This window comes from Ursus americanus, chromosome 26, assembly GCF_024610735.1.
Source record: "Ursus americanus isolate L20-20 chromosome 26, mUrsAme1.1.p, whole genome shotgun sequence".
NCBI lineage: Eukaryota > Metazoa > Chordata > Mammalia > Carnivora > Ursidae > Ursus > Ursus americanus.
The window spans coordinates 34,251,629-34,323,717 of record NC_142152.1 but is presented as its reverse complement, the minus strand read 5'-3'; the positions used below and the strand labels follow the sequence as shown (position 1 = coordinate 34,323,717).

General features: G+C 42.0%; 2 protein-coding genes and 1 long non-coding RNA gene across 3 annotated transcripts; 2 read left to right on the top strand and 1 right to left on the bottom strand.

Annotated features, from left to right (window-relative positions):
• Nucleotides 1–20,625: 20,625 nt before the first annotated feature.
• Nucleotides 20,626–51,929, top strand: LOC148107715 (uncharacterized). Its single transcript, XR_015721865.1, has 3 exons — nt 20,626–20,786; nt 20,927–20,989; nt 51,289–51,929. It is a non-coding gene; the product is annotated as an uncharacterized LOC148107715 (long non-coding RNA).
• Nucleotides 32,298–65,345, bottom strand: CPSF2 (cleavage and polyadenylation specific factor 2). The gene is made up of 16 exons (XM_045807591.2): nt 65,188–65,345; nt 61,820–61,881; nt 56,537–56,711; nt 55,082–55,241; nt 54,897–55,002; nt 53,798–53,927; nt 51,970–52,085; nt 50,416–50,603; nt 49,334–49,624; nt 44,117–44,217; nt 42,598–42,798; nt 40,065–40,217; nt 38,198–38,423; nt 36,361–36,660; nt 35,035–35,169; nt 32,298–34,658 (listed from the first exon to the last, which is right to left on the bottom strand). The coding sequence occupies exons 3-16, from the start codon at nt 56,683–56,685 to the stop codon at nt 34,566–34,568; spliced, it is 2,349 nt and encodes a 782-aa protein (XP_045663547.1). The 5' UTR covers nt 56,686–56,711; nt 61,820–61,881; nt 65,188–65,345; the 3' UTR covers nt 32,298–34,565.
• A 185-nt stretch (nt 65,346–65,530) lies between these two features.
• Nucleotides 65,531–71,488, top strand: NDUFB1 (NADH:ubiquinone oxidoreductase subunit B1). Its single transcript, XM_045807592.2, has 3 exons — nt 65,531–65,676; nt 70,306–70,450; nt 71,379–71,488. Exons 2-3 carry the CDS (start codon nt 70,314–70,316, stop codon nt 71,413–71,415), a joined length of 174 nt encoding a protein of 57 aa, XP_045663548.2. The 5' UTR covers nt 65,531–65,676; nt 70,306–70,313; the 3' UTR covers nt 71,416–71,488.
• Nucleotides 71,489–72,089: the final 601 nt, after the last annotated feature.

Genomic DNA, 72,089 nt, shown 5'->3' with positions numbered 1-72,089 from the left:
AGTCACAGCGCAATTCGCAATCCCTTAAAGGGGAAAATGACGCTGGGCTTGATTCTAACTCATGTCACTCTCCCAGGAGAGAATTCATCCCAAATGGATCTGTCGGGCTAGGAGGGAGCCTGAGGTTTACAGGGATGAAGCAGCAGACCCGAGAGGCCACCTCACCATGTCCCTGTTTCTTCATTGGCAAAATGGCACAACTCTTATCCACCAAGTGCCCCTCTGGACTAGACACTGTGCCAGGCCCTGGGGTTACAGAGATGATCATGTCACCGTGTCTGTCCTCAAGGATCGCGCGGTCCTGCACAGTGCCCCTCAAAGTGCTGGGCTGCAGGAGGGCAAGGAGCTTGTGCCCGAACGGAAATCAATTCTCATCACTAGGGACACTGTCTAGATCACCTGACTTTTTAATTTTTTTTTCTAAGATTTTTTTTATTTATTTGAGAGAGAAAGAGTGAGCACAAGTGGAGGGAGGGGCAGGGGGAGAGGGAGAAGGCTTCCCACTGAGCAGGGAGCCTGACAACGTGGGGCTCGATCCCAGGACCCAGAGATCATGACCTGAGCCGAAGGCAGACGCTTAACCAACTAAGCCACCCAGGTGCCCCTCAACTGACTTTTTTATAGCAAGACGTACTCACTGAAGAAAGCAGGGAGCTGGTTTACAGATTCGCTATTGTGAATGGCAACAGTCTGTGCCACTCATCTATTCCCACTATTGACTCACTGATATAATGAGTATCGTCCAATAGTGTTGCCTAGTAGTTTCGAGACTAATCTAAAGGGGTTAGAAGAAGTGAAACGTTCTGCTGGCAGAGCAATAGCAGAAGCTGTTGGTGCCCCCTCTCCGTGTCCCGTTGGCACTCACCATTCCGGGGTGCACTGCCTGTCTCCCCCCAGCAAGCTCCTGCGATGTTCCACCTGAGGGCTTTCTCTAAGGGCCAGCGCCAGGGGAGAGCAGAAGTGCTGAGAGCCGATGCCCCGGGTGTGCCCTCGGTCCATGAAAAGGATGTGGAGGATAAATAGCCCAGCTTTTTGCCCCTTGGGTGGGACAATCCTGAATGCATGCTCTATGCTCTGTCTCAGAGGTCCCCAACAAGACTGCACCCCAGTCACCCACAGTGGTGACCTGCTCGCGAGGAAACCCTCTCTGGGCTCTGTCCCCTCCTTCTCTTCACCTGCCCATGCTTCCTGAGATCATGTCCCAATTAAACTACGGGCACTCATATTCTCGTCTCAGGACCTGCTGCTGGGGGAGCCCTATGTAAGACATGGTTAGCTAATAACCCCAGTAACCAAACCGTGGAACTTGGGCTTGATAAGCACTTTGGAGGTGCTAAGAAAAAGCTTTCTTAGAGCCGTTGCTATATCCAGAAATCTTTCCACGCTTCCTGTTACCACCTCACTGCTCAGATTTGCCCACTCCAAGTGTAAGGCTCATATTTGATTAACATTAAGGAAGCAATGGAGTAAGATGGAGAAAGAATGCAGGCTCTGGACTCCAAAACAGAACTCTTGATTTTTGCCCCAACCTCCTTCCCTCGAATGAGCCAGCCCTGTCTGTCCAGCCGCCCAAGCCCTAACCCTAACGCTGAGAGTCGGCCCTGCCTCCTCCCTTCTCGGTACTCTGCACAAACGATCCATTGGTAAGGCCTATTTTTTATGCCTTGGGAACCTGGTCAGAATCCACTTAGCCCTCTCCAGGCCACCCCTTAATTCCAAGCCACCATCACCATTCTCCAGGGTCACACCAATGGCCTCCCGTCTGGTCCTTCTTCCACCATCTTACTCCTTACAATCCAATTTCCACAAAACATCCAGAGAGACCTAAGAAAACTATAAATGGGATTATGCCATCCCCTGCTTAAAACCTTTGCATGACTCCTCATCCCAATTGAAAAGATATCCAGATCCACCACCATGGCCTACAAGGCCCTACAGGAGGTGATTCCTGCCTGTCTCCAAACTTAGCTTCCTCCATTCCTCACTGATCTCCAGTCAATGGCCTCTGTTCAGTTCCTACAATGTCTCCAGCTCTTTGCTGCCCCAGGGACTTTGCACTTCCTGCTCTATCTGCCTGGAAAGCCCTTCCCTGATCTTCACATGGCAGTGGCAGCTCTTTGCATCTGTCAAGGTCTAGTTCAAGTATGACTCCTCTACCAGGCCTTCACCAGTCACCCTAACTAAAATGTTCCCTTAGCTATTATTACTAATCTAAAATACCTTGCTTACCTGTTTACATTTTCCTGCCAGCCTCTTCTCCTGGAATAACCCCCAGGAAAGCCCCAATTTATGTCTCCTTTGCACTGCATCCCCAGACCTTGGAGAGTGCGTAACATCTAGTTAGTGCTCAATACATTTTTTTCTTTTTTTTTCCCTAAGATTTTATTTCTTTATTTAGAGAGGCAGGAGGAAGAGAGGGAGAGAGAGAGAATCTTCAAGCAGACTCCATGCTGAGCGCAGAGCCTGACGTGGGGCTTGATCTCACAACCCTGAGATCATGACCTGAGCCAAAATCAAGAGTCAGATCCTTAACCTAATGAGCCACTCAGGCACCCCTCGATACGCTTCTTTAAGTCACAATAGCTTAGAGTCCTGCCTCTGGCGTTTAATATGTGACCTTGTGCACATAAGCCTGTTTCCTAATGTAAAATAGGGATGATACAATAATTACCTTATAAAGCTCCTGACATGGTCTTACACACTGGGGAATCTGGCAAATGCTGGTCTATTTCCATGTCCATCAGAATACTTTGAGCTGGACAGAACCAAACACCTCACTACGAGAGAATTCAACAATAAGGGGCTTCATTATCTCCCATACTTAAAACACCTGAATTAGGGATGTCCTCAGTGGGCCATCAGGGTCCCAGACTCTTCTTCGTCTTTCTGTGCAGCCTTCCACAGCATAATAGCTTGGTCCTGGGCTTGTCCCTGTGGTCACCAGATGGCTGCCACAATTCCCACATCACATGTGACAACACATGACAACATCGGGCCGGAGGAGAAGAGCATTTCCACCCATGCCTCTCCTTCTACTGGGGAGGAAAAGCTTTCCCGGAAGACCCCAGTGAACTCCTCTTCTCATCAGTCCCATTGGCCAGGACTGGAGCAAAGGAGAATGGGGAGTCTCCCGTCTGGCCGTGCCGGCCTCTTTGGGGTGGGAGGGGGTGGCAAACAGTTGGGGGAATGTGCATCCAGTTGGTCCCCCCCATCTTCCTTCTCTTTCCTCTCTGCTCCCCTTGCCTTGCCTTCTCCTGACGTGCCCTCTCAGGCTGGGTTGGTTTTGAATTAGGGAGTCCACACATTTCTCTCAGCTGTGTCATTCCCTGTTTGAAAAGAAAGGCCTGCAGGTGCTAGCCGGTGGGAGCGTGGGTGTTTTGAAGCTGAGACTGAGGGTGTGGGGCAGGGGGTGTGGGGGGTGGTGTCAGGAAGAAGTAGGTAGAAAGAGATCCAGATATTGCTGCAGGAGGAAGAGGACCATGCTGATCACCCTGGAGGAGAAAACAAAGCCTGAGCCCAGAGGCAGGTGAGAGCCTGGGCAGACTTGAACAAAGCCCAGGGAACCAGGGAAGCAGGCAGAAGGGAATAGAGGGCTTTTGTTGCCAAACCTCAAATGGATCTCTACTTTTCTTTTCTTTTTTTTTTTTTAAGATTTTATTTATTCATTCGACAGAGAGAGAGACAGCCAGCAAGAGAGGGAACACAAGCAGGGGGAGTGGGAGAGGAAGAAGCAGGCTTCCAGCGGAGGAGCCCGATTTGGGGCTCGATCCCAGAACGCCGGGATCACGCCCTGAGCCGAAGGCAGACGCTTAATGACTGCGCTACCCAGGCGTCCCGGATCTCTACTTTTCTTCCTCAAGCTGCCCTAACTTTCCTGTCCTCTGTCCTGTTCTGTCTGGATACTCATGCTTCTCAAAGCTCCCGGCTCCTGGTGCTCCAGTCTTGGGGGGATGCAGGGAGGGAGCGTCCCCACCCCCTGCTCCTCTTCCTCTTCTCTGGGCCCTGTCTGCTCCTAAGCCAGAAAAGGACATTCCCAACTGCAGACACAACATGTGCCGAAGGATTCAGGCAGGACCTCCGTGTAGGCAGGGCTGAGAGGAGCAGCTGAGCCGTGGGGAAGGCCAGAGCTCTCCACCCTCGCGATGGCAGAATGTCGAGTACAGCAGGCAGGAGTGGGTCCACTGTTCTAACCCATTCCAGCCTTTTTTTGGTTCTGAATTCTGCGAGCAGCATTTAGTTACCACCTCCAGACCTGCCCTGTAATAATTAAGACATTGGCCTTGGCTAATAAGGATTGGAAACCCAACTTGTATATTTACCAGCTAAAGGGGATATTTGTCATTCCTTTTGGCCTCTAGAATCCAAACCCCTTTATTGTATGGTGAATCCTCCACGTAGAAATGTGGATCCTCTCTCCTACTGTAGAAGTGGAAAACGCCAGAAGCTCCCAGTCCCCACCCCCCTTGCTGCTAAGGCACAGGCACATGACCCAGGCCCCACATAGTCCATCATTGCGTCCCCAGATTAAGTCCCTCTCTGCTTGAAAACCTGGTGCTTTCTATTCTTCTGACTGGGCACTCATAGATGCTGGCTAAGTCCAGTGTCCAGTAGGACTATGAGCATTTTTCATGGCTGCACAGTTCTCTGACCCTCCCAATGACTTTTTTTTTAGTTTTATTGTGATATTTCTTTTTCAGCTTTATTGAGATGTAATTGACATAACATTATGTAAGTTTAAGGTGTACAACGTGATGACTTGATACACTTATTTTTTAGTTAATGCATTCCTGACATAATTACAATTTGTTTGCCGCTGTTGGTGGTACGGCGAGAACACTAAAGCTACGGTGTCTCAGCAGACACTGTATACAGTACGATATTGTTAACTGCAGTCTGCATGCTATACGTTAGACCCCTGGGAGTCACTCATCCTAGAACTGAAAGTTTGTACCCTTTGACCAACCTCTCCTCATTCCTCCCACCCCCTGGTTAACCACCATTCTCTGTTTCTGTGAGTTTGATGTTTTTAGATCCCACATATAGGCGAGGTTATACAATATTTGTCTTTCTCTGTCTGACTTATTTCACTTAGCATGATGCTTTGGAGGTCGCAAATGGCAGGATTTCCTTTTTATGTCTGTATAACATACTGTGTGTGTGTGTGTGTGTGTGTGTGTGTGTGTGTGTGTGACTGTGAGTGAGTGAGCGAGATATCCCATTCTTTATCCATGCATCTGTTAATGGACACTTACATTGTTTCCATATCTTGGCTATTGTGAATAATGCTGCAATGAACATGGGAGTGCAGATCTCTCTTTGAGATAATTTCATCTTCTTCAGATATATACCTAGAAGTGGAATTGCTGGATCATATGGTGGTTGTATTTTTAATTTTTTAACAACCTCCATACTTTTTGTTGTGGCCGCACCAGTTTACATTCCCACCAACAGTGCACCAGGCTTCCTTTTCTCCACATCCTCGCCCACACTTGTTATTTCTTGTCATTTCGATACTAGCCATCCTGACAGGTGTGAGGTGATAGCTCCCTGTGGTTTCGCTTTGCATTTCCCCGATGATGAGGGATGTGGAGCCCATGTTCAGGAACCCTTGGCCATTTGTATTGGGGTATATTTTATACGTGGAGATATTCACCCTTTTTAAGTGTAAAGCTCTAATAAATTTTGGCAAAATTATACGGTTGCATAACCATGCCCACAATCAAGATATGGAACATTTCCATCATACCAAAAAAGTTCCCAGGCACCCCTTGTGGTCAATCCCCTCCCCCACCTCCACACCCTGGCAATGCCATATAAATGGAATCATGCCTTGTGCTGCCTTTTGAATCTGGTTTCTTTTACTTAGCATAATGCTGTTAAGAGTCCTTCGCATTGCTACATTACAAGTAGTTCGTTCCTTCTACTGCTGAGTCATATTCTATTTATTGGACGCATCAGAATTTAATTCACCAGTTGGTAGACATTTGGGGCGTTTTCTGTTAGAGGTGATGATGAATAAAGCTGCTATAAACGTTCACAATTGGGTTATTGTGTGGCCCTATGTCCTCATTTATTTTGGGTAAATACCAAGGAGTCGAATTACCGAAGCCTATGGTAAACCTATGTATAACTTCATCAGAGACCGTCAAACTGTCCTCCAAAGTGGTCGCCCCACTTGGCATTTCCAATGACGTATGAGAGTTCCAGTTGCTCCACATCTTCATCAGCATTTGATATTGTCAGGTTTTTAAAATATGAGCCATTTTATTAGGTGCGTGGGAGTGTCTTGTGGTTTTAATTTCCACGGGTTTAATTAGAAATGCTGTTGAGCATCTGTTTGTGTGATTATTTACCATTTGTATACCTTGTTCGATGAAGTATCTGTTCAAATCTTTTGCAGATTTTTTTGGATTATTATTGAGTTTGGAGAATTCTTTGTGTGTTCTGATTACCAGCTTTATCAGTTTTGTGCGTTGCAGACATTTTCGCCCTGTCTGTTGTCTGTCTTTTTATTTTTGTGTCTTTCAAAGAGCAGAAGTTTTTAATTTTGATGAAATTCATTTTATAGCTTTTTTTCTTTTATGATGCAGGCTTTTTATGGCCGACCTCAAAGTATCAGATTCTCTCCTGTTTTCTTCTAGAAGTCTTATAATTATAGCGTTGACATTTAGGTCTATAACCCATTTCAAATTAACTTTTGTGTATGGTCTGATTGAGGGGTTTGGGGTGTGGGGTTTTTTGTTTGTTCAGTTTGGTTTTGTTCTCTCTTCTCGCACGTAGATATCCAATAGCGCCATTTGTTGAAGACTATCCTTTCTCCATTGAATTGCTTGACACCCATGTAAGAAAACCAATTTCTGTATGGGTCTGGATCTGGATTCTGTTTTCTGTTCCATTGCTCTATGTGCCTATCCTTTCCCCAGTACCACACTGTATTGGTTGCCACAGCTACAAAGTAAATCTTAAAATCTGACAGTACGAGTCCTACAATTTTGTTCTTCTTTATCAAAATTTTTTTGGCTAACTGAGGTCCTTTGGTTTTCTATATTAATATTAAAATCAGCTTTTCAGTTTCTCCAAAGAAGCCTGCTGAGATTTTGATTAGGATTACATTGAATCTGGAGATCAATTTAGGGAGAAGTGGCATCTTGACAATATTTCATCTTCTGATCCATGAACACAATATATGTCATTTATTTAAACCTTCTTTGACTTTTTTCATCAATGTTTTATAGTTTTTAGCTCACAAATCTTACACATTATTTATCCCAAAGCATTTCATGTTTTTGGTACTACAGTAAATGGTACCTTTAAAAAAATTTTCCATTTCCCTTTGTGTATTGCCAGCATATAAAGATACAATCAAATATATGAATTAACTTTAGTTCATTGACCTTGTACCCTCCATTCCTGCTAAAGTCACTTGCTAGATAATGGCATCTTTGTAAATTCTTTGGACTTTTCTATGTAGATAACACTATTATCTACAGTTTTATTTCTTCCTTACCATTATGCCTTTTATTGCTTTTTCTGGCCTTATTGCACTGACTAGGATATTGAGAAGGAGTGATGAGAGCAGACATCCTTGCCTTTCCCCCAATCTTTGGGGGAAAGTGTGGAGCATCTCACCCTTAAATATGATGGTAGCTATGGTTTTTTGTGGCTGCTTTTTGTTATGGTGAGGAAGTTCCTATTTATCCCTGGTTCGCTGAGTGTCTTTTTATCATGAATAGATGCCCAATGACCTTTTAATACATTTCTTTTTTTGCTTAAATCAGCTAGAGTTGGTTTCTGTTGCAAATAGGTGCCCTGACTGATATACTACCTTGCAACACTGGGCAAGTTCCTAACCTCATCTGAACAGGATCTAAACAGAAGCCTGGTGATGAAAATTTAAGCACTTTTAATCGCCCCACCCTAAGAAAATAACCACAGTAAACTTCAAGGCTATCCACAGTGCTGTAGACAAACCTTGAGTTTATTATTTTTCTCCCTCCCCATCCTCAGTAACCTTGTTTCTTATATGTAATTATATAAATAATATATATTCATTGTAAAAACCTGAACAATTCATTAAAATGTAAAGAAGAGGGTGAAGGTCCACCCAGACATCACTGTCCTGAGATCACCACCGTTAACAATTTGATAATTACCTTTCAAGTCCTTCTTTATGCGAGCTCACACATACACCCATGATTTCCCACAACCAAACATACAGAGCATACATGCTGTTTTATCATGGGCATGCCACCACCTCCCCTCCTCTCTCCCATCAGAACCACCGACCCCTCACCACCACATCTCTGATGGGTCATGGGATTGACTGGGCTCAGCCGGGCAGTTCTCACATGGGATCTCTCACGTACTTGCCACCATATGTTGGCTGGAGCTGTGGTCGTCAGAATGCCCATGTGGCTGGAAGTCCTACTTGTCATGGCCAGCAGTTGATGAGCTAACAGCTAGGAGCTCCGCAGGGGCTGTTGGTTGGAACTCCTTCGGCTGCTCCAAGCAAGAAACCCAAGTTCTGAGAAGGAGCAGTCTAAGAGTTCCAAAACACCCAGGTGGGACCTCTCATGCCTGAGCTTCAGGAGTCCCGGAGGCCACTCCACCATGTTCTGTTGGTCAAGCAAGTCAGTAAGGCAAGCTTGGATTCAGAGTATGGGGAATTAGACTTACCTTTCCATCGGAGAATTAGCAAAGAATTCATTGCCGTCTTTAACTTACCACATTTATTAAACAGTAAACATATGTTGAGAACCTACTACATTCCAGGTGCTGTTATAAGTGCTGGGGATACAGACGTGACAAGACAAAGTTCCTGAGCTTATGGAAATTACTTTATTGTGTGTGGACATAGACAACAAACAAGGGAGCAAATAAAACTCAACAAAAATATTTTAATTCATTGAATCAATACATTAAATGCTATCTGTCTGAAGTCCTGGGAGCCTGCCCTGCACTGCGCTTGTGGCCCTGTTGCCCTTGTGCCTTCCACGTCAGGTGCTGCTTTTCCAGTCTGTGTCTGCAGGGGATAGATCACCCCATCTCCGCCATCTCTAAGGGCCACATGGGGAGCAACATCTAGCAGGGATCACACAGCCCAGTGATGAAAAACAGGAGGGTTTCGAAGCCACAATGTGGGTTCAAATCCCCGCTCCACCAACCTGCTCACTGTGTGACCTTGGCAGGTAACTTAATTTCTCTGCTCCTCAGTTTTCCCATCTACAAACTGAGGAACTGGGGCCAATAATAGAACCACTTCCTAGGGTTGCAGTGAGAACTAACATTTGTGAGCCGCTGGCAACAGCCCCAGGCACACAGTAGGTGCTTTATCCGTGTTTGCTGAATGAATGGACAGCTCCTCGAGCCTCTGACAACCTGAGTCAGCCCTTCTGCTGCAGGTGGTCCAGCCACCAGGTGGAGACCCGGAGCAGCCACCCCCCTGCCCACAGGCCAGCCTCCACCAGTGCGTGCCGGAGCCAAGCTGAGGTGGGGTCCGCAGAGCTCGTTCCCCAAGTCAGCCTCTATGGCGGTGATGAGCTGGCCTGTCCCACCTGCCATCTCAGGAGAACTAAACAGACCTTCCCCTCCGGGGCTGCAACCATGCCGGCTCACTCGTGAGCACAGCCTGGGAAGGCAGACGGGCTCCAGGAGCACAGGAGCAGAACTCGTGAGTAATTAATGGCTCACAGCGTGGGCTGACCTTCCCATGGAGCTTCATGGTGCACCGTCCGAACCCCAGCCCCACGGCTGTGCAGCCCGAGACTTGCTGGCCTGTGAAGCAGCGGTACCGGCACCCACCCTTCCAGGTGCTTTGTGCGGCTGACAGGCTGTGGGCTCAGAGGCTGGCCACTCTGCTGTTAAGCCAAGTGGCTTAGCTCGTGTGCCGTCCAGCCCCCGGCAAGTAGGCTAAGGCCAGCCTGGGAAGATTATGTGCCGGGAATTAGAGCAGGAGGGAGCAGGCTTAGGGCAGCCTTCCAGCGGGGGCGGCTCATCTGTAGCTGCCATCTGCGAAGGACGGGGGCCACCTGTAGCCGAGAGCGAGCACTGACCGGGGGAAGAAACTGCCAGGGGAGGCACCCTCACAGCCCTGGACGGGTGCACCCTGCTCCCCACCTCCCCCGCCCGCAGGACCGCCGACCAGCAACACCAGTTCTGCAGAGGATGGGCAAGTTCCGGCTGGGAATGAGGAGGCCCGAGTGCTCCCCACCCTGTCACTCACAGTGGGGCCTGGGCGAGCCACCGTCCCTTTCTGGGCCTCCTTTTCCTCACCTGTCAGATGAGCGTGCTGGGCCAACGGACCTGTCAGGCCCACCGACCTCTTCTAGAGATTCCACCTTTCAGAGGGGGGTGTGCAGGAGCAAAGACCCATTTGGGATTCCTACTGGGTTCGAAGGCAATAGTGTGGAAGGAGAATTGTCACCTGTGGGGGGACGATTCGGGCTCAACATGGAAGGAAGGGAACGGTCGATGTGACTGACACACAGGACTGTCCCAGGGCAACACCTTCCTCCCAGAGACCTGGAACGACCTAACTAAACGGACTTCTAAGGGTAAATTATATAATCCCCATAAAATGGATAAAATCAGAATTATTCAGATGCTTTAAATAACACGAATAGTGTTTATCGAACATTTATTCACCAGACGTTGTTCTTTGTGTTTTACAATTGTTACCTCACATAATCCTCACAATAATATAAACTGGATAATATTAGAAGCCCCAACTTACAGATGGAGAAACTGAGGGGCAGCAATGTCCAAGGCTAACCTTACAATCTGGCTTCGGAGCCCACAGGCTAACATTCCCCAGTTCCACCTCAGAGTAGCCAGAATGGCTCTTAGGCCAGAGTAAGCCTTGGCCACAGCCTCTCGGAGGTGGGGACTGTTTACCTGGAGCCCACCTCGATCACCTCTTCGGGGGTAAGAGTCCTCTTCACCAAGTAGGGCAGAGAGTCTGAGCTTCGGACTCCCTAGCTTGTCCAGTTGGAAAGCCTCGGGTTCCCCAGTGTCCTGGGCCAGCTCTGCTAGACCCACAGCTCAGCTGCTTGCTGCCCGCAGCCTGGAACCCAGGCCACCATGCTCCCCCTCTCACCACCCCCATTCCAGCAGAGTCAGGCTGTGGGGGGTCCCCAACCCTTCACTCCCCGTGTCACACACAGGCCTGGTCTGACTCCAGGATCCTTACCCCACCTCCAGCATCACCTCCCTCAAGATCCAGTAGCTCAAGGGCCAGTACCAGGCTTGCCACAGGAAGACGGCATGAGCAGGGAGACCCCAAGTCCTGCGCAGTATGGGGGCCCAGGGGTTTGGGGAAGAGATCGTGGTGTGTTCAGGTCCTCAGGCTGGTTCCCCTACTTAAAACTGACTTCAAGTAGGTCATGGCCTTCACCTGATCACCAGGACCTAGAGGCCTGAAAAACAGATGGATTGATGGAAGGACAAGTGATTTCAGGGATCTGTCCTGAGGAGGAGCCCCGTGCTGCTTCTAGGGCCCCGCCTCCCTGGAGGTGTGTAAGGAGAGGACGCAGGAGGGCCACCCTTGCAGACAGAGCCGCCGGAGATCAGTAGCTGGTTGTGGAGTTGCAGACGTTCTCGTGCTGGGGATCTTATTGCCGTGAACTCGATGGCAGACAGGAGGGCTGGTCACTGGGCAGCGGGCATGGCGAGGGAGCAATGCTGGAACGGCAAGGATGGAAGGCAGGAACAGCCCCAGTGAGGGAAGACGAGGAGGGTGGAGGCCCCCCAAATCCTAACCCTCCTACTTATCAGCTGAGTGGTCCCTGCCCCAAGGAAGGCACCTCTGAGGAGGATCCGCGATGAGATGCTGAGAAACAACACACTTGGCAACTCGTGAGGCACCCTATGAATTTGTTTCCTGGTATTATAAGTAAAAACACAACCCCGGGCTGCTATATGGGGCCCATCTCAGCACACGATCACATGCAAAAGAAACCCCAAAACCAACCAGAGAGGGGTTTACATCTTTAATCTCTTGGGGCACCTGGCTGACTCAGTCAGAAGAGTGTGTGACTCTCCATCTCAGGGTCGTGAGTTCGAACCCCACGTTGGGCGTTGAGATTACTTAAAAATGTTTTTAAAAAATTTAAATCTTTAGGGGCATCTGGGTGGCTCAGTCGTTAAGCGTCTGCCTTCGGCTCAGGGCGTGATCCCGGCGTTATGGGATCAAGCCCCACATCGGGCTCCTCTGCTATGAGCCTGCTTCTTCCTCTCCCACTCCCCCTGCTGTGTTCCCTCTCTCGCTGGCTGTCTCTCTCTCTGTGTCAAATAAATAAATAAAATCTTTAAAAAAAATTGAAATCTTTAATCTCTTGAAAAATTCCAAAAAGGGGTTCAATGTGTCTCTTATTTGTCCTGTATGATGCAAGTTGTATCTGTCACTCTTTTCTCTTTCCGTGAATTCCCAAAACTTTAAAGAAAGAACGGAAAAGAAAAGCTCCCAGCCCAATGGCCTTTCTCCTTTGTCTCAGTCCCTCTCATTTCAGGATCTGCCCTTTTTCTCTTGCATGCAGATTTCTGCCCTTGCAAATAACTCAATCAACATTTTCTTTACCCTTAAAAATTTTGCAGTTCTATGCCCCATCGTAATTGGCACAGAACCACCAGGCCCAGAAGCCTCCCCCATAGCAAAGCATCCTTTCTCATGGGGGAGGGGGGAGCCTGTGAATAATTTTTGTTTCTGGCATATAAATAATCACCAGTGATCTCTTGACCTATCATACAGCAACTGTCGGATTCATGATTGTCAAGTAAATATAATGGAAAGTCTAAGTTCTGGTGACTTAGGTGTTATTATAGACATACGGACATATGACCAGATTCCCTCCCAGACCAAAAAAGGAGCTGCCACGTGTCCAGGACCTTACAAGATGTAGCGTGTTATAGGAAAATCTAGTCTTGCTGTTGTTGTTCTCAATGCTAAAATACTGTTTTGAGAAGATACATCAGCCCAAAAAAATAATCAGCTGATGCTAATTTGGGAGGCTTATAAAGATTGCCTGACAGAAACCAAAAAAAGAGCCAAAGACATTTATCACAGATTTAACAGATATAGTCGTTAAGGGGAAGGGTCTGCGATGTTGTTTTTAAAAAAAAAAAAGAGAGAGAGAGAGAGAGAAAACTTTTTAAAGACCACTAAGAAGCAATGTATCTCGTTTAGCCCGGCTGGACACCGGCCTGGCCCCCACCAAGCTCTGGCCATCTGAAGGCTTCTCTTCACCCATCCTGGGGGCTTTCAGATCCAGTTCAACACCACGCTGGGAAATGAGCTCAACCAGAGAGGCTCCACTGAGGTCCTGCAGTCCCTGTGCTCCCTCTCTGTTGGGGAGGGGGGTGAAACAGTGCCCCCCCCCCAAGATGTCCATGTCCTACTCCCCGGAGCCTGTGAGTGCAGTACCTCCCATGGGAAGTAGGACATCACAGGTGAGATTAAGGACCCTGAGAAGGGGAGATTATCCTGGATTATCCAGGTGGGCCCAGGGCATCCTAAAGGTCCTCGTAAGAGAGAAGCAGGAGGTCAGGGAAGAGACGACAGCGGAGGCAGAGGCTGGAGTGACACAGTGTCACTCTGGACCATAGGCCAGGGAATACAGCCGCTTCTAGAAGCTGAAAAAGGGAAGGAAAGGGATTTTTTCCCCTTGAGCCTCCGGAAGGAAAGCAGCCTGCTGACACCTTGATTTTAGTGTGGTGAGAGCTTGTGGAAACTCTGACCTCCGGAACGCTAACAAGCGGTGTTATTTTAAGCCAAACAAGAGCAACGCAGTAGTCCTTATGGTGTGGAGGTCATGAATAGGTATCCACAAGAGGAACTGTTCCCCAAGTCTCCCGTGACCGTGTCAGGCACAGTTTCAAAGAGCCTGCGTCTCTCGCAGCGCGGGCCAAGGCAGTGAGCAGTTGGGGGACTCAGAAGAGAGAGAACAGGGACCCCTTGCCAACCTTGAATACCGTGCTCCGTGAAACCTGAGAGTGGAGAAAAAGCAAATTTATTAGTATAACCTTTGAGATAATATGTGACTTTAGATGTATGAGGGCACGTTTAAAAAATAAATCTTATCGGGGCTCCGGGTCGGCTCAGACAGTTGAGTGACTGACTCTTGATTTTGGCTCCTGTCATGATCTCAGGGTTGTGAGATTGGGCCCCGCGCTCAGCAAGGAGTCTGCTCGACAGTCTGTCTCTCCCTCCACGCACATGCTCTCTTTCTCCCTCAAATAAATCTTTTTTTTTTAAGATTTTATTTATTTATTCGACACAGATAGAGACAGCCAGCAAGAGAGGGAACACAAGCAGGGGGAGTGGGAGAGGAAGAAGCAGGCTCATAGCGGAGGAGCCTGATGTGGGGCTCGATCCCAGAACGCCGGGATCACGCCCTGAGCCGAAGGCAGACGCTTAACGACTGTGCCACCCAGGCGCCCCTCAGATAAATCTTTTTTAAGAGAATAAATATTATAAACCCTTGACTATTTCTCTACAAATTTATATATTCAAGTTGGCCAAAAACATTGGCTTTTGGCCGGTGAGTTGGTTAGTTTCGTTTGGGGGATGCGTTAACTCTTTTCACTGGGAAAATGGGGAATTGCTTTATGTTTCGAGTTGTGTGTATGAACTGGGCACATACAGCCGCAGCAGGAACAGAAGTAAAGGCCTAGAGTTTGTTTTAATCTGAAGGGAACTAAAACATGCACTTGCCTGCAGTGTCAGGACGATGAACCCACCAGAACGCAGCAGACTTCTAGTGTGGGAGGTCGTTGCCTTACGCAGGCCGGTGTCTCCTCGTATTTGTTCTCTGGGCTGTGACTTGAAGGGCGGTAGTGGGAGCAGTCAAGACGGACAAGGCCCAGGTTAGCTTCTTAACACTGTCACGGGAAGCATGAGGTCGTGAATTCCTTCTCGAGATCTTTAGGAGGCGCGTTGGAGTGGTGGAAGGGGTCCGTTCAGCTAGCATTGTCCTTTTCTGTCAGAGATTTACTCTAGAGAGAAATGTCCTGGCTTGACATAAAAGCCCAGGCTTTCCCCAGGGTCCTTCAGAGATGGAGCGAGAAGAGCAGAGTTGGAGAGGCCAGAGGGGGGGCCCAACCCAGCTCCCCGTGTCCTGCCTGTCCCCTGCCTTCATGTGTGTAATCCATGACGTTCTCTCTCCTGGGATTCAGTGTCTAAAGAATTTTCCAGATCAGTGTGCCTGGGTGGCTCAGTTGGTTGAAGGTCTGCCTTCAGCTCAGGTCATGATCCTGGGGTCCTGGGATTGAGTCCCACATCAGGCTCCCTGATCGGTGGGGAGTCTGCTTCTCCCTCTGCCTCTCTCCCCTGCTTGTGCTCTCTCTCTCTCTCTCAGAAATTAATAAATGAAATCTTTGAAAAAAAATTTTCCAGATCAAGCATCAGCAAATTCTAATCCAACCTAAACCCTATGTCCATCCAGTAATTCATTTTCCCTGTAACAGTCAGAAACCGTTAAAAACCCGAACTCAACGTGCTGTCCTCCCCACACGGTCTACTTCGTGCTTCTCTTATAAGAAAAGAAAAAAAAAATTTTAAGGAATTTGGCGCTGTATTTTGGGGGAGGGGGGATCTCTGACTTGGCGACATTCCTGCTCTACTTAGAACCCCCCGAAGAATCATGATTTGCGAGCACAGTTTAGTTGGTACAAGTACATGGTGTTTTGATTTTCAGGGGCTTGCCTGTCTGTCTGTCCTGTTCGATCCCCCCCATCAACACTGCCAGGTAAGCAGGGCAGGTACTGTCTGTGGTTTGCAGATCAGAGAAGTGGAGGTTTAGAGGGAAATGAAAGCCAACACACATTTGTGTGGCTCTCACAATCGTTTGGTCCTGTGTGGCAGGCACGCTTTAGTCTGAACTCTTGTATTCCTAATGTCAGAAAAAAACAGCTCAAACTAGCTTAAACAAGTAAACCAAAAAAGGGAATTCATTGGTTTGTATAAGAAGTTCAAGGGGTCGGTTCAGAGGGCCCCAAACAATGTCATCCGTGTGCATGCTTCCCCCCACCCCACCTCCCTTTATCCCCTGCCCCCCCCAACCCCTTCTGCCTCCATCTTCAGCTTGCTTCTGTGGTGGCATCCTTCTCAGACAGGCTGTCCCCCAAGAAGTGGCAAAGAGGCAAAGATGACAGCACCCACAGGGTGAGATCCTACCAGTTAGCCGCCTGGTAGAAAGCATGGTCCTTTCCCACCAGCCTTTCTGCAGAAGTCCGGAGCTGGGCCTCTCTAGCCTGGCCTGAGTCTCAGTCCCCACCCTGAGCCAGTCACTGTGGCTGGGGGCATCGGTCATTCCCCTCCCGGACAAATGACACGAGAGCCGAGAAGGGATGGGTGGGTCTCCAAAGGCAATCCAGACGCTGTTACTAGCAGAAGGTGGAATCGCTGGGTGGGCGAACACTGTGCGAGCCTATGACATGCACCATTCTCATGATGCGGGTGAGGCACTGGAAGCGGAGAGGTGTGCGTGGTCCTGGGTCCAGAGCCAGACCTGCCTCCAGGTCACATGGCCCGTTTGCACGGGTGTGTGGATCCACTGGCAAGCCTTCAAGCGGCAGAGCTGACCCCAGTCCACCTGCTGCTCAGCTCTAAGCTCCCTCTCGCCGTCAGGAATGCCAGCTTCCTCATCTCACAGAGCTTTGCACCATTAGCTCATCCCCACCCCGGAGCTCCATAAAGCAGCACCTTCCATTTAGGAAAGATATATTCTTGGGGACACAGTAGATCCATGGTCAACCTCCTCATGTCCTTCCTTTTGATTTTCTGGGAGGCGAAGGAAAGCCATGTAGGCCCCAGCCTCCATTTCTCCTTCTGAGGTTGGCCCTGCCCTACCCTGGCTACCCTGATGATGCTCGCTCACGTCTGCCATCCGTCTTTCTGTCCGCCACCCTGCCTTTGGGCATCTGTCTGTTCTGATCTATTTAAGAGACTGCTGTGTCTATGTTCTTAAACATGTATAAGGTCCTTAAAGGAAAAATGCCAGCAACTGAGCCTTATTTCTTCTCTCCCCCCGAGTGACCAGTTCAGCACTCTGCACACAGTTAGCCTTCACTAAAAAAGTGATTTGCGGGGTGCCTGGGGGACTGAGTTGGTTAAGTGTCAGGCTCTTGATCTCAGCTCAGGTCTTGGCCTCAGGGTTGTGAGCTCAAACCCCAGCTGGAACCTACTTTAAAAAAATAATTTGCTACTGATTTGCACTAGACCCATTTTGGGGGTGACTTGAGGGTTAACATTCAGTAGACTAAGAGGAGACACGGTGTATGGTGGAGGCATTACTCAGTCCCATTTCTAAATTTTCTGATCACAGATTGTTCTAGAAGCCATAGATTGTTCCAGGATAGGAGAAATTCCATAAGCATTACATAGGGTATGAATTGCTCCTAGGGTTATTTTTCTAATCAAAGCATCTTTCACTTGCTTTGCAGTGAATTTTTTAGAATGTCATTTCTCCCAATGGTGTCCTGTCTTAGTTCCTCACAATTAAAAAAAAATCTCCTCTTTTACATTTCTCTTTTCATTCTTTGGGATACTCATTTTGCTACAGATAGATACAGATGAATTAATATATTTCATTTCCCTCACATTTTAATGCATCTTCTTTAGATTCTATCCCCTACTTCAGGCTGAGAACAGGGAGTTAGATTACCCAGCGCATTAAAGATTTATCACCTCCGTCACTCTTTATAGGACTTTTCTTATTTCTAAGGAATAACTGATTTGCTTAGGTTATTTTGCAGAAGAAAGGGGAATTACCATTTTCTGAAGCCCTGCAAGAATTTTCAAAAATCCGTAGGATGGCGAGTTTTTAATAACTTCAACTAATTACCCTTTTTAAGATTAGATGTTAGGTCAAAGCCTTTAGGTTTACCCCCATTGAAAATGACTAATAAAACCAACTTATGGACAAAATGTGGTTTCGATACCAAGATACCTCCAGGGGACAGCCATTTGTACAAGATTTCCCCCAGTTCAGGCTGGAGGAGATCTATAGTAAATCCATCCAGCAAAAGAGTGCTGGTTGCAAGTGTTAAAATTATGAGAGCAGTTTTCGCCTTTGCTGAGAGCAGTGAGCTGAATTAATGTAGTATTTGTTTTCTACCCACTGGGTTATAATGGTAATGAGGAAGGGGAGGGCCATGTGGAGGATGACAGCTATAGGGACCCAGAAAGGCATTCATATGCCAGGTCCTGCTTTTATTACCTATTCCCCACAGTGTTTTGGATGTAAAAAATAGAATGCGTACCCTAAGCGCCACATGGATGATAGAATCATGATGTGGAAGAGGGTCTCATCACCCCACCCCAGGACCATTTTACAGGTAAATGAGGAGCAGGGAGGACTAGAGATTTGGCCAAGGTTTTGTAGAAAGTGACAGTTTCAAGCCTTCCAAATCTCCAGTGTTCTTTCTATACCGAGACACTCCTCTGTTCCCACTCATCATACTCGTCATCCGCTTTGGGCAGCCGAACTGGGGAGAAGACCCAAACACAAGCACCGAACGAAGAGCACGTGTTCTTAAACGTCTCACTCGAAACCATATTGAACATCGGAACTTGTCCAGACTTTACGATGTTTTAAAGGGCAGTGGATCGTATATTGGCAATGAGATGAGCACTGATCGCACGACACTGTGAGGCCTCCAAAGACAGGGGTCCTCTTGGGCCAGGGTAGACAAGAGGAGAGCAACGAAAGCCAAAGGCAGAGATGCCTAGGGGGAGGGGGGACGCTTCCTGGCCTCCCTGCTCTGTCCCCCTCCCCCCACCTCCTCTCATGCCTCTCCGAAGCTCTGTTGCACACGGCACCACCGAAGCTCTGTTGCACACGGCACCACCGAGGGTGGCTGAGAGGGAGGAGGTGAGAATTTTCAGGTGACATTTTCAGATAACAGTTTCCTTTCAGACTAATTACTCATTGAGGCAAAATACAAACATTAGTAAAACTCGTAAACTAAACACTGGGGGAAAAGTTCATCTTTAAGGCAGACCTGGGTTAGAAGCTTCCCTCAGCCCTTTGTCTATGTAGTTTCACAAAAATGGCATCACACCTTCCATATCGCTCTGAAACGGGTTGTCATTTTAATATAACACAAACATCTTTCCAGGTCAGTATGTAGTGTCAACCTATCGATCAAAATTATTTTTTAAGATTTTATTTATTTAAGAGAGAAAGAGTGTGGTGGGGTGGGGAGAAGCAGAAGGAGAGGGAGAGAGAATCTGAAGCAGACTTCACAGCGAGCGCAGAGCTGGATGGGGGGGGTGCCTCTATCTCATGACTGTGAGATCATGACCTGAGCAAAAGCCAAGAGTCACAACTGAGCCACACAGGTGCCCCTCAATCAGAATTATTTTTTAAAACAGGTGTTAACCCTTCCACAGCATGGCTACACTGTGATCAACTATTCCCTATTCATGTGAATGTTCAGTCAGGTTGACTATGGCAAAAAATGTACTGATGAAGTGCCTAGCCCAGGAGCACCTGGGTGGTTCAGTCTGTTAAGTATTCGACTCCTGATTTTGGCTCAGGTCATGATCTCAGGGTCGTGAGACTGAGCCCTCATCATCTCCGCGCTCAACACGGTGTCTGCTTGAGATTCTCTCTCCCTCTCCCTCTGCCCCTCCCACTCATATGCTCTCTCTCTCTCTCAATCTCTCTCTCAAAGAAACAAATAAATCTTTAAGGGCGCCTGGGTGGCTCAGTTGGTTAAGTATCAGTCTCTTGATTTGGCTCAGGTCACAGTCTGGTGAGATCAAGCCATGTGCTGGCCTTCAGTTTCAGCAAGGAGTCTACCTGAGGTTCTCTCTCCCTCTGCCCCTCTCCCCCATGTGCGTGCACCTGCTCGCTCTCTATCTCTCTCTAACATAAATAAATAACTCTTTAAAAAATAAAAATAAAATGCCTAGCCCAGTTCTGTGGTGTAGGGAATCCATGTGTCCGGGTCCCTATCTTCCTTACTTCTTGGTGCCTTTGTGGTCAGAAAGGGAGTTAGAATTCAAGTTAGAGTTAGCAGCTCCAAAGACCTGCTAATCATTTTGTCCATCTCTGCCTGCTGAGGTCATGGGTTTTCCTTGGTTTCTGAATTTGCATTTGACCCTGATCCTTTCCCCACTTTATCTCGAAGGTGGAGATTTCAAAATGTGAAATCTGTCTGGAGAGACTCTACCAGTAGCAGAAATATGCTTCCAAAGTGGAACGGGGAAGGAGCGTGCTGCCGTGAAGCATTTACAACAGGGAAAACATCACATGATCCCCGGTTCCACACTAAGATGCCCACTGTTTCTATTTTGAAATGGTGGTGAGGAAAGCAAGTTGAAGCCCTGGGAATATCCAGATCCTGGAGTTTCATCGACGGTCAGAGAGGCATGGAGTTTTCCTTCTCCAAAAGATGGGAAATAGACTTGGTTTATGAACATCTTGACATCCATGAATGTTCTCTATTCAGTCCATGCAGCTGACTCCTTCCTCTTTCCTGAACGCCTACTTGTGGCCGCACTGGGTTAGGTCTGCAGTGGTAGTCACTCTTTAATCTGTCTTGGTCGAAGACTGTGGACTTTGGAAGAATTCTCAAATCTGGCTGCATATCCTGGCAACAGCTCCTAATTACTAGCAATCGACCCCTGGAGAATGACGTGGTCGAGCGGGCAGAGACTGCGCTGGGAGGATTCAGCACAAGTAACACAAGGCGAGGAAGTGTGGGATACCTAGAAAGCATTCACTAGGAGTCCTCTTCCACTTGGATCAGCAACGAAACAGAAACAGAGATCCTTTCCCTCCCTGGTGCGTTAAATAGTGCATAGCATACTCTCTCACTGCAATGTATTTGTTGCCCTTCATCAATTTCCGTAGGATTACCAATAGAAATTAATCCTTTCTGACTACTTGAGAGATAAATATGCTAATACTGGCCCCCTTTTTAGGAAACTGAAGTCACAGAATGAAGAACTCACCTTGGGATGGCTGCTGGCGGATGACGTCTGTGGGTGAGTTTTGTACACTAGTCACAATGTTTTTTCCCCACTGTGAAACCCGTTTTGATGATTACTGGTAATAAGGTAATGAGAATGATGGTTCTAACAAATCTTTTTTGAAAATATGTTCTGGGGCTCCTGGGTGGCACAGCGGTTAAGCGTCTGCCTTCAGCTCAGGGCGTGATCCCAGCGTTCTGGGATCGAGTCCCACATCGGGCTCCTCCGCTATGAGCCTGCTTATTCCTCTCCCGCTCCCCCTGCTTGTGTTCCCTCTCTCGCTGGCTGTCTCTATCTCTGTCAAATAAATAAATAAAATCTTTAAAAAGAAAAGAAAGAAAATATGTTCTGGCCTCCCTTGGGTTGGTCAGTGTTGACTGTGATCTCACAAAATTTGAGAGAGAGAAAATGTAAAAAAAGAACGGGGGCGCCTGGAGGGTTCAGTCAGTTAAGCATCTGACTTCAGCTCAGGTCGTGATCTCGGGGTCCTGGGTTCGAGCCCCCAGTCAGGCTCCCTGCTCAGCAGGTAGTCTGCTTGTCCCTTTCCCTCGGCCCCTCCCCACCCTGCTTGTGTGCTCTCTCACTCTCTCTCAAATAAATAAAATCTTCAAAAAAAAAAGGAAAAAAAGAACGGAACTAGACAGTATTATGCTAAGCGAAATAAGCCAGTCAGAAAAAGACAAATACCACATGATTTCACTCATATGTGGAATTTAAGAAACAGAACAGATGAACATGGGGGGAAAAGGAAAAGAGATGCAAACCAGAAAGCAGACTCTTAACCCTCTTAACTGAGGGTTGCTGGAGGGAGGTGGGTGGGGGCATGGGCTAGATGGGTGATGAGGACTGAGGAGGGCACTAGTGGTGATGAGCACTGGGTGTTGTAAGGGATGAATGACCACATTCTACACCTGAAACCAATATTTCACTGTATGTTAATGGAGGAAAAAAGGCAGCAAGAAAAAATTTAAAAATTAACATACAATTCACATAGAAGATCATTCTCATATAAGATGCTGGCACGGAAGCAAATTCTCGGACCCGTTATGTTTGGGGGTTGGTGATGGGCACTGATGTAATTTAGTGGTTCAATGTTAAAGGACTAACTCCTCTTTTTCAAAGAGGCTTTACCGCACATGGGGAACCTAAAGCCAGGGGTCGCTACCAGGAAGCTGAGGAACGTACCTGACGGTCAGCTTCCTGGACGTTTAGTGTGATCCTCAGCTCATTTCTTTGTAAGGTACCCTTTCTCCAAAAGTAAGCCCCACTGCACACTCCAACCTATATCCTTAGCTCCTATTTGCTATGGTTACAAGGCTATTCAACAAACTGGTTACTCTACTAGGGATCTAACTCAGATATTACTGTCCTTAAAATGTGGTATTTTGTAACAGTGGCTCTTTGCCATTATACGTGAGTATTAATATCACCATGATGCATGACTTTATGAATAAATCTGTCTGCATTTCAGATTACAGAGAAAAATTGGAAACCATCCAACAATTGGGAAGAGCTTAACAAACAATGATACAGCCATAGGATAGAGTATTTATAGCCATTAAAAGATATTTATAAACATGGGGACATTTTCTCTAAAGGCACAATGAAAACTTACATACCAATTACATAAACATTTCATTAAAAAAAAAAAGATGGAAGGAGGCCAAAATGATAAAAGTACTACATTTAGTAAAAGATTTTTTCCTGTTTCTCTGTCTTTTCTATACCCTCTAAATCTTCTATAGTATGCATGTTACTTTTCACAGAGAAAAGTTAAAAGGGGGGGAATGTCTACCAAACGAAGGGCTCTAAACAGGGTCTTACCAATAGAATGAAGCAGAATCACCATCTTTATTTTGAACAGTCTATTAGCAATTAGTCCTCTAGGCTATTAGGAATATGGCCCTAATTCATTACCCTTTTTGGCAGCCATCTTTATATTCAGTTTATAGTACAATAAAGTGCTTTTTTAAACCTAGAATTCTAGGGTTTTTTTCTCTCCATTATATATTTATTTATGCCACTGGTTTAGAAAGACAGGTGAAACTCCACTTCCTCAGATTTTGCCTATAGTCCAAATTGTCAGGATCCCTGTAGGTACCAGTTTTCTGTCTTCTCATACAAGAGCTAGTTCTTCCAGTGGCAGGTCATTTGCAAATTTTCTGAACCTGCTCCCCATATCCTCAACCAGAAAATTTATTAAAATATCCAGTTAAGATGAGGATAGTGTGCTAATTCAGGCTAGCACATATCCATTGAAGAGCCTCTGCAAATAGCTTCGGAAGGGTTAGAAACCCACTTGACCAGGGGCACGTGGTGGCACAGTCGGTTACGTGTCTGCTTTCAGCTCAGGTCAGGATCCCAGCGTCCTGGGATTGAGCCCCGTGTCAGGCTCCCTGCTTGGCCAGGAGTCTGCTTCTCCCTCTCCCTCTGCCCGTCCGCCTGCTTGTGCTGTCTCTCAAGTAAATAAATAAAATCCTAGAAAAAAAAGAAAAAAGAAAGAAACCCACTTGACTTAAATCCTAACCCAATGCCCATATCTCCCTCTGGTAAGTGTTAGCATTTTGGAATTAATATATAAGCATTCCTGGATAAATGTGTTCCAAGATTTTCATGCTCATTTTTTACCAAGGGATGCCTGTTTTCTGTAATTCTATGGGAAATAGCATAAAATCAGCAATAAAGACAAGATTCAGTATCTCTAGATTAATGCATTATCACTTTGACCAACCCAGAAAGTTTTGCTGCGCTTAAATTATCTTAGTAAATGTCTAAAGAATAAAAATGTCTTAGCTCAGGGCACCTGGGTGGCTTAGTCAGTTGAGCGTCTGCCTTTGGCTCAGGTCATGATTCCGGAGTCCTGGAATCAAGCCTCGTGTCCAGCTCCCTGCTCAGAGGGGAGTCTGCTTCTCCCTCTGCCCCTCTCCCAAACCCCCCACTCATGTGTGCGCTCTCTCTTTCTCTCAGATAGATAAATAAATAAAATCTTTTAAAAATGTCTTAGATCTACATTAGCTCATACGGTATAAATCGTACTATTATTTAGAAGAAACTGTAAAATATTAGAAGTTAAAGGATTCTTGTCTAGAAGCTAAAAGGGTAAATATCAGAGGACCTTTCTGTAGATGAAGCGACATGGTAACCCGATTCACTATTGATCAGGTGTGGGACTATGAATAAGCCATTTAGGAACTGCCTCCCCCAGAGCCAGCTTCTGTATTTGTAAAAACAGAGGGGAGACGAGCATTTAGGGTTGGAATAAATAAGGCAATCTATGTGAAAGTAGCACTAAGTAATTGTTAACGTACTGATGTGCTTACGACGTGCCAGACACTCCAAGTGCTTCGCATGGTTCATAGCATTTAATCCTCATGCAACCCTTAGAAATAGTACCATTCCCATTCCTATAGGGGCTCAGAGACTTTGCAGGTTTGGCTCTGGACAACCACGATAAAATGAATATTGCAATAAAGCAAGTCAAATGAATGTTTTGGTTTCCCAGTGCCTATAAAAGTTAGGTTTATACCAAACCGTAGTCTACGAAGTGTGCAATAGCTTTGTGCCTTAAAAAGCAATGTACTACCTTAATTTTAAAAATACTTTATGGCTAAAAAATGGTACCCATCACCTGAGCTTTCAGCAAGTTGTAACCTTTTTGCTGGTGGAGGGTCTTGCCTTGGTGTTGGTGGCCCCTGGCTGATCAGGGCGGGGGTTGCTCAAGGTGGCCGTGGCCATTTCTTAAAGAAAGACAACAATGGAGTTTGGCACATTGATTGACTCCTCCTTTCAGCTGAGCACTTAAGAGGCCATTGGTGGTTTATTTAACCAGCCTAATTTCAATACTGTGGTGTCTCAGGGAATAGGGAGGCCCAAGGGCAAGGAGAGAGATGGGGGAGCCAGTGGAGCAGTCAAACCACACATATGCTATATTAAGTTCGCCGTCCTACATGGTGCCCCAGAAGAATTACAATAGTAACATCGGAGATCACTGATCGCACGTCACCATAACAAATTTAATAGAAAAGTTTGAAATACTGTGAGAATTCCTAAAATGTGACAGAGAGACACGAAGTGAGCAAATGCTGTTGGAAAAACAGCTCCAAGACTTGCTCGACCCCGGGTTGCCAAGAATCTTCATTGTGTAAAAAACACAGTAACTGCAAAGTACAACAAAGGGAAGCACAAGAAAATGAGGGTGCCTGTGTATTTTAAGTGTTCAGATACAAGGTTACCAGCCCAGTCCCCAAAGGAAGCGGTGCCCTGGGCATCGGAAGCCCTTGACTTCAGAGCCTGTGCTCCAAACATCTTCGCAGAATGGCTATTGTGTCCTGCCTCCCAGTATCCACTCTTCCACCTTGTGGTAACAGCCCTTTAGATTCTTGTGGTGAAGCGTCCCTATCTGTGTCTCACCTTGGTGAGCCTGACAACCAAGGGGCCCATCTCTAGCCATAGAGTCTGCTTGTAACAAAAGCCGGGCCAGTGATGGATTTCCCTCATGACTTGGTCTGGTGAGTGGCTGACTCCTTCCCTTGGGTGACTTTCAAGACTGTTGGGTCAGTTGCCTGGATCCCCAGAGCTACTTGGGGGTTTTGTCCCAATAAACTCTGTTTTTTCTTTCTTTTCTTTTTCTTTTTTTTTTTTTAAGATTTTATTTATTTATTCGATAGAGAGACAGCCAGCGAGAGAGGGAACACAAGCAGGGGGAGTGGGAGAGGAAGAAGCAGGCTCATAGCTGAGGAGCCTGATGTGGGGCTCGATCCCATAACGCCGGGATCACGCCCTGAGCCGAAGGCAGATGCTTAACCGCTGTGCCACCCAGGCGCCCCTGTTTTTTCTTTCTTAAGTTAGCCGGAGAGTTTTTTTTGCTCAAAACTAAAGAACTCTGTTAATATATCAAAACCAGTACAAACTGTAACGCCTGTTATGTGTGAGAGCTGGAGGACTGTGGCCAGACCAGAAGCTTCAGTTTCCTTATCTGTAAAATGGGGTAGTAACAGCCCGTGCTGCCCACCATCATGATGATTAAACGGGACAATGCATGTAAAGTACTTGCCGCAGTATTTGGTACATAGAAAACACTCAGCGTCAGCTCCTCTTGCTAGGTTGCTCAGTTATTTTTTTTTTGTTAAAAAAAAAAAGTCCTTGAGCAATTATTCCCATTAGGTGAACCAAATCTCTCAAACGGAAATAATTATGGCCATAGACTCCATTTCCCCACAGGTAGGAATAAGTACTAATAATGATTATGCAGGCTCCCACGTTTGTTACATAACTGGACTCCATCCCGAGCTTCCTGAGCAATCATTTGTCCAGGGGCACGATAGGGTTCCTCCCACTACAAACTGGGAAGATTGAAGTACAACTGACTGTTTCACAAAAGAACCCCTCAGCACTCAGTATAACGAACTGGGTCCTGACGCTCCCAAAATGTAACCGTGAGGGGGGCGGATGATCCAAATGACGAACCGACAGGCAAAGCTCTCTCTGTAAGGACGGCTATCGAGTCGTATCAAAACGGAGCTGAGGATCTCTAACCGTGAACGTGTTTCAGCTTAGAGGGCATTCTGGATGGTGACCGGTCCTGGGTGGCATCTTCCCGCCACGCCCATTACCCCCTCCCCAAGGCTGCGGGGCCACCTGCTTCCCTTTCATGCTCTCCTTCACTGACACCCCCGCCCTCCGCCACAGCAGTCATGACTTTGGCTTTCCTAGGGTAGAAAGAAAGGAAACTATTGTAACAAAATAACCAAGACATTTGCCTGGACTGAACAGTCCCTTCAACGTAGAAACCTTCAGCATCAGCGCTTGTCTGGCGGGTGCCGCCGTGGGTTGGGAACGGGAGGACACTCGAGTCGCAGCAGCCAGGTGCAGGGGGCTGGGAGGAAAGCAGTCAGCTCCGCAGTCAGATTGGTTAATCACAGGGGGAGTGAATAAGTGAATATATTGAGCATTTGGGGATCCCCATTTTTTACTAGAGGGTAGAGGAGGTACAAATATGGAGAGAGGGAAAACTAGAATAAACCTTGTGGAAGGGTGGAACTGGAAATCTGTGTGCACTTGTAGTTTTTAATATATAGAGATGGATGAATGGGGAGCAAACACGGATGTATGTATCCCCTACTCTCTGCTCGGAAGACCTAGTAGCAATGATAGCACAGTGGCAATGAGCACAACCTAGCACCCAGATCGTGTTTCTAAATACCATTCTCCACTGGAGCGCCTGGGTGGCTCAGTCGTTTAACCGACCAACTCTTGATCTCTTGATCTGGGGCTCAGGTCACGATCTCAGGGTTGTGAGATCGAGCCCCGTGTCGGACTACTTAAGATTCTCTCTCTCCCTCACTCTCTCCCTCTGCCCCTCCCCACCTCTCTCTTGCTCTTAAAAAAAAAAAAAAGAAAAGAAAAGTAAATACCATTCTCCACTAAACCAAAACAGGGGAGAAACATCTGACCCAAGGATGGAGTAGGAGTAACACAAGATGGAACCTGAAATACCTTGTGGTGCCTAAAAGTAAGAAAGTGCTCAAAGAACCATGGGGAAAACAATTACGGAGCCATTATGGAAAACAATGGAATTTCCTCAAAAAATTAAAAATAGAATTACTGTATGACCCAGCAACCCCACTGGATACATATCCCAAAGAATTGAAAGCAGCATCTCCAAGAGATATTTGCACACCCGTGTTCATCACAGCATGAGTCACAGTAGCGAAGTGGTAGAAGCAACCCAAATGCCCGCTGACAGATGAATGGATAAAGAAAATGTGGTGTATCCATTCAATAAAAAATGCAGCCTTAAAAAGGATGGGGGAAATTTAAATAAATAAATCAATAGAGAGAGGAAGGAAATCCTGCCACGTGCTACAGTATGGATGAGCCCTGAGGACATTATGCTGAGGGAAATTAGCTAGTCACAAAAAAGACAGATACTCTATGATTCTACTCAAAATCTAAAGCAGTCAAAATCACAGACACAAAATGGAAAGGTGGTTACCAAGGGCTGGGAGGAGGGGCTGGCGGTTAGTGCTTAGTGGGTATGGAGATTCAGTGCTGCACGACGAAAAAGTCCTAGTGTTCTGTTGCACAACAGCGTGAATACACTTGACTGAACCGTACACTTAAAAATGGTTAAGATGATTTCGTGTTATGTTTTTTTACGCAATTAAAAAAAAAAGAAAAAGAAAAAAAGAACCTGAGAACAAAGAACACGGAAGCCGGCTTGAGAGTGCTCCCACGAGCCAGATCTAGGGCAACTGGACAATCAGAATCATTCCCGAGAGTCTGCAGATTCTAAAACAGAGTCCATGTTCCATACTGCTATAAATAAACAAATAAGTGGGGGGGAGGAGAAGGTATGGCACTAGAATGCCAATTACATGTAGATGCAAGAGTGTAATTAGAAAGCCACCATTTGGCAATGACTCATTCAGATAAGAATCATCAATGGATGCTAAAACCAGAGGATAAAAATGTATACAAAAACAGATATTGATACAGTCCCAAAGTAGCTCCCCACAAGACACTTATTCCTCATTAATTAATAAGTACAAGATACTTATTAACTTCACAGCGGAAAAACCTTGCAGACATAACCAATTATTAACAATTAACATCACTGGTAACGGCAAAAACAGACACCAAGCGCCTCCTGATAGAACACAGAGAACACAGCATCACTTCTCTGGTAATCCCGCCAAAAATTCATAACCGGGTTCCACTCATGAGGCATCAGACAAACCCAACGTAAGGGTCATTCTACAAAGTAACCGGCCAGCACTCTTCCAAAATATCAAGGTCTTTAAAAATTTTTTTGTTAAAAAAGGGAAAACGGAGGAAGTGCTCGAGGTTGAGGAAAACAGGAGGGAAAACCTAACTGAGTGTGTGCAGCAACATCGACGGTACCCAAAGGGGTATTTTAAGGACATTTTTAGGGTAATTTGTAGCATTTCAATGAGGTCTGTGGATTAAACAGTAAAATTTTATCAATACTGGTTTCCTGATTTTGATGGAAGTACTGTAGTGATGGCGAATGGGACATCATAATTGTAACTTACTATCAAACAATTCAAAAATACAGAGAGAATAAGGTAAATAGGGCAAAATGTTAACAGAAGAGGGATATACAAGATTTTTTAAGTTATTCTTGTAAATTTTCCATCAGTTTAAAACTATTTCAAAGTAAGTTGAAGAATGAAATATATACAAAGTGGTCTTTCGGCTATAAGAAATTACACGGGTTTTTATTACTACGGATAAATCTCTGTTTAATGCTTTCATTATCTCAGGTAAAACTATTCAAAAGAATAGCTGAAATAAATGTGGAGGAAGCTTTTCTGAATGGACAATAACATAGATATAAAATCCTACTTAATAGTTAAAAATGTACAGTATTCTGAATCTTCGTTAAACATGCTTTTTTTCCTACCGCAATAATTTATCTCCTTGAAAAAACTCACATATATGATATTGAAAGACCTTGAGAATTTGAGTCCTATACAGCTAAGTAATTTTTTCTCATAACTGATAAAGGATTTACACAATCTCATTAGAGACTTATGTCCTCTGATATTTAAATATGAAATTTAACCTGAACCATGACTTACATTGGAAATAGAGTATCTTTATGATTTCTGGTGTATTCTGCTTTTAATTATAGTTTGGGATTAAATAACTGTTTAACATAAAATATCTCCAATGGTAGCAAATGTCTGTCTATAGAAGATTTTTTTTTTTAATTTTTCCCCCCATCACTTAGAGTCAAGTGATAATGTCATGTTGGGTCAAGACGGCAAGTTGTTTCTAAAATAATTTGCATTCCTCACAAGCTTGGTAAATGAATCTAAAGAGAAATGAGAGCTCCGAAAATATTAAAAATGAGGACAGCAGCAGCACCCTTGGAATAAAAGCAGCAGCTTCCTATAGAGATTTGTTTGAAGGACTTCACTGGTTGTGAATGTACAATTGAGCAGTGCCTTAAAAACAAAATTTTCAGAGGAAAAAAAAGGAAATATGATACATTGGATACTGAAAATTACAATCAACAAAACCTCAGAAAATGATGTAGTAAGCCTTTATGAATCCTTCACACATTCTCCACTGGAGATTATCACTATCAAAACTGGAGCAGGACCCATGGAATCCAATAACAATTTCACCAAAAAAGCACATATAGTTTTGGTTCTCTTCAACGACAGTGGAAAGAAATTTAAGACTCTCCAAACTTCTATTTTGCTCCTTGAAATCATATTTTGACTTCGAGAACAAAAATGAAATAGGCCTGAGTCATAAATGAAAAGCACCCTCCCTCCCAAAAAAAGAGAGCTGTGTGTGCACACTGTGGGGAGGGGAGGGGAAGAGAGAAAGGACAGAACAAAGATACCCTCACTTCCAGCAAAGTCCTGGGTTTATTTATTTTGGTGATTTCTGGTATTTTCTCATAAATGCAACTGAGGTGGTTGAAAGTAAGAGACAGGCAAAAGGAGAAGAAAAATACCCTCCTTGACCCCTGCTCAGGTAGGCAGATCTGAATGCTCCTTCTCCAGTTCCCACGACATCCTCACTTACACGTTCATTCAGTAGTTACTGAACGGATGAATAAAAGAGGGGAAGGCGGTGGCAAGGCACAAGCAGCACCAAAACAATCAACCCCTCAATCACTGAATTACTAACCACTAGTGCACTTATGCAAACTGAACATAAACGAAGGAATTAAAGCCCAGCAGTGCCGAAGACAAAAAGAAGTTGAAATTTACAGCCTTACATCTCACAACGTTAGGTAGGGACTGTGGAATTTATCTAGTTCAACTCACTTATTTTAGTGTTCAATGGGTTCTATAAGGATTCTAGATCCATTCATTTAGTACCGAATGAAGGGACTCTGTAAGGCTGGGTCCCACTCCCACTCTGACCGGCTATGAGGCTCTCAAGCAAATCCCTTCCCTTCCTGAGGCCCATTCAACCAATAGTAAAATACGTTAGTTGAACTAGATGAATTCCAGTCTTCCTCGGCCATAACATGGTAAGATTTTAAGCTTTATGTAAATTTCAACTACTTTCTTTTCCCCCTCTGGGTTTTCTGCAGACATTGATAAGCTGATTCTAAAATTCACATCCAAAGAGAACCAGAAAAAACAAAACAATCTTGAAAGAGAACAAAGTTGGAGGACTCAGACGTGCCAATTTCAAAACTTAATAAACAGTAATCCAGACAATGTGGTACTGGCAAAAGGATATATTATATAAATCAATGAGCTAGAACTGAGAGTCCAAGAACAAACTCATACATTTATGAGCAAATGATTTTCAACAAAGGTGATAATTTGATGAGGAAATGGTCTTTTCAAGAAACCATGCTGGGACAACTGGATAGCCACATGCAAAAGAATGAAATTGGACCCCTACTTCATACCATATACAAAAATAAACTCAAAAGGACTCAAAAACTTCAAGAGTTTAAACTAGGAAACTCATAGGAAAAAAATAGGTATAAATCTTTGTGACCTTGGATGAAGCAATGGTTTCTAAGAATATGATACCAATAGCACAGGGAACCAAAAGAAAAAAACGTAAATTGCAATTCATCAAAATTAAAAACTTTTGTGCTTCAAAGGACACAATCAGGACAGCGAGAAACAAACAGAATGGGAGAAAATGCCTGCAAATCACATATCTGATAAGGATTTAAGTATCCAAACTGTACTTAAAAACTATTATAATTCAACAACAAAAAAGATAAATAACTAAAAAATAGGCAGAGAATCTGAACAGAGCTTTCTCTAAAGACATACAAATGGCCCAGTAAGTACAGGAAAGATGCTCAACATCATTGGTCATTAAGGAAATGCAAATCAAAACCACAATGAGATACCTCTTCACACACACCAGGATGATTAAAATACAAAACAGGGTAACAAGTGTTGCCAAGGATGTGGAGCAACTGGAATCCTCACGTCCTGCCGGAGGGAATGTAAAATAGTATAGGCACTTGGGGAAATAGTTTAGAAATAAAGTTTGGAAAACTGAGAGTTTCTCAGAAGAGTTATTGTATTATCCAGCAATTCTACTTTTAGGTATATACCCCCCAAAACTAAAAACATACATCCACACAAAAAACTTGTATAGGAACGTTCATGGCAGCATTGTTTATAATAGCCAAAAAGCGGAAACCACCCAAATGTCCATCAACTGAAGAACGGATAAACAAAATGTGGTGTGTCCGCACAATGGAATATTATTCAACCACATAAAGAATGCTGATACATGCGACAATATCAATCTCGAAAATATTATACTAAGTGAAAGAAGTCAGACACAAAAGGCCACATATTGTATGATTCCGTTTTTATGAAATATTCAGAATAGGCAAATCCATAGAGACAGAAAATAAACTGATGGTTGCCTGGGGCTGGGGTGAAGGGAAAACAGGAAGTGACTAGTAACGGGTATAGAGTTTCTTTGGAGCGGGATGAAAATGTTCTGGAATGAGAAAGTGGTACTGCTTGCACAACTCTAAATATACTAAAAGCCAATGAATTATATACTTTAAAAGAGTGAATTTTATGGTATGTGAATTTCAATTTTTTTAAAAAAGGCCCTCCTTTGACAATTGATTTCCTCACTTCTACTTCAGACCACCTACTGGTTCATGAAAATAGAAAAATTTGCAATGATACCTGACGTTTATAATCCATTGTGACACATACTACAATAAAATTTCTTTTTAACCAAATTATTTATACATATCAGCTGATGGTTCACCTGTATTTAATTTGCCTCTAAACAAAATCTGAAAGTTCCTCTGAGTTCATGATTTATTTAGAGTCCTTTTTTAAATTTATATTTTTTCTTAAGTAACTAAGGCTAAACAAATGTCTTCATTTTAGAAATTTTAGTCATTCTGTCATCAAGAAACAGGTCAAAGTATTGCTCTTGCAATGACATTAGCACAGCCATCTTCAAGGAGTACTTTAAAATTTAATTCCTTCTTCATAGGACAATAAAAAGGCTAAGCGAGAAATAATTTTTCAATATCAGTATTGCAATGTAATATGTATAACCAGATGCTTCAAGCCGTGTAACAAATGCAGACTTTCTTTCCCCTGGAATATAAATAGGATCCCAGGCTTACTCTCTTCAGTAACAAAAATTTAAGTGAAATTTTTTCAAAGCTCTACAAAAAAAACATACTCTTTATCGTCACCTTCTGTAATGTTGTTTTGCATTCTGGTTTTTGGTATCAGAAGACTGTAACTTTGTGTTAGCACTAAAATCCACAATAAACTCTCTGTAAGCTTTGAAAGAGAATGAAATATTAATTCTAGTCTGATACCACTGGGTAGAACTATACTATACATAGATCCATATAAGTTCAACAGGAATGATCCTTCCAAAAATGCTAAGGATGAAGAAGAGGGCTTCAGTACTTAAGAAACAAAGATCAAGGACTGCCATGATCAAGCTACACACTGAAAAAGCATCAACAGATTACAAGAGGGCAACATGATTTTCAGTTTTAAGTTCAATGAAAATTGCGTATGTTCAGTGTTTACTCTTAAACACAAGTGGCTTATACTACACCAGGGCTGCCCAGCCCCAAGAAAGACAGAAACACAGAAAGGATGACCTTATCCAACGTCCGTATTATTTTTGTAGTTAGGTGTATAAAATCGAACCACTGCTTCAGCAATCTTAGGAGGGAGCAAGCCTAAGAGATGAAAACATTTACACCTTTTGATTAAATTATACTACTACCTTATAAGAATATGAGGTTCAACATTTGTTTCCTTAAAAACAGAGCACTAAACAATTTGCAATGAAGTAACCTAGCTGACAGCTAAAATGTATGCAGAATCCTTAAGACTGTAACAGGACAAGGAGTTCTTTTGCATTATGTATATTCAAATGATGGTGTTATGATGGTGTTGTAATTCAAACTGAACACCACCACCTTGATAAAACAAGAAATGGGAGAAATAGAAATTGCTTTCTGAACCAAATGTGCACCACCTTTCACTAGACTGAATTAACTGGGAAATACAGGTAGCGTAAGGAGATATGCCCCATGTGAAGACAACTGCGTATCAGAATTCAAAAGAAGAGTTAAGAGCACAACTCTTTGTTGTTTTCTAAACACACAGGCCTCAAAAAACTGTTTCACCAGTATTTTTTTTATATAGTACATCTTTTCTAAATAATTCTCACTTTTCACTCCAGAAAATGTAAGAAACCGTTTGCAAGAACTCACAACATGCAAACATGTTTCTCTAAGGCCATGAGCTGGTTTGCTAAGTTGCACTGTTTTATTCAAGTAAAAAGCCCTTCTAGAATAAGGGGTCTGTAGAGGAAACCAATCACCTTTAATTCTCGGGCCTGCACACTTGTTAGGATCCCTATCACTCTGAAAGCCAAAAGGTAGAATGCTCACTTGAGCATCAGCAAAATGGGCTCTATTTACATTTTTTAAAAAATCTAATGCATGTTAAATTTTTCTGGCAATTCTTTGTGTATGTTACAAAACAAAAAAGCAAAAGCTTAGAATAAGAATGCTTTTTTCTTAGAAAGGTCAAACAGATACTTCTTGACATCATGTCCTTTACACAATGGCATACTGTTCATATAAAAGGTCTCTTATCCTATAAAAATCTTGACAAAGGCAGCCTTCTAATCCAATGCGTCCAGTTTCCGTCTAGAAAGTAAAAAAAAAAATCTTTAGTACATTTCCTATTCATTAACATGCAGACATAATAAACAAGATATATTAACTAGATTATTTGGTGATTGGTCTGGAAATGGGTTGCTCTGCACAGAATACGGATATAACATTCAAATCATGAATTTTACATAGACTCGTAAATGTCAGGACTCAAATGATAAAAATTTACAATAAAATTAAACATCATTTCTTTGAGAGCCACTTGTATAAGCCTTCAAGGTCATCATTATGAATATAAATCATGGTCTCCAGTTTGTGAAATTACCAATCAAAAATTACAGAATTCAAAATGGCAACGCATCAGAAAGAAGCATTTGTTCAATTCATCGCTTGTTAAAAACACACTTACTCTACGGACTGCTACTTGGTTGTTGCAAACAAGCACACCTCCTACAAATTCTGCTTGAATCCCCTCCCGTAAAAGAACTTGCTTGAAGTCTGACAGCCTTGGTTCGTTCATAAAAACTGACTGATGTCCAGGAACCTTAGAAAAGGTTAAAGGGGAAAGAATAACTTCAAATAAAACACCAGACACACAGTTGTACTGAATAAAGTGGAGTGACACATGATCTCTAGGACACTTCCTATCATTCTCTGAAGACCTCTGACAGATCGTATCAAGGCTGTACATCACATTCCAAGTTGTTATTCTGAATTTTACCTCATTATTTAACATCACAAAGCCCTTCACATTTTCTGAATGTTTCCCAATCAATTTTATTAGTCACGCCTCACAGTAACAGAGAGACATTTGATGATGTTATGCTCTTCACTCCCCCACTTGCCTGAGGGGGGTCAAGGAGAGTGCCAGTAGGCAGCACTGAACCAAAATATTCATTTTCTAGATCCAACTCCTTCACTTAGTTCTGAGGGGAGTTCTCTCCTGATCCCACTTGCACCTTCCCTTCTCCCTGAAAGTGAATGCAATGAATGCCAAGGGTTTTAGAATCAGAAAAACAAGCAGTTCAACCTACTGCTGCTACCTGGAAATTGCCCTGAAGAGCACTAGCTCTAGCATAGAGAGAAAAAAAGATTCTTATTCCTCCCCAGTCTCAAGAGTATTACTAGAAGGGAGTCCAATGACAGAGGCTGTCTCTCTACGTCTTTCTGCACAGAAAGGCTAGAGTCCCCTGACATGCACACACGCCTCTTATTACACAGCTTTAACACTGTTGTAAGCTAATTACTTGAAATCTCTGCTAACTAGAGTTATCTCCTGAGAATGTGTAAATACTAGATTAAAATGATATCTACGTTTAATAAAAAGATTTCTAACTATATCAAAACCAAAAGTGATTTCAGCTGAACTGACAACATACAAAAACGGAGTACAAGAGTTTCAGTCTTAGAAAACTATCCGTCTCTTGACAGGAAGCACGTACGTGATATAATCCTCACAATCAAAATTTAAATACTGAAAAAATAAATCACGAAACAACAATTATTTTATAATATTTGCTAAATGTTTCCTTGAAATTGTTATCATTCCCTTGCCATCCAGGATATACACACACGCTCGTGTGTGCACACATGCAACCGTATCTTAAGTAATCTTTTTCTAAAACTCCAAAATCAGCCTACGTAGGACACATATTTTAAAGAGCTAAAAACATAAAAGAAAAATCCGAAAGATAACAAATGAAGGAAGAGACAGAAGCAGCAGGTGCTTTTTTACCTCGTGGGGGGGTAAGGGTTCCAAGGTCGGAATGATCTCGCTTTCTTCACCTGTCTCTTTCTCATCATCCCCGAACAGACTCTTCATGGCCTTCTGTTGTGCTATAACGCTGGAATCCGAAGGAGCGTCCACCTGCATCTCTGAGTCTTCTCCATCATCCTTCAGTTCACCTTCTTCTAAAATAACTCCTGTATCCACTTTGGAAACTCTCATGTCCAAGACACCATCTATCCAAGCTAATTCAGCATCTTTTGCCTTACAAAACTGAAGGGAGCTGACAAGCGAATCTTTCAATCTCACCTAGACACAGTGTGAAGGGGAGGGAGAGAGGTGAAACCCAGAGTAAAAATTAACAACAAAATATAGCCAGTTATTATTATTTCCTGACTCTGGTAATGTGTATTAAGAATCGAAAAGCCTTCACTTATCTGATCTTCACCGTGACTGGTAATGACCTAGTGACCTGTGAGATCATTAGGATCCTTCTCTACTTTCCGAAAGGTTCTTAACCCTTGGCTGCATGCTGCAATCACACGGCAATTTCTTTTTTTTTTTTTTTAAAGATTTTATTTATTTATTCGACAGAGATAGAGACAGCCAGCGAGAGAGGGAACACAAGCAGGGGGAGTGGGAGAAGCAGGCTCATAGCGGAGGAGCCCGATGTGGGGCTCGATCCCATAACGCCGGGATCACGCCCTGAGCCGAAGGCAGACGCTTAACCGCTATGCCACCCAGGCGCCCCCACACGGCAATTTCTTAAAATACATGTTAATGCCAGGGTCCCACCTTCAGTGACTCTCACATAAGTGGAAGACTAAATCCAGAGCACTGAGTCGCCCCATCACCCCCGAAGTTCCCCAGATGGTTCTCATGTGCAGCCAAGGTTGAGAACCACTGATAAGCCTCATCCTCTAGTCGCTGCTGCTCTTCGGGAGCACTGAATTACTTACTGTTTCCTTCATTACCATGAATTTCACACATCCATATTCTTGGAATGCTGCTTCCTCTTTTCTGCCCAGAATAACTTTGCTGCCTGGTGAATTCCAACCCATTTTTTCCAAACAAATCTAGACATCGCTCCTGCTTTAACTGACACCACCTCCCCCTAGCAGATAAAATCTAAGCTCTCCTCTGTGCTACTCCTGTTTTTTTTTTTTTAAAGATTTTATTTATGTATTCGACAGAGAGAGAGACAGCCAGCGAGAGAGGGAACACAAGCAGGGGGAGTGGGAGAGGAAGAAGCAGGCTCCCAGCGGAGGAGCCTGATGCGGGGCTCGATCCTAGAATGCCGGGATCATGCCCTGAGCCGAAGGCAGATGCTTAACAACTGAGCCACCCAGGCATCCCTGTGCTATTCCTATTTTTTATACCTGCTTCCATTTGTTTTCAATTAGGAATAGACCCTTGACATCAGTGAATTTTTATAAAACTTCTGAATTCTTGAATACTCCCCATCTCCCTTACCTTTACACTTTTGCAAATGTTGTTCCCTCTGCCTGGAATACCCTTTCCAAAGCCTCTCTCCCACTCTCTATACCACCCTGATGACCCATCTAAACATCTGTTAGGATTCAGCTTAGTTATCACTTCCTCTGGGAAATCTTCTCTAAACCTCCAGATCTGGGTCGGGGGTCTCAACAACATCCTGTACTTTCTCTATTAGAGGCGTAACAATGTGGTAAATGCTCCTTCCTTGTCATCAGCCCCACACGCCATAAGATCTATTAAGACAAGGGGGCCATGTCTGTCTCAGTCACCACTGAATCCCTAATATACCTGTCCTCATCTGCAACAAAAAGTATTTATTTCTGTGTGGCTCAAATGCCAGCACACTTACCTGGTAGATGTGAGTTTCACTAGTGGCGTCAACTGTTTCGTGCAGCTTTGGCATGTACACTTTAATATCTTTCCCACCGAACGCACGGCAGCACTCTGCGAGATCCTGACTGGCCTCTGGTGGTCCGTGGACAATGATCAACTGTCGTGGTTTCATCTGATTAATGATCTTTTTAATGGAATCTCCATCGGAGCGTCCTTCATAGTCTATGTAAGTAACCCTGGCTCTGTAATTAGACACGTTTATTCAAGCTTGCTTTTCTGTAAGTTATGGCTTTTATCAACAGGAAAGAAATGTATACAATATATAAAATGAGGAGTTGAGGAATACACGTGTTATATTGTTAATATGTATTTGAACAGAAAGGATTATGGATTATTCAACAGATATTATTAGGAAAAAATAACTCACTATATAAAAAATAAATAAAACTGGATCCTGATCTAATACCACATAAAACAGCAGGCTGAGTTGAAGCCATAAAAGAGAAATGTGAAGATTTAAATTTAATAGAATAAAATGTACGAATTATGTTTGTGACCATGGACAAGAAGGGACTTCTTTATATACAATCCCAAAAACCAAAATGGAAAATACTATTTCATTACATCAAAATTAAAGATTTTTTTAAACAAAGTAGACCATGGACAACTCGTATAAACAAGTAACAGAATGGGAGAGGATATCTGCATTGTCTGAAACCAACCAGGGCTAATATCCAAAATATACAATGAACCCCTGCAAATCAGTAACAAAAAGGCAGCAACCAAAGGCCAAGCACATGGACTTCACAGAAAACAAAAAAGGTAACAAGCATTTGAAGAAGGTAATCAAACTAATAACCACAGTAAGAAAAATATAAACAGCAGTGATACGTTACTCTATACCTACTAGGCTGGAAAACGTGAGAGCTAGATAATGCCAAATGTTGGTAGGGAAACAAGAAGAAAAGAAGCCTTCTGCTCTGCTAGCAAAAATATACACTGATACAGCTATTCTGGAGAGAATTTTGTGATACTATTAATATGCATTATTTAGATATCAGCTGTACCCCAAAATATATACTAAATGATAGCACTAAACAAATAAACCACTTTGCTCTCTAATGACTTTAAAAAAGATTCCAGAATGATAATTTACTGGTGTTATTTACTGTACCAAACAAAAAAAGGTTTATTTAGTACTTCAAGTTATAGTAACATTTTTTAAATAATATTTTTATTTTAAATAATATTTTAAATAATATTATTTATTATTTATATGTATGTCACCATACAGTACATCCCTAGTTTTTGATGTAAAGTTCGGTGATTCATTAGTTGCGTATAACACCCAGTGCACCATGCAATACATGCCCTCCTTAATACCCATCACCAGCCTATCCCAATCCCCCACCCCCCTCCCCTCTGAAGCCCTCAGTTTGTTTCCCAGAGTCCATAGTCTCTCATGCTTCATTCCCCCTTCTGTTTAACATTTTAAGGCATCAGTGGCCTGGAGGTGTTTAAGTCAAGGAGTATGTTTATGCAACGCTTAGAAAAATTAAACTTGTGAATTGCATAAGTTCATGTGCTACCGGACTTACTAAAAAGGCCAGAATGTTTCTTCATATAAATGTACAATTGAATGTTTAAACCCCACCTCACCACCAATTCAATCACACTGATATTCAAATATCATTAATGAAAACAAAATGCCACCATACTTTACAGTCCTTTGCATGGAAAAAGAAATTAAATTTTAACAGTACAAACTTACTAGAGGACTATATTCAGAAATTTCACTTTTGAAACAATGTAAATTATATAATTCAAGTTCTTAGAATTTTCTCTTATAATCTAGTTTCAAAAATGCAACAAAAAGCACTTACTTTATTTCAATAGACTCTGTTGTAGAAATACACTTGGTAGGAACATCAGATAAATCCTGATCCATGGGTTCATCTCCATTTGTCAAGCCAGATTCTAATTTGCTTTTCTCTTCTTCAGTCGCTTGAAGTTCTGGCACTAAGAAATCCTCTGGTCTAAATGATAAGTCTCTAATTAGACATAGTAACTAGCAAGCTAATATTATATATGTAACTAGTAGATGGCACAAGTTTTAGACTTCTCATGTATCTCAGATTTAAATACACAACTGACCCAAAGCTAATGCAACTTTATAATATCAATTACCAAGTGACTGCATATATTCTGCTCTTCCTGACCACTGAGGAATGCTCTTTAAAACGCGCCATGCGGGCTAGTAAGAGGCCTACGCCATTACAAGATCTTCGTGGCTATCATAAGTACTATTACAACCTGGCGCTGCATTTGCTTCAATCCTTCTTTCTCTCAGTTTCGGTGGCTTCTCTTGCCAAGTCCCAATTCTTACAAATCTCAGACCTCTTTTGATTTCCTTAAGAGACCCAGATATTCCATCCATGCCCAAAGACAGCATATGATTCTCCATTGGCACATTACCAAGAAAACTGAGATACAAAATCATGAGCTCCCTCAAAAGCCTCTCTTTTATTTCAACAGAGAATGAATGCATCTATCTCATTTTTACTTCCAGTATCAGAGAGAGTTGTATGTTAAAATTAAAAAATAGGTGTGCCAGGGTGGACTCAGTTAGTTGAACAACTGACTACTGGTTTTGGCTCAGGTCATAATCTCGGGGTTGTGAGATCAAGCCCAGCATTGGGCTCCCATGCTCAGTGCCAAGTCAGCTTGAGATCCTCCCTCTCCTTCTGCCTCTCCCCTCTCCTGTACTCTTTTTCTCTAAAATAAATAAATAAACCTTTTTAAAAAATTAAAAAACAAATCTAAAAATGTTCTCTCTCATCTCCCGTAATTGTCTACGCCCCACCCCCAAATCCACTCACACTCTCCTCTAGGAACCCAGGCCTCTGTTACCCAATACCTAGACTGCTACGGTAGCTTCTCAGACCCTGGAGTCCAACTTCTCCATCTGTAATCCACATAATAGTAATAGTAGTAGCAACCACTTAAAGTCCATTTACTAGGAGTCATGAGTCACAAGTCAGATTCTATGCTAAGGGCCCTAAAAACACAACCTCATTTAATTCTCATCCCCACTTTTCAGATAAGGAAATCGAAGCGAAAGAACACTGTCCATATGCTAAACAGACTGGACGCTAATTAAGTGAAATGGTAAATAAGCTCACCAATGCTATTTAGATTGTTATTTTCCCTCTCTGCTATTTTAAAGGGCCAAGTAGACAGTGTAATTTTCCTAATTAAATCAAGAATGACCTAAAATCCACTATATGCTCAAGAGGGCATTATAGAGGAACAAAGAAAGTACAGGCGAGGGACACAGACTGTGTTGGGGTGTCAAGGAAGAAAACAGGAAAGGCTCCCAGCAGTTTGCAAGGCCCAATCCAGCAGCCTGGAGACCTGGGAGGGGAAGACAGAACAAAGCTGAGGGATGAGCATATGCAAGGGCGTGACGTGGAAAAGCCGAGTAGAAGGACACTGCAAGAAGGCTGGGACCGCTAGAGCAGAGAGTGCACACTGACCTGACAGAAATGTACAGAAACGTAACAGCATAGTGGGGAGAAACGAGACTGTGAGAGGCACCGTGCACTGTGCTAAGACATCTGGCAGTCACCTGGAAAGAAACGGGGACCCTGAGGAATCGTCACACAGGGTAGCAGTGCTTCCAAACCTGGATTAGAACATGTGGTTTCGGTTGTTTTTCCAATAGTGGATGTAAAGCTCGCAGATTTTCCATGGTTCTACCCATGCTACCTCATATTCCTCTTGTAACTTTAACATTTGTGCAACACTGCTTGAGATGTAACCTATTTCCCAAACTTCACACATCACCATCCATCAAAAATTCTCGCTATCCTGTGTCTTTCTCCAGTGCATGTCCCTTACCGTCTTTCTTTCTTTTAGAGTTATTCGAGAGAGCTCACGAGCGAGTGGGGGGAGGGGAAGCGGGAGAGGGAGGGAGACTCTCTAGCAGACTCCCCGCTGAGCAGGGAGCCCCATGCAGGGCTCAATCCCAGGACCCTGACATCATGACCTGAGCCAAAATCAAGAGTCAGAGGCTCAACCTACTGAGCCACCCAGGTGCCCCCTTACTAACCTCTCTTTTTAAGTGGGGGAAAAAAGTCTTGCTCATTTTTTAAAACTTTTCACATACCTAGGTAATGAAACTACTACTTTGCCTTTAATATTAATTCTTGAGACGTTCCTCAACCTTTCTATTTTATACTATACTGTCAAACTATACAAGTCCTCTGTATCTTTCAAAGTGGAGGACTCAGAAACTATCAAAGTACAGGATATGACCAGAAAAGCCAAATTTACTTAGTTGCAACGATACCCTGAGTTATACACAAAATACACAGTCTACTCTGGAAGAAAGAAAAGCTCGTTTTGTTCACATACTTGATAATTTCTCCATATTCATCCCATTTAATTCTTTCTTCTGGGGCAGGAAACATAGGGTAAGACTTTTTAGCCTGTTTGAAGAAACTTCCTTTACGACTACCTTCACCTTTCATCATCAGATCATGCTTAGTCTTATGAGCCGACGGCTGGTCAATGTCTTCCTCAACATCACTCTCATCACTGGAATCTATGTCTGCCCTAAGAGGATTGTGGAACAGATAAAGGTCATAAAGTCCCCATAAGATTTTATTAATATTCACAAAATTATTTCTGAATTAATTCAGTGATAGTAATTTTATTGGATTGATAATTTTGTAAAATAGCATTAACTGCCAGTTAATAAATACACATTCATACTAGCACTGAAAGTATCAACTATACTCAATTAAAAAAATTTTTTAAGTAACACAACACACTAAAGTACATCATAATCAATGGAGGAAAACACACACACACACACACACACACACACACACTACAGAGGAATAAAGAAAACAATGATGGCATTGTCTGAAACTGGCTGCCAGAAACAAAGTAGTGAAGTCTGTAAACTGCTAATCCATATTCCCAGTAAAAATATTATTCAAATATAAGTATAAGAAAAACAAAAAACAACCAGAAAAATCTGATGGAGGTTACTGCCTGCAGATACGCAGTCCATGAAACAAAAATCAAAGGAATTTCTTCAGAGAGAAGGGAGGATGATACCATGTGGCAATATGGCCACATAAGGGAGGAGTAAAAAAAAGAAATTAGAAGTATGTGTGCAGGGGCGCCTGGGTGGCTCAGTCATTAAGCGTCAGCCGTCGGCTCAGGGCGTGATCCCGGCATTATGGGATCGAGCCCCACATCAGGCTCCTCTGCTATGAACCTGCTTCTTCCTCTCCCACTCCCCCTGCTGTGTTCCCTCTCTCGCTGGCTGTCTCTGTCAACTAAATAAAGAAAATCTTAAAAAAAAAAAAAAAAGTATGTGTGCAATATAAGTCATTTAAAAAAAATCTCTTTAAAAAATAAAATTGATTTTTTAAAAACAAAACAAAAAAATTAGCACTGAAAGAACTTGGCATTCTAGTACCATTTAAAAATGTTAACAAAAACAGTGACGTCAATAGAAAATTTAAGTATTTTTTTTTTAATTTAAATTCAAGTTAGTTAACATATAGTGTATTATTAGTTCAGGGTACAGTTTAGTGATTCATCAGCTGCATATAACACCCAGTACTCATCACATCACGTGCCCTCCTTAATGCCCATCACCCAGTTACCCCAGCCCCCACCCACCCACCTCCCCTTCAGCAACCCTCAATTTGTTCCTTATACTCAAGAGTCTTTTACGGTTTGTCTCCCTCTCTGTCTTTATCTTATTTTATTTTTCATTCCCTTCCCCTGTGCTCATCTGTTTTGTTTCTCAAGGAAAATTTAAATATTTTCAAATAAACTTTAGTATCTTAGAAATAAGTTCTTAAATTACATGTAATTTACATATAAGCTTCTAATCTGTCTGAAAATAACTCACTCTTTTGACTGCTCAAGTTTTTTTGCCGCTTCTTTCTTTAGTTTCTCTTTTTCCAAGTATTCTTCTAGTTCTTTCCCTTCAAGCTTCACACGTTTCCTCAACTAGAGAAAAACAGCAGACAGGAGGAAGCATCGGTATCAGGGGTCAGACGGTGGGGTGTAAGATGTAGCACATCGGTGAATTTATCATCTTAAATTTGACATTATTCAAGTTCCCATTCCATGCAATTACAGATCCTATTTAGATTAGCACCAAAATTGAGCTGGTTAAACTGGTTAAAAATCACCAATCGGGAAAAGAAAATACAGATTAAGTATTTTTATATTTTGGAGTAGGTGAGGCCTACGCAGGACATAAAACCCAAAGCCACAAAGGAGAAGATGAGTAAATACGGCAACATGAAAAAAAAATAAATCTCTTTGACATTTAAAAATCTCATAAAATTATAGGGAATGGAGAAAATTATTCACAGCACTACATGACTATCAGAAGCTCTTTTCTCCTACGAGCTCTTCCACATCAGTTAAAAAAAAAAAAAGATGAGCAACACATCAAAAAAGGACAAATCCATACATAAGCGATTTACAAAATAAGAAAAACAACTAACAGCTATGAAAAGATATCTCGTTTTGCTGAGTTTTGAAAAATGCAAAATATTTTGAAATGTAATACCATTTCATTTTCTTAAGATTTTATTTATTTATTTATTTGAGAGAGGGGGGGGGAGAGCACGCTCGAGCAAGGGGCGGGCACAATGTGGAGAGGGAGAAGCAGACTCCCCAGTGAACAGGGAGCCCGACGTGGGGCTCAATCCCAGGACTCAGGGATCATGACCTGAGCTAAAGACAGACACTTAACTGACTGAGCCTCCCAGGCATCACCGTAATACCATTTTATAATCTATTAGACTGGCAATGTTAATTACTATGTATCTATGGAAAAATTAGCACAACTATGGTAGAAGGCAATTTGCCAACATCTCAACATAAAAATGTGCTGGTCATTTGACACAGCATTTCTACTTCTAAGAATTTATCCTAGAGAAACAATCACAAGTGTGAGGGAAAAAGTACATTGCAGCAATGTTTGTAATGGTAAAAAACTGTACCCAACTTTAAAATCCATCAACATGGGATGATTAAATCAGGTGTCTCAAACTTTTTAATCTCAGGATTGCCTTAGACTCCTTAAAATTACTGAGAACCCCAAAGAATTTGGGGGGTTTTCTGTAGATTACATTTATTAACGTCTACCCTATCAGAATAAGAGTTTTAAAATATTCACCTGTTCACTAAAAAATAATAAAACCATTGCATAGTAACATTATCATGTTTTTACAAAAGATCATTATATTTTTTAAAGCAAAAAAAAAATAGTGGAAAGCATGGCATTATTTTACATTTTTGCAAGTCTCTTTAATATCTAGCTCAATAGAAGACAGCTGGATCCTCACATCTGCCGAATTCAATCTCCTGCGATATGTTGTTTTGGTTAAAGCATCTGAAGAAAATGCAGCCTCACACAGATGTATAATTGGAAAAGGGAAAAATATTTAAATAGAGTTTCCATGAATATTCCTTGGTACTAGATTAAAACTCAAAACGGGTGGTTTCTTAAAGATTAGTTGTAATGTGGAATCTGAAACCAACAAATTCTTATACTGTTATATGAAAATTTATTGATTTATCTTGCACTTTGAATGGCTCTTTTATCCGTGCACTATTTTGTACCGACAGGCATCGGTTATTTGCAAAATACTGGTTCACCAAGTTACACAGATCTTACAAATGTTGACAGTATTTCAAAAATCACATTTGCAAATATCACCACCAATCTCATCAGCAAAGCCTTCTAAGTTTAAGTTGTCAATCACATGGTGATGCGCATCGCTTTCCAAAATTCTACTTCTCACTTGAAAGTCTGAATTTCATCAGATTTAGGCAACAAGTGGTATCAATTGCTTTCCTTAGAGTGACAAGCTCAACTTATTCATCTTTGAGAGAATATCTGCCGAAAAGCCAAGTCTGAATAACCATGCCATTATTTCAAGTAAAAATGGCGTTCCAGGAAAAAAGTGCCCAGTTAACTCAGCTCAGTGATACAAGCGGCTCTCTTCGAGACAAACGTCTTGTGTTAGTATGCAACATGGCTGCTGTGTGCGTACTTCCCGTCTTGCCGTCCAGATTGTTTTTACAAACTTTCTACTCAAAGGATTTAATAAAATTAATAACTTTTACTGCTTTGTCAAGAACGTGCTTCAGTGAAACTTCGAGTGTGTGCTGATGTACAAGGTGGTGGCTGCTGCTGGCTGATGCCACCGCTGGATTTACGCTAAGGCACCAGCACCTTTCCCACCGCTGCTTTGACTCTGCAATGTTAAATGCAGGCACGGTGAAAAGGCAAACAACACCTTGATATTACTATCAGAAGTGGTTTTGACCTTAGGCACTCCCTGAAAGGGTCTCAGCCCCCTATGGGGCCCTCACACCATACTCTGAGAACCACTGGATTCAATTATCACAGTACATATATACACATGTGTTATTATAAAGTTACTAAAAGGAATTCATTTATTTGAAAACACTTGGATGTTTAGAATACAGCCATCTGTGCATGAGAAGTCGGGATAGCGGTTTCCCTCGGAGGGGAAGGACCCGGAAGGGGATGTGTGAGGTCCTGCTGATACTTCTTGGTCTGGGTACAAGCTAGACAGAGGTATTCGGTTTGTGAACGTGTACCACACTGTGCACTTCAACATGCATACTTCCAGCATATGTTACGTGGCAATGGACATTTAAAAAATCTGTACTTTTTTGGCCAGAGTAAATCTGTAGGAAGTGTTGCTATTGTCTGAGATGGGGAAGACTCAGAGAAGAGTTAAGTCTGGGACTAGGGGGAGGAGAAAGAGCATAGTGCTTTGCATATGACCAAATAGAGGGAAAAACTGATAGGTCATGAAGAGAGAAGGCATAATTACAGAAGAAACATCCCTACAAGGGGAGAAGGAAAAGAATCCTAAGAGTTAGTACTACTTATTAAAATGTCAAAAACCTAATGTTTCAAGTTACAGCTCCAAATGTCCTTTTCTATTTTTTTCAAACTGAAACCGTTTTTAATATTCTTTTATTAATTCCTCAAATGGCCTATGCCTATCAACCTTAATTGAATTTCTAGTAATCATTATTTTCAAATTCAGTATTTCATAGCTGATTAAACTATTTCAAGTATTTCAAAGAGCTCTTTCAATTTTTTTCCTTAAGATTTATTTATTTATTTTAGAGAGAAAGAGCGTGTGCATGCATATGCACGTGGAGAGGGGGAGGCCAGAGGGAGAGGGAGAATCTCAAGCAGACTCCCCGCTGAGCGTAGGAGCCTGACTAGGGACTCCATCTCACAACCTTACAACCCTGAGATTATGACCTGAGCTGAAATCAAAAGCTGGCTGCTTAACTAAGTGAGCCACCCAGGTGCCCCTGAGTTCTTTTATTTTTAAAGAAAACTCCATGTTTCTAAGCTATTAAATAATCCAAAGGACAGTTTTCACTTTGATACGCTTGCTGCAAATCCTTCCTCAACAATTCTGTATTTACAGTGAATGTATATGAGATTCTAGTTACTATTTTTGTGCTTTTCTTAAGTAAAGTTAAAGACTAAGGTACACTTATCACTCAGCTTCTACCAAACAACATTCCTTAACATGGCTACTAGGAAGGAAAAATAAAAAAGTCATCTACAACTGTGCCCAACTTTGGCGGTTATTAGCCCATTCAGTATCAATTGCTACAGACTTCACAGTTAATGATACTAGCTAGCTTTGAAAAACTGATAGATGTGATGGGCTGGTTATTAAGCAAAATGATCTTTTGGCATATTGGTGACTTGGCTACTTGTTTTGCTCCCATTAACAAGAGATAAAGCAGCAAATGCAGATACAGGAACAAGTTCGGCTCTTCAATGGGGAGAAGATAAGGGGATTCTTGTCTGACTGCTTCTAATTCTTAGCTAAGTTTGAAACAACTTCATGTGCTATGGGTGAGGGCTGAGATGAGCTGTAGGATTTTTAAAGAGAAGGAAGGTATGAAGCTATCTAACTGGAGAGTAGGAAAAGGAGTATCTTAGGGAATGTTGGGTTGGTGCTGGGCGCCCGTCTGAGATGCGAGGTCATGAATGTGAAGGGCAACCTGCCCACACAGTAGTGTGTTTAACGCTAGTAACATAAAGGTTGCTTGAGTATAGGAACAGTTAAGCAAATGGTTCAAAGCTTTGCCAGGTGAGTACAATAAACAGGAGGGTAACAGAGTTAAAGGTGTTTGTAAAATAATGATGGACCACTGCCTAGAAGCTGGAGCAATGATGGATAGTAAAAGTGGCAAGGTTCACAAATTTAAAGTCCCAATGAAACCAAAGAATTGTTGGCATGGGAGTATTATAGCAAGTCAGCTGTAAGATCAGAGTGGGATGCTTGAGCCGGACATCTTCAGAGGTAACCCGTAACAAGGTGAAGGGTACGATCACAAGAGTAGACAGTATGATTGTGGGAAAGGATGGCTAAGGTGGAATGGAGGAAAAGATCATTACGAAATTAGGTGTCAAGGAACTGAGAGGGGCAAGGACTTGGACAGACCACACATATGAACACTAGAGTCATCAAGAATGCAGCCCTGAGTGAGTGGACAGGAAGACTGTGGACCAGGGTGAAAGTCACCAATGAAGGACAGAGAATGACCAAGAGATCAATAAATGTCAGAAGGGGTCAGGGTATTGTCAAGTCTGATGACATGACCTAGAGAGGGAAGAGAAATGGCTTGAAAGCTGCATAACAGAAAAAGGACACCTACCCCACCCAAAGTACATAAAGCATGAAAGAGGAAAAAAAGAGCGTCTATTTGAGAGGCCTACAGGAAAAAGACTATTGTTACGAAACAGCCAGATTTCAATTAGGGAAAGGATGTGAAAAGAACTTTTCAAAGAGCACTTGAGAATACAGGATATGTGACACCTTCTGGGCACAGCTCCAGAGGATACCATGGAAGGGTTAAGGAATGAAAATTTCCAATTAAGGAGCTCTGAAACTTGTGCTATTAAAGGCTCTCTACTGTTACTCTGATAAAAATCTGGAAACAATTTCAAGTTTCATTTTTTATCACTGATTTCTATAAACATCATGCATATGTCCCCCAAACAGTTTTACGACAAAGTTCACATACAAGCACTTACCTCTATTTCTGTAATTTTTTCAGAAGGATTATCAATTAGGAAACGTGCTAAAGTCCCAGGAGTAGTTCTGTAAGTTAGAATGATTGAGTTTTTAGGGTCCTGACACCACTGAATGAAGAGATCCCTTGAAAAGCCACATTCCAGGTCGGGCTGGCTGGCGAGTACCACTTTGGGGCTAGGTACCCGAGCCAAGTCAGAAAGACCATGACATAAAGAGAGATGGCGAAACTGAAATGGATTATTTCTTTTGTCTTCAAAACATCTCATCAATTTGTCACTCATCCATTCTACCTAATATGGGGGGAAAGGATGACCATAATTAGAAAATACTAGATTATAACTGTAATGTCTTTCACAAAGTCTAGAAGTTCATGTTCTGTCTTCTTTGAAGTCTTCACCACCAATGGTTCTTTAAACTTGTACCATTCTGATGAGCAGCTTATTTTTTGTTCTGTTCCCCATTAGATCCTCCCACCCCATAGTTCATCCCTAAAAATCCAAATTTGCCTATTTCAGTTACAACTCACCTTAAATCTCACTAAGAAAGCAAAGTTTTATTTTTTTTTAGCATTTTTTAATGGTTTTTTATTATATTATGTTAGTCACCATACAGTACATCCCCAGTTTCCGATGTAAGGCTCAATGATTCATTAGTTGCGTGTAACACCCAGTGCACCATGCAATACAAAGTGTAAGTTTTAAATAAATATCTTACCCAAGATTGCAATTTCAAGGGAAAGAGCTTATTCAGAAAGAAGAGAAAAATGGATTCTAACATTTATGTCCTATAAGGTAGGTTCTACTTTTGTCCCCATTTTACAGATTGTGATACCAAGCATTAAAGGAGAAGCAACTTCCCCAATCTGTAAGATGGGGACAAAAACAGAACCTACTTCACAGGGTCTAGAAGGACTAAATGAAATATTCCATGTGAACACACAGAACAAGTGGTTCGTTACCATTATCATCATCAACCTCTTCAACAGAAAAATAAGATCTAAAGGGCAACTAAAACATTGTTTTCCGTAAGTCCAATTTCTGTAGCAAACTTCGGTATTACAAATGACACCATGAAAACAAACCTGGGACTTGGAAAACTCCACCACATTATAGCTGACATTATTGAGGAGTGCCAGTGAGTAGACGCCCAGTCCTGCATCTTTAGTTCTCCAGATTTGATCAAGGAGTTGAGCAAGTTCCAAAACTCTGCCTGCAGTGTCCACTGCTATTAAGACATTTCCATCACCTCGAAGTGTTTCCAGGACATTTGCTAGAAAACAAGAATGTAAAATCCACAGAGAATGTAACAATACCTTGCTGCAAAATTAAAGATGACTTTTTCTCCAGTATAAAGACTACAATTTATAAATAAGCAATTATTAGGCTAGGTACACAATTTTTAAAATTCCACTCAGGTTATTACAACTACTTTTTATTCTATGAATGTATCTTCATAGGAGTGAAAAACAATGCCATTTTAATTCTCAATTATTTTTCACTGAAAAAGTGTGAATCAGTGGTCCCCAGCCCTTTTCACCCATAGTACACATAGAAAATGACATTTGTACAGTACGCTGGGGCCAATTATTTTATAACTTTGTTATAAATAATTCCCAAATTTATACACACAAATACACACATTCATACTTTCTCTTTTATACATACACATTTTGTGTGTGTGTATGCCTACACGATAAAATATAGATCAAATTCCCTCTTCCAACCAAAGTTATCTTTAGGAGTGGATTTCCTCGCTCTACATTAAAGTCAGCTTGGAAACATTTGGTAAAACCAAACTCTAGCAAAAACAAACAAAAAAACACAAGAACTGAATACCTTCTTAAAGCGAATACAACACAGTACACAAGCTCTGCTTTTTAAGTAGATGGATGAAAGCAGTGGTTTCAAACATGTTTAAAAGTAGAATCTAACTTTCCTGTTGAAATCCCATGTAGCTTACAAAAAGGAGTAAGAAGGTAAAGCAGCTGGAGCCAAAGCAGAAGCAATGGGGGATGGCCCAGAGGCTCCTCTTTAGAACCGGGACGACTAGATGAGCGTGCAGGACGCCCGACACCAAAAGCAGTGGACTATTTGCAGCCTCATGGATCTCCTCTGCTCATTTTTCTTTTAGAGCGTAAATTTTTTCTAATAGAGTTCTATGAGCTCTTTATATATTCTGGCATTCCCTAGACATCTACAAGTGAATGCCAGGTAGAGCTAGCTACGTGCTGAATAACAGGGAGAAGTCAATCTCTATCCTTATCCCACAAAAGCTAAACTGAAACCAAATAAAGCATCTTTTTGTACAAAATGATGATATGGTCTCATAATGTTTTCCCAAAAAGATTAGAGTTAGGGGCGCCTGGGTGGCTCAGTTGGTTAAGCATCTGACTCTTGATTTTGGCTATGATCTCAGGGTCCTGAGATTAAGACTTTCGTGGGGCTCCACACTGGGCGTGGAGGCTGTTTAAGATTCTCTCTCTCCCTCTGCCCCTCCCCCACCTCTCCGTCTTTAAAAAAAAAAAAAATTAGAGTTACCAATCTCTCACGACAAGAAAAGTGTTAAACAAAATAGAAGAAACAGTAATTCATACTACCACGCACCTCCATAGAGGATAGTACTATGTAATACGTACTCAGAAGTTGCTCGTCTCTCTGTTTTCTCCTAGGCTGCACGTACGTAGCATTAAAGGAATCTGTGATAAGCAGGGAGGGTCTGCTTAGCATTTCCAGGGAACATCCATTTAAATGGCTATAACAAAGTTGAAGAAGAGGAATATTTTATGGCACTTCAAATAAACTGCTTATCTTACCTAAAAAATTAACAACTTTCTTTTATAAGATTTTTCCTTCCCTAACTATAAAAGGACACATGCTCATTAATAGGAAATCTAGTAGGTTAAAAAAAAAAAAAGAAGGAATATTAAGATCTTCCAGAGTACTATCACTCGGAGAAATTGATATATTTTGGTATACATCCTTCTAAGCATACAAATACACTTTCCTACGCATATATATATTGATGTATTTCATAAATGCGGCACCTCATGTATATGCCTCTATATTCAGTTTTATACCCCGGTTTTCTCCCATGACACTAAAACTGGTTTCTAAACCTATTTTTTAACAATTGTAAAAACCTCCTACTGTGTATTTTACTTGATCACTTCCCTTTGTTTAGGTTACTTTTCTTGTCATTATAAATAATCTCAAAGAACATTTTCGCAAAAAGCTTCAACTGCATTTCCGACTGTATCTTTAGGACACATTCCTAGAAATTATTTACTACAACATACAATTTTGCTAAATGGCTTTCCAGAAAGATTTAACCATTTTCAGAAAGCTCTCCCTTTTCCAGAAAGGCTCAACCAAAAAGAATGAGCAACTCACTAAATATTTCCTGGAAGAACACTACCATTTAAAAATCATTTTAATAATATTTAATTTTAAAAAGAATTACCATTTAAATTTTTTGACTTTTATAACTTTCGTCCATTTTGTAACTGGCATCTTTTTGATTGGTCAATACCTGGTCTTATACACGTAAGCCTTTAGCCAACATGCTGCAAATATTTTCCCTACTTTACTGTTCTTTAGTTTATTGTGTCAGATGTTTTGAATCTACATATAATCAAATCTATCAAAGTTTTCCTTTGTAACTTTGTCCATTGCCTTTACACTCACAAACTCTTTTTCATATCAGAAATTAGACTCACTCGTATTGTTTCATTTTCTATTTAATTCTAATCTATCTGAAATTTATTTGTTATGTGGTAAAAAAAAAAAAAAAGAAAAAGAAAGAAAACACCACCACAAACTTTTTATCAAAATGCTTGAATACCATTTAATTCACCAAATATCCATACTGCCCTCATTAATCTGTGATTACAAGAGCCTAAAACTTATTAGTCTTATATATTTCTAAATACACAAAAGATCTTGAGGCTACTGTCATCTCATACAAAATTCCGTGAATTTAATGTACAGAAATTACAAAAGAAGCCTCTATGAAACTAAACACCAAAATAATTTTATAGTAATGCTGTGAGTACAAAATGAAGTATTTAAAATTACCACTACTGTGTCCCCTTTTAAAAGGAGTCTGACTTTAAATATAGTTATATCATAATTACTAACTTTACCAAAAAAAAAGCCACCCACAAAGTCCCTTTAAATACCAGGTCAAGTAGCATATAAAATATAATTTTACATAGTAAAATTAATCTCCTTTGCAACATCTCCAGGGAGATATCTGTTTTACAAAGTGGATATTTACATGTCAATTTGTAAAATACATTATCTCTTATATCAAAGTTTCCCCTTACAATGCAAAAAATTCACTATTTGAGGCTTTTAAGTAGTTCTAGATTTCTAGTTAAAAAAAAAAAGAACTCTTTAATTTTCCCTCCAAAGAATGAAACAATAGCAACTGCATTCCATTAGCTTTTATCTTGATATACCTACATCTCCCTCTTGTGGTTAAAGTCAACTGCGTAAACAATTTCTTCTTCTCCATCTTTGACTATTTTCCATATTGTTCCACCTATCATATGACCAGCGGGCAGAGGTGTGATAGACAAGCCATGTCCTTTACCTATGTCAATAAGATAGTGACAACACTCAGATTTCTTTTACAAGCCGAGAGAAAGCTTATTTATAAACTACTTTTATTATCTAATATATGCAGTGATACAAAATCCCAAAGTAAAAAGGCAAACAGTGAAAATGCAAGTCTCACTCTCCTGTGCCCCAGCTACTCCATTCCCTCACTGTAGACAAACACTCTTGTTTTGTTATGAAATCTTACATATCTGTGTTCATAAACTGAAATATTACAAAGAGATTGGATTTAAAAGCCAGCGCCCTATTAAATTACTTAGTATGAATGGATAAATTTGAACATTTATATGGTACACAATCATCCAATGTTTCCATTTTTGCTAACCTCTAAACTGACAGAGTAACAATTCAAATCTCATAGTAAAAAATGTATCCTACGTAAAAAATGAAGTACAAGCCAAACTGCTGTGACTTTACTTCTTGACGAGATCATCAGAGTCCGCCGTGGCACCAGTTTCTCAATTTTGACGCAAGGCTTCGTACTTAATACATCTCTCTCCATACGTGAGAAATCTATACTTAACAGGGGACCTTCTGACCTCAATAAATAATAAACTTCTTAATACCCAATTCTAGAATTCAGTTATCTTCTACTATGCTGCCATGGCACTGCATTTCCTTCAAGACTTCAATCACTACATTTAGTCATCTGAGCCCCTCACCCTAACCGTGTACTTCAAGAACGAGGGCCTGGCACGTTACCTGTGCCCATCACATACAGTGAACTCTAAATAAGTCTTTCCCAAGTTAAATGTGAAAAAGACTTCAGCTATTAACATTGTGTTAGTATTTAGTTTGGAATATTTTAAAATCCAAATGACTTGGGAGAAGTTCAGAGTTCCAAATCAGAACATGCTAATTTCTTTTTCAGACCACAGAGCCTATGATTTTTACTACCAACACCCCTTGCACTTTTCAAAGTCGGTTAAACCCCATTTTTTACCTTTCAAATTCACAATCTGAGAGAATTTTAACTGTTGTATTTTATCAAAGGCTGCATCCACATCATCTAACGTAAAGAGTGTAAAGTCTTCTGTATTGTGTCGAGACTGAAAGAAGAACACAAATCAGAGGTCAAACATGATCACAGCAGGAGTGTAAAAAGCGTTTTTTAATTGCTTGAGTTACCTGGTAAAGATCATACATGAACATCTGCCCCATTTTATAAACAGGAATGGTCGCGTAGATAGCACAGTTCAGACCCAACTTCCCAACGGCGTACGGGAGGGCACCGAGATGAAGGGGATCGGGGTGGGACAACAGTACCGCATCAATTTGGTGAACGTGCCTAGGAGAACATGATCAAAATGCCTTCTCAATTTCTCCAATCTTGGTTTTTTTTTTTTAATAATAATTTTTTATTATGTTATGTTAGTCACCATACAGTACATCCCTGGTTTCTGATGAAAAGTTCCATGATTCATTACTTGCGTATAACACCCAGTGCACCATGCAATACGTGCCCTCCTTACTACCCATCACCGGCCTATCCCATTCCCCCACCCCCCTCCCCTCTGAGGCCCTCAGTTTGTTTCCCAGAGTCCTTAGTCTCTCTTGGTTCATTCCCCCTTCTGTTTACCCCCCCTTCCTTCTTCCCTTTCTTCTCCTACCGATCTTCCTACTTCTTATGTTCCATAAATGAGTGAAGCCATATAAGAGTAAAGACTAGGCTGGGGTAAAAGAGCAAAAGAGCTAAAATTATGATACCTATCAGTATGAGTTATTACTACCCCCATCCTGCATAGACACCAAAAGTATGGTATGTGTTGCACAAAACAAATGATGTCTATACACATAAAAAAAAAGAAAAGAAAAAGAGAACGAATAGATTCACACATAAGTTGATTCTGAAAGGCTATTTCACATACTATTAATTAAAGTTCAAGAACTCAACTTGAAATTTCAGAAATTGTTAGGGAGAAGATATTTAAATGGCCACATATTTACTATGGATTTTTGCCTCTGCTTTTTACCATGGTGACTGACAGCACATTCACTATAGTGAAACTTTAATTAATAAAGCATATGCTCTCACTGACAAAAGAAATTAGAAAAAAAAATGTCTTGCTACAAGTTCTAAGCTTTTACCTATTTAAGTTCTCTTTCCTTCCATAATTAGTATAAAACTACAGCATAACTGGATTTTTCTTTGATGGATTAGTACCCTTTTGTATTTTATGGTCATTATTCTGGGCACCAAAGCTCAATATGGAGGATGAAAAGAGATAGAAAGTAAGCTAACGTGATCTCATGGCAGACCTTCCACATGGAGGGTTTTTCCTCCCTTCAAATTCTTATACCCTTATTCTTCTCTAAAATTACGGTGCAAAAATCTCTACTGAGATCCATCAGTCAATTAACACTTATCATTTTACTGAATTTCAATAAACACAGCTCATATTGCAATCAAAACTTTACAAATGGAAACAGTCACTGGCTCTTTGGCGTAAGTAAAACTAAGTCTTTTACTATAAATTAAAATAGAGCAAAGAAAGCAAACACTGTGTATCATCAAAATGGTATTACAGTGTAGAAAAGAGAAGCTGAGTTAATAAAAGTCTAGATATATGAAAAGTAACTTACTTCCTCAGGGAATCTATAATATCCATAGAAAAGTGCTCATCCCAGCCACAGTCCAACAGAAATCGAAACTCATCAACTTGCAGAAGATAGCAAAGAGCAGACTCTTCTTGAACCCCAGAGAGGGTAGTTAATTTGATAATAGATGTCATTTTGATCCAAAAACAACCGAGAAAGTCTTTTCAAAAGAAATAAAAATATAATTAAACATACATCATAGTCTAACAAACATAACGTACAAATTAATATTATAGCGAGGTTTTTTTTTTTTAAGATTTTATTTATTTATTTGACAGGAGGGAGAAAGAGCACAAGCAGGGGGAGCAGAAGGCCAAGGGAGAGGGAGAAGCAGGCTCCCTGCTCTGCAGGGAGCCCAATGTGGGGCTCAATCCTAGGACCCCAGGATCATGACCTGAGCTGAAGGCAGACGCTTAACCCACTGAGATACCCAGCAGCCCCTCAAGTTTCTAAGTGGGCGGAAATTCTATAAACATAGAAAAGAAACACTATTTTTTTAAGGTTGGTCTCCTTATATTTTTCCAGAATTTATTTTTTTAAATTTAACATTTTTTAAAAATATATTTACTTTTATTATGTTCAGTTAGCCAACATACAGTAACATCATTAGTTTCTGATGTAGTGTTCAACGATTCATTTGTTGCATATAACACCCAGCGCTCATCACAACACATGCCCTCCTTAATACCCTTCACCTGGCTACCCCATGCCCCCCCACTCCCCTCCCTTCTGAAATCCTCAGTTTGTTTCCCAGAGTCCATAGTCTCTCAAGATTGAAAGCAAACACTTTAAAGAGCTATTTCCATCATTGCTAAGGTTGAAAGTACAAACACGATCTTACACACTTGCTTACAATGCGTCCTTCAGTGGCTCCCCAGTGTGGCTTAATGAAAAGCAGTAGACTTTAGAATCAGACAGTTTCAGATTTGAAACTACTACTAGGTGGTTCTAAGCAATTACTTAACCTTTCCTCAGTTACATAGCCTGGCCTATAAACATGAGTATGAATAATACACATAAAAAGGGTACCTTGGCACACTTAAGCACCCAAATCTTGGTTTCGGCTCAGGTAGAGATCTCAGGGTCATGAGATAGAGACCTGCATTTGGCTCTGTGCTCAGCATAGAATCTACTTAAGACTTTCCCTCTGCTCCTCTCCACCTTCCCCACTCCCCCCACGCCCCAGTGCCCGCTCTCTCTCCCCCTCTCTCTACAATCAATCAATCAATCTTATGGGGCACCTGGGTGGCTCAGTCGGTTAAGCATCTGCCTTCGGCTCAGGTCGCGATCCCAGGATCCTGGATCTAGCTCTGTATGGGGCTCCCTGCAGAGCGGGGAGCCTGCTTCTCCATCTCTTCCCTGCTCGTGCTTTCTCTCACTATCTCTGTCGCTATCTCTGTCTCTCAAATAAATAAAATCTTTAAAAATAAATAAATTAAATCTTTAATAATAATACACATAAAAAGGATGCTGGAAGATTTCAAATAATATGTAAATTACCTAGAAAAGAGACTACCAGTTTCCTCAATAAACATGATGAATTAATGAACTCATTCTTAAAGGTGAATTTGTGCTTCCTTTATTTTTATCTGTAATGGCAATGATTTCATTGCATTACAATGATTAGCTTTCATGTCTCTCTCTCTATTAGACCAGTGGTCCTTAAATAAATAGTCCCCCTTCAGAATCTGATAAAAAGCTCTGGACTGTTCCTTCTCCCATGGGTCGTCAAAAAACAAATAAGGTGTACATACACATAGAAATCCACATACTTTTCAAGTGTTGAATGTTAAAAACGCTTGTACTGTAAGGTAAGCAACTAAAAAATAGAGTTAGAATCTTTTTTTTTTTCTAAGATTTTATTTATTTGTCAGAGAAAGAGAGCAGGAGCAGGGGAGAGAGGCAGAGGGAGAAGCAGGCTCCCCGCCGAGCAAGGAGCCCCATGTGGGACTCGATCCCAGGACCCTGGGATGATGACCTGAGCTGAAGGGAGATGCTTAACCGACTGAGCCACCCAGGTGTCCCTAGAGGTAGAATCTTATGTTTGCAAATCCTAAAAGAGAACCTGACACACAGTAGGTGCTCAACATATATTCGATGGAATTTATGTTGGGATGCCTACTGTATATATTTCAAGAAGATATAACATGAACACATCTATTGGGATTGAAGACCTAGAACTGCATGCTATTAAACAGATGTTACAAACACATTCATTAGCAAAGTACAGCCCCAGAGCAACATTTCAGATCTTAGCTCCTTGAAGTAAATTAGCCTTCCCTGGCCAACTATGCAAGTAGGAGAGGTCACACATACCTGATGATCTCCTACCAGCTGCCCAAGGTCCTACCAACAAGCTCCGGGAAACTGTCACCTTTCATGACAGGCTGTCAGGAGACCAATCCCAGCACAGCTTGCATTCTTTTTCTGCCCAGACATAGCCAAAGACCCAAGACTCCTGGGTTGTCCATTATCACTAATATGCTCATCTGCCAGTCGGATCCACTCCTCTACTTTCTATCCCTCCCAAGTCCTTTCAGCAGGCCCTCTGGAACGACGCTGCTTACCGTCACCCGTAACTGCACCTTTTCCCTGAAGGTTCTCTTTGTCTGGCAATCTTCACAGGAACTGTTTCTCCTGCAGCATTCTCAAGGTTTTTTTCCTTGTACCCCTGTACCTCCAAAGCAAGACATATGTGTTCCTTGCTCCTCACTGCAGCTTCCAAACCAGATCTTCTTCCTCCTCCAAATACGCCAGGGCCTCTCAGCTCGTTCACTATGAGCCTTCCCGCTTTCCTCCTCACTGCTAGAATCAGTTAATCGGACCTCACTCACTGAGGACTTCAGTTCCTGACTCGGTCCTCATCAGTAACTTTGCTACTTACTGACTCTAGTTCCCTGACTTTCTCAATTCCAATAACTTCATCTCACTTCAGCTCCCCCACCACCGCGGTTATGCCCTGGACCTCATCACCCCTGAGGTGTACCATTTCCAAATGTTCACCTTCCGGCGTCTCATGCTCTCACGCCCGCCTTGCTTACTCAGTAACCCCACTGCGAAAATCCTTCAGCCTCACTGAATCTCTAATCCACCGACCACTCTTTCACCCTCTCCTATCTCCATTCATGCCCTTCCTGTTGATCCACAAGCCATCATGAGTATCTTGCAGATCAAGTGTCTGGCTGCTGTGTTCCTTCCTTGTACCAGCCTGGCAAAACTCCAACCCCAACTGACTCCAATCCTTCACTTTGCCTATTCCAGAAACTGAATGTTACCAGAGAAAAAACAATCCCACGACTGTGCTATTTGCTCTTTTAAATTCATGGTCAAAAATCTCAAATGGAAAAAAAATATGTATGTATATCAAATGGGCACTAAGCACTACCCACCAATCTGAGTTTTTGTAGTAGGCTATCTCGGAGACTGATTTCACATTGCCCCTTCTCTGCTCAAGCATCATGCATCACTCCCTCCACTCTACTCTCAGCTGACAATCTCACCTCATTCTCAATTAGAAAACAAAGTCAGCAGATAGTAACCCATTTTCCAATCCCAACTCTATTAACATATCTGCATGTACACTGTTGTGTCTCTGATTACATGGAAACAATAGCCCTGCCCTCATCCAAGGCCAGTCCCCAGGAGTACTCTGGATCCCACTCTCATTTTTTTACCTTCTAGAGGACTGAACCTCTTCAGTCATTCCCTTTTCTCTGCATCACCCATGAATCATTGATGTACCACTCTTATTAGCATACGCAGATCCTCCAGAATTTCCCAATTTAAAAGAACCCTCTCTTAATCCTACAATCCCCCGCAAATACTTCATCATTTCTATGCTCCCCTTTCACAGCAAAAGTTCTCAGAATACGTGTCCACAAATGTGTCTCCACTTTCTTGCCTCCTATTCAGCCTTGCAAAGCTGGCCTCTTTCTCCACCAGCCCACCAGAAGTGCTTTCACCAAGGTCACTGACCAACCTCTATGCAATCTAAGCCAATGGGCATTTACTTCTCTGGCCTCAACTGGGAGAAATCATAGCAGCATTCAGTAAAAGTAAGTGTTCAGCCCACTTGAAATGCTCTCCTCCCTTGGCTTGTCAACCCTCTCCTGGTTTTCCTTGTATCAACCTGGTCACTCCCCCATCTCCTCTGATAGTTACGTTCTTTCTTCAACCTCTAAATGTGGCAGCGCTCTTCAGTAGGACTTTTTTTTCTTTCCAGGTAATCTCACCAGTTCCACAGCTATAAATACCATCTGATCTCTGATGGCATCATCCTCGAATCCTTCCTTTACTTTGTATCCCACCTAATCTATCAGTAAGTACTACATTTTTACCTCCATCCTAGTTCTCGAATTTTCTTCTATCTCCACTGTCACTAAGATCTCTAGCTAGTTTCTATATTTTTTTCCCTGCCTCAAATTTATTCTGAGATGATTTTCTAACAACCCTAAAGTCCTTCCCTGTTACATCCTGTGACATCATTCCATTTCCTTCAAAATACTTACTGCTCTCTATACCTGCTATTTATTTACTTGCTTTGCCCACCCCCATCTCTCCTCCTCATCCCAGCACTAAATTATGGACTCCACATCAATTTTGGTCACAGTTATCCTCCAATGCCTCCATAGTGCCTAACACATAGTGGGGGGGTCAATAAAAGCTTCTTGAATGACTGAAGCATGGCAAGTGTCAAATGAGCTTTGGGCCCTTTCCACACCATTAACAGTTAGCTATTTATATGCACTTCCCCTTGCTTGGGAGAGCTCTCTTGAGTGCAAGACCAGGCTTGATCCATTTTTGTTTCCTTACTATATTAGCACATGTTTTAAACACACGGCAGTTGTTCAGTAAAGAACTGATGAAACAAATAAGTTAAAATTAAAAATACATTGACTTGGCACGTTCCTATTTGTAAGGTATGAGAAATACAAAGATATTAATTCTCCATTTGATGAAAAACACTTGTAAATACAATTCTGGAAAGGATCTAAAAAAAATGCTCCCTGCCAAAAAGCTTTCTGTATGACAATTATATTAATAATGGCCTAAGAGAAACGCTGTTTTACCCAAATTCACCTTAACTTCCCCTTTCTTTACTTAGGTTATGAACTGAAAATACAAAAGATCTTGCAGACAGAAGTGAATGAGTTCATGTTAAAGCTTTTTGCACACAGACCCAGATTTCAAGAGATGAAAAGATATTTTTAATATAATTGCTCATAACATACTAAAGTTGTATCTTTATTAGACACATTCATTACTTACTGATATCTCAGTTGTATATAGGATGAAACACCATGAATTCAAAGGAAGAGTTCTTTATAAATCTAAAAAATAAAGAAATGAGAGTGTGATGAATGTGGTATAGCAGATTTACCTCTGTTTTTAATTACGGTGTTTAACTTCTATGTCTTGCCATAAGATGAACACCATGAGCAGCAGCAAGTAGTATAATAAATGGTCCTTAAAGAAATTTGTCATAATTTTAGGAAGCCAAAGCTTACATAAAAAAAAGATAATAAAAGGATAATAAAAGACAAAAATAATAATGTACCAAATTGGTCATAATCAGGAGTTAAATATGCAGTTTAGGAAGTAAGATTTTAAAAACTGACATTAGCTTATGTTACTGAGAATCATAAAAGAGGTGGGATCTTAAATTACTTGTTAAGGATTAGAAGGACCTGAGTAGAGAGAGACAAAAAGAAAAGGAATTCAAAACAGGGGAATGACATGATCAAAGGCACATGAAAACTGACAAGAGGTTTAGTGGAAAAATCAGCTGGGCACACTTTCATATAAGCAAAAAATGAAAGAAAAGGCCTAATGAATAGAAAAGGGCCACATAATGGAAGGTCTTGGACTCTGGACCTAGTTCTTCAGGCAACAGAGAAACATTTTAAGATCCATTACAAAGTAAGATGATATAAGACAGGAAATTCTGTATATTAGGAAAATTAGCTGGTGTGTATGATTGATTAGATAAGACAGAGAAAGGAGATAAAAAGGAAGAGTATTTAGCAGACCACTTCCTCCTTCCAACTTTGCTGGTTCTATTTAGAAACTAAATTCCTTTAGCCTCAAATATACTTTAGAATTCTATGACATGATTTCATTAGTCCTTATCTAAGTAACCAAGGTTTGAAACTCTACATTTGATTCCTTCCTTACTTCTTCTTCTTGAATAGTCTGTTACCAACTCCTGATTATTTTTTCTTCAAAATGCCTCACCTATGTATCATCCCCTTTCCCTTCCTACCACCAGTACCTTAAAGTAGGGCCTCATTGGCTTATATTTGGGTTTCCCTGTTTCTCTTCCTCCATCCTTTCCTCCCTTCGTCTCAACCTAAACATTACTGTCAGATTAATCTTTTAAAACACCCCTCCACATATTAACCCTTGCTCAGAAATCTCTGAAGGCTTCTTACTGCTTGAAAAAACAAAACCCTGAATGTCTTAACTGGAATGGAAGGCACCAGCAAGCTGCTCTGACATCACTGCTCACCACTGCCTCAAGGCCCAGCTCAAACCGCATCTCCTTAAAAAATTCCTTTATCTAGTGTAGACTAGTCTAGATTACATTGGCTCTGCCCAACAAAAATATAACGCAAGCCATGAATGTAATTAAAAATTTTCTCATAGCCACATTGAAAAGCTTTACAGGTGAAATTAATTTTAATATACTTTATTTAACCCAACATATTCAAAATATTATCATTTCAGTATGCAACCATGATTAATTATTGAGATATTTTACATCACTTTTCATACCACATCTTTGAAATCCAGTGTGTATTTTATATTTTCAGCACATCTCCAATCAATCTAACCACAATTTCAAGTGCTCAACAGCTACCTGCAGCTTGTGGCTACTGTAACAGCACAAACTAGACTCTAAAATCAATGCTTTGTACTGCACAGCCTTGTGCTCTGCCACTCCTTAAGGTGCAAGTTGGCACCATTCTATTTGTATGTACATATCTTAGGCTTGATTTTAATGATATCACCAACCTAAAGTTAGTCTCCTGGACCAAAAACTCTGAAGTCACCCTCCGTCCACCAAACTGCTGCCGTCCGTTGAATCCTAATTGACATTTCAGAAACATCTCTCACACCCTTCACAATCCTATTTCAATTGAGGCAATCTTTACCTTATCTCAATAGCTACAATTTCCTTTCATCTAGTTTTCCTGTGTTCCAAATTGATCCTCCATACAGCTGTCAGAGACCACCCTGAAAAAACAAATATACTCATGCCCTTTCTTTGTGCAAAGTATGCACCTTCCAACAAATCAATCTAAACTCCTCAGCTGGAAATCAAGGTCCTTCACAAGCTGTTCTCAATCTCCCTCTTCCTTCACCACCCACCCTTGTACTGCATGCTCAAGCACATTTATCTTCCCACTGTCCTTCAGTATGCCACAACTGCTCAAGTCTCTGCATCCAGGAGTGACCTTCTCCTGAGCCTCGTAAATTCCTTTTGACCCTTCAAGACCCAGCTGAAATATTTATTCCTTTATGAAGCTTTTTTGGTGGCCTCAGGAGGGTTTTTTTATTTTTCACCTAGCACAAACTGAGCACCAAGAATATTTGCTGAATGGATGCTGAATGTATAGGCGAAGGGCAAAAGCGATCATCTTTGTATCGCCAAATTCAAGCACAGCACTCAAAGCAACATACGTGTGTGCTTAAAGAATGAACCCGAACCAGATCATCAATTCCTTCCTGACAGATACTACTTCATCTCCATTACTTCTTAGGGTTACTTGCTCTCTCAATAATGACCTTGCCTGTTGGTGACAGCTAAAGGGAACTATGCAAAATCCAAGGGAAAACGAAGGAATCTAGGTTGGCCCTCGAGCTCACGGAGTCCAAAAAGTCTCTTCCTGGTCAGTTCGGAAGAGAACTGCTTTCGTTAAAAAAATCACAGGGGTTGTAAGATAAAAAATTAGGGGATGGGCAATTGATAACTCATGTTCGGCTGGTGACAGGAGGCCAGACGTGCCGGGGTTAAGGCTAGTCTGACCTCCTGTTTACTTAAGAGCAAGTAAAACAGAGTGATGGAAGCGCTGGAAGGCAAAGGGGGGCTGGAGGGCTGGGGCGCGGGGAGCAACGGGGGGAGTGGGAGAAGCGGAAGGCAGAGACCATTTTAATAAGGCACGGTAACATCTTAAAAGGTCCCTGAAATCGACTAAGAAAAAAAGAACGCCTACTTTGTGCCCAGTGTTTGGCAGCCTCGTGGTCTCTGAGGCCAAGACAACGGAAGACCCCCAGCGAGGAGGCTAAAAACACGTCAACCACGAGGGCCAAAGGCGCCAAAGCTAGCGTCGGATTAACTCCTCCAGCGCCGAGACTGAAAGGTCACCGGGAATCAGCAAAAAAGACGGAAGGAGAACCCAGGAGTGAATCGTACGGACTGCCACAAAGGCCGGGAGCTTTAGACCCACGGAGAAATCACTTCTCTCTCCCTCGATAAGCACTTCTGCCAGGCCCGGCCAGGACAGTCGCCGCCGAAACCCCAGGAGCACATGCCCAGAGCAGACCCGGACAAGGTGGAGCCAGGGTCTCCCTGAGGGCCGAGGACGCCCCCTCCCCCATCCAAAGGCTCACTCCTTTCCTCCTCCCTCACTTGCCTCGTCCGTCCTCCCCCAACGCCGTCCACTGCCCTTCCCAACCCCTAGTCGAATCCAGGTTCAAGAGCGAGAAAAGTTGATGCTCGCTCAGCAGCACCCGTGACGACCAGCCAGCAGAATCCCCCCGATGGCGGCCGCCATTTTGAAACTGGAGGCGAGACTCTGAGGCGGGGAAGGCCCAGGGCGATACCATCTTCCGGGGGGGGGTGGGGACGAACCTGTGGGAAGGAGATGGCACTTACGACAATAAGTCTCGTCACCTTGAGCCGAAGCCTTATTTTTAAAAAATTTATAATGCGTGAAAGCTAAAGTAAGTACGGGAAGAGTCCAACATTGAAAGGAAGAAGAGGTATGGTTTCCCAGCGACACCCCTGTCTTCGAGCGGGCGTGGCGAATGGCAGGTCCCAAGGCCGCAGCTTCCGCCGGCGCCGGTGGTCGGGCTCGTCGCTGCCCTTGGTCGTGGGGTCGCTTTTGGCACCAAGGGCGCAGGTGGGTCCGGGGTCCAGGACGGCCCGAGGCACCGCGGGTCTCCGTTGTGCCTAGGGTCCACCTCTAGGGAAGCCCTCGGCGGCCGTGTCTGTAGGCGAGGGGTGGTCCGGGCCCCTCCGGAGCGTGCGAGCGGTGGAGAGGGAAATGGGGGTTTCTTCCCGTGGACAGCTGGGCTCACGTTTCGCACCTGGCGTCTTTTGGAAAGGGTAGTGGGAGGATGTGGTTATTGGAAAACGACTTTAGGGATCACCCGGTGACCGCCCCTGGCCGGACCGGAGAGGAGACAGGCCGGGATCACGCTCCTAGGTAGGAAGGAAGGAGCGAGCATCACAGATTGGTCCAAGTTTCAGCATTCTGTCTCCTGGTTGCTCAGGGTTGGAAACTAACCTCTTCCAAATCGCAAACCCTCTTGAGCCGACCATCCCACACAAAAAAATAATTTTTAAAAACGTAATATTTAATTTGTACTAGGTTATCAAGACACGGCGCCAGACCTCAAGGAGTTAGTTTCTCCATGCATCCAGCATTGCTTTTCATAGATGATATGTGTTGTTCCAAAAAAAAAAAAAAAAAAAGTCGATCTAAAATGCTGTAGGGACCAATTAGAGATTAGGACTTAATTTTGGAAATCTATTCATCTACATTTTACAACATGAATTGACTTACAAAAATACTAGATACAGTTTTCTTTTAGAAGTTAGGCGGGAAAAATTGGGTTGAAGAAAAAGTAATGTTAGGAAAAATAATGCTGAGTGAGGTCAGTCTAAAAGTTTACCTCTACAGTTAACCTTAACAGACAATAAAACACAAATGGCTTGGACCAAGAAGGCGGACTGCCTGAGTGTTAATCCCCGCTCAGTCACTTACTGCATCTGTGACCTTAGGCAAGTCGATTGCCCCCGGATTTCCTTATCTGAAAAAAATATGCCTACCTCATTGGGGACATTAGTGAATACACACATAATATTGTGAAGATTACATGAGTCAGTGATTATGAAAAGCAGGAAGAACTGTACCTGACAGTTCTGTAAGAGCTCTTTCTAGAGCTAGGCAAAAAATTTGGAACATATTGGTAACAAAGGATGGGTGATCAGTTGCGTGATTCCTTGAGTCCATAAGATAAAAACTAACTAGTTTTTGTTAAGAATACCACAGCAAGTCCCAGTTCTGAAGTAAAAGAAGGATTTTCATGAGTCTTATAAAGAAGACACTAATGGGGCGCCTGGGTGGCTCAGTCATTTGAGCATCTGACTCTTGATTGCGGCTCAGGTCATGATCTCAGGGTCATGAGATGGTGCCCCACATCTGTGCTGAGCATGGAGCCTGCTTAAGATTCTCTCTTTCTCTCTCCCTTTGCTCCCTGCCCCCTCAAAAAGAAAGTAGACACTGATAGGTACAGTGCCCTCATGGGCACCCATGTGGATGTCATTCTTCATCCAAACCTCGGCTTGTTTCATTGTATCTTGTCCTAGGATCTCACTGCCCTTTGTCCATCAGATAAAGCCCCCTATGGTCTTGGGCTCATGACTAGAGCTTGTCTATACTCCCCCTCCTATACATTCTCCAGGAAATCGTTCTAGCTCACCTTAGGTCCATAAATCTTTGTCCTCCCCAGTCATTCACTCACAGTGAAATACAGAGGACAAATTATATTCAATGCCACTGCTCCCGAAATCCATTAAATAGATTATACAAGTGTAATATGAAATGTCTCTGGGACTAAGATTTGTCATTTACCTGTTAGTGATGGAATCATGGTGGCTAAACCCAACTCTGGATTTTGAATATACAGAATCCTTTTATCTCTCAGTCTTCCCCTGCAGAATGTATGTAAGAGCCTATGTGCAGCCAGAGTCTCAGGGGCTTATGTCAGACCTCTTCTCAGATTCTCAGAGTAAAGCCAGACAAAAGTAGCTGCTTGCCCTGTTGGAAGAATGCCAACAATAATGGCTTATAGCCCACAGGTGGCCATGGGCTTCTTTAGAACAGTCTTGGACTTAGTCAGCAAGCACTTCTGTTTTTGGTTAAAATACAGAGAGTATCTGACTCACCTGTGCTGAGGGTTAGGCTTGACCCCTCTTAAGAAATGTGAGGAACTTGAGGACAGGTGACAGAATACATGACCATTTGACTTCTAGAGACCTGTATTGTCTAGTATTGTGCAGTTTCGTGCTTTCAAAGTTACATTAGTTGATTAAGGCATGTATTGTTCCTATGCTTGACTGGCTCAAGTTTATTAAACAAGTAAGTGGCTAATTTGGTGGGTACTTGGTTAGATTCACAAAAAGTGCTTCAGAATTTAAATGCAAGTAATGTTACTTAGGGAAGGCACAGTGCTAAGAGAGCCACCATCTCCTAGGAAATAAGGTTGCCCAAAACTATTTGCATCAAATCAGCTAACGAGTTCTTTGAACTGTAGGTTTTTCCAATCCCACCAGGAAGGAGGACCAAAAGTCCCTATTTTGTTTGTTTTAAAGATTTATTTATTTGAGTGCGAACGTGAGTTGAGGGGGGCAGATGGAGAGAATCTTGAAGCAGACTCCCCGCTAAGTGGGGAGCCCCACCTGGGACCTGATCCCACAACTCATGAGATCATAAACTGAGCCAAAACCAAGAGCCCAACACTCAACTGACTGAGCCACCCAGCACCCCCACCCCCCACCCCCCCGCCGGCCACCGAGAAGTCCCTGTTTTGATAAAGGCTCCCCAGATGCTTTTGATATACAGTCAGGTTTGAGAATTCCAGCTGCGACAGTAGACTAAAACTTTAATGAATCCCTAAACTATAAGTTACATATTTTAAATAACTTGGTAACTTTACATAATTTTCCAGACTGGTGATATTCAGACCAAAACCTGCTGTATGTAATATTGCACTTTAGCAAACAGAGTATTCCATAATTGCGCAACTATTAACTTCATGGTCATTTTCTAGCCCAGTGCCTTTAGATCGTGATGAAGGTTGAGAAAAAAGATTTGAAGTGTTTAAGTGTGAGAACCAGTGCCTTAGGAGAGGCAGGAATCTGTCTACCTAACCCTAGCACAGTTTAGCGCTGAGCAGTTTTGTTGGCAGTACTGTATTCTCTTACCAGGGTGTTGTCATATGCCTTCTCAGCCATTGTATATGATGTATTCATCTTAGATTGATGTGTTGGCAGATGTATTTTGATTTCATCTTTAGGTACAAATTTTTTGCAGAAACTGACAATTCAACTATGTATTTTTTAGTTAAGGCAAATTTATTTTCCATATGGTGACTTCTAGTTCTATTCCTCCTCCTCTACCTTTTAGAAACCCTTAGAACTTAAAAGCCCTTAAGTACCATAAATATCAATTCGAGAAGAGGTCTTTTATTTATTTTTTTTATTTTATTTTTTTTAAGATTTTATTTATTAATTTGACAGAGAGAAACAGCCAGCGAGAGAGGGAACACAAGCAGGGGGAGTGGGAGAGGAAGAAGCAGGCTCCCAGCGGAGGAGCCTGATGTGGGGCTCGATCCTGCAATGCCGGGATCACGCCCTGGGCCAAAGGCAGATGCTTAACGACTGCGCCACGCAGGCGCCCCAAGAAGAGGTCTTTTAGAGAGGTATTGAGATCTAATAGAAAAAGATCTTTGGAGCAAAGCTGAGCTTGAATTCCAGCTCTGTACCTCATACCTGTTTAGGTTAAGCAGTTTTCTAGTCTATAAAATGAGGATAATAATAGTTATTTCATGTTATATATAAGATTATATGATGGCTCTGGTACCTAGTAGTCATTCTATAAAAGTAAATTCCCTTCTGCCCCTATCTTTTGTAAAATCTTTGAATTGATATTGAGATCTACCATGACGTTGTTGAATGCGGTTGTTTTTTAAAATTTCTCTCATTTCCTTTCCTTTCAAAATTAGTTTTCAGCTTTGTGCATTAGCAGTATTGTAGCTAATGATGTTTCTCTGAGTCACAATTACTACTAATTGAGAAATTAGTTGTCAATAATGATAGCTTAACTAAAGAAGTCTGCTTTTGGCATAATAGTATAATTATGTTTTAGCATTGTAAGAGGCTCTAAAATATTTTACACATGTGTAAAAGTTAAATTAATAGTAGGAGGTACAAATATTCAGCTTCTGCAGGTAGAATTTTTTTATACTCTCCATTTTGCTGTAGTATACCATATCAGATCACTAGTGGAGCTAGGAAAAAAAGTTAATAAATTGATGTTAGTGCACTGCAATTTTTTTTTTAAAGATTTTATTTATTTATTTGACAGAGAGAGAGAGAGCGCGAGAGGGAACACAGCAGGGGAAGTGGGAGAGGAAGAAGCAGGCTCCCAGGGGAGGAGCCTGATGCGGGGCTCAATCCCAGAACGCCGGCATCACGCCCTGAGCCGAAGGCAGACAATTAACGACTGAGCCACGCAGGCGCCCCAGTGCAGTACAATTTTTATACTAATCACCATCACCTGTATAATTGTCATCAAGTATATTTTAAGTTGTACACTACATTCCGATGCCAGGCAAATTTGAAGAGGCTTACTATGCTTTTAACATCTGTCTCCTATATTCAAGGCTATCTTCCTGTTTCAGATGCAATTTCACAAGATATTTCAAAGGCAGTTATATTTCTTATAATCTTTTTTTTCCCCTAGCACTCAAGATGAATGTAATTCAGATTTTTCGTGACCACTGGGTACATATACTTGTGCCTATGGGGTTTGTCCTTGGATGTTATCTAGACAGAAAGAATGATGAAAAGCTGACTGCCTTCCGGAACAAGAGTTTGTTGTTTAAAAGGTTAGTTTGTACAATTTTTTTAAACGAACAATTAACCATCTTTTGGAAATAATTCCTTTTAATATCCTATGTGCCAAAAATAAACAGAAGGGGTAAATTTTCCCCCAAGGACTTATATTTAAGTTATATTATTTTGCAGCATTTGTTGTTTAATCCTTCTACAAAACTGTATGGTTACCTTGGGAATGCCAACAAGTCTTCAGTTTATGAACAGGCTATTTCAAATGTTTGAATGGGGGGGTGGGATTCAAGGTACACTGTAATACAGAAACAAAGTTTTAAACCAGCTCACCAAAGCCTTTAATATAGCTTTCACATATTATCATATATTATCTTGCTTAAGCCAGGCTGTAGCTGAAATCTATGGTACTAATAGTGGCTTGGTGCTGTATTCACCACAACACTGCTTGAGAGCTTTAGAAGTGGTGGGTGAGTGATCAGAAGGCAGCTGGCAGCTGCCTGGTCCCACTGTGTCTCTGGAGATGGCTCTTTGGGCAGCAGAGTTAGTTAGCACGATAGGGGTCTGCCACTGGCTGTGCAGCTAGGTGGGAAGAAGCTCAAAGGATCAGAGGCTTGAGCAACGTTCACCGTCATTCACTGGAAAGGAGGTTTATAGTTAAGGATTTCCAGAAAGATAAAATTAATCAGAAAGGGTTTAGAAAACCTCAGATGAACTCATTGAGAGGATAATAACTTTCACACAGACTAAGAAATTGCAGTTCCTTAATCTGGAAAAATGAAATCGAAGGGATGGTAAAAGTTTAAAATCGTGAGAGAATAGAATGAGTATGTTGAGTCTATATCAAAATTTTAATGGGTCAGTTTAATAGAATATAAAATATTGAATTCCTACTCTTCTGACTCTTCCCCCCCCCATAAAAGTTTAATCTGTACTTTTTCCTTTCCTTCCTTTTTAATTTCCACACAGGGAATTGAGACCCAGTGAAGAAGTTACCTGGAAGTAAAGGCCGTGACTGAATTACAGAATGTTCACATTTTAAAAATTAGGAGAGAAATAAAAACACATTCATTATTTAATTTGAAGTGTGATTCTTTTTATGTCGAGGCAGTCTTCCACATTTCAAGTAATAGGCACACTTAGCTTAAAAATAATTATTGAATACTTGATTGTGTACATTGATGTTAAATTCACAATTAGCATTTCATTGTCTTTTCTTCTTTTGAGACCATAGTACTATTAAATCATATAACCAATTTTTTCCTCAGATATTTTTCAGAATATTTTTTTCAAACTGTGTGCTTTAGACGGATGATACTAGCAGAAAATTTTAGTGACCTTGAGTTTGGCAAAGATCTCTTAAATGCAAGACATAAAGCATGAACTAGTTTTAAAAAATTTTGTTCTTCAGAAGACATTTATGAAAATGAAAATGCAGCCATAAATTGGGAGAAAGCATTTGCAAAATGTAATATACAACAAAGAACTTATATCTAGAAAATGTAAAGAACCCTTATGACTTAAAAAAAATTATTCATTTATTTAAGTAACCTCTACACCCAGTGTGGGGCTCAAATTCACCATCCCGAGATCAAGAGTCGAGAGCTTTTCCAACTGAGCCAGTCAGGCGCCCGAACCCAGTTTTTTAAATGAGCAAAAGAATTTTTTTTAAGATTTTAT

What these genes read in the sequence shown, in the direction of transcription:
- NDUFB1 (XM_045807592.2), top strand. Translation starts at nt 70,314, where the DNA reads ATGAATGTAATTCAGATTTTTCGTGACCACTGGGTACATATACTTGTG. An exon ending in AAGAGTTTGTTGTTTAAAAG is followed by an intron (nt 70,451 to 71,378) that starts GTTAGTTTGTAC and finishes ATTTCCACACAG; the next exon opens with GGAATTGAGACCCAGTGAAG.
- CPSF2 (XM_045807591.2), bottom strand. Translation starts at nt 56,685, where the DNA reads ATGACATCTATTATCAAATTAACTACCCTCTCTGGGGTTCAAGAAGAG. An exon ending in GAGAGACGAGCAACTTCTGA is followed by an intron (nt 50,604 to 51,969) that starts GTACGTATTACA and finishes CTTGTTTTCTAG; the next exon opens with CAAATGTCCTGGAAACACTT. An exon ending in ACCAAGTAGCAGTCCGTAGA is followed by an intron (nt 34,659 to 35,034) that starts GTAAGTGTGTTT and finishes TTTACTTTCTAG; the next exon opens with ACGGAAACTGGACGCATTGG.